The sequence below is a fragment of the Scomber japonicus genome, chromosome 22 (genome assembly GCF_027409825.1).
Source record: "Scomber japonicus isolate fScoJap1 chromosome 22, fScoJap1.pri, whole genome shotgun sequence".
Lineage (NCBI taxonomy): Eukaryota > Metazoa > Chordata > Actinopteri > Scombriformes > Scombridae > Scomber > Scomber japonicus.
Window position 1 is genome coordinate 26543976 of NC_070599.1, and position 71758 is coordinate 26615733.

At 43.3% G+C, this 71758-nt stretch overlaps 1 protein-coding gene across 1 annotated transcript; it reads left to right on the plus strand.

Annotated features, from left to right (window-relative positions):
- The first annotated feature begins 27655 nt into the window (after positions 1-27655).
- npy2rl (neuropeptide Y receptor Y2, like) lies at positions 27656-44067 on the plus strand. Its single transcript, XM_053343680.1, has 5 exons — positions 27656-27838; positions 29187-29319; positions 39421-39586; positions 41771-41924; positions 43486-44067. Exons 1-5 carry the CDS (start codon positions 27656-27658, stop codon positions 44065-44067), a joined length of 1218 nt encoding a protein of 405 aa, XP_053199655.1.
- Positions 44068-71758: the final 27691 nt, after the last annotated feature.

Genomic DNA, 71758 nt, shown 5'->3' on the forward strand with positions numbered 1-71758 from the left:
CAGGTGGAAAGAGACAATGTGCTTTACAGAGCGTGAGCAACAGTGTACAAGAGAAAATATTAAACATGAGCAAACACAATTATAACAAATAAATAATAAAAGAACGAACATGAAGAGCAGCAACCGACCAGTGAACAGTAAAATAAGACTAGTTTTAACCCTTTATTGGGCAAATAATTGTATTTGGTAACTTCCTTCCTTCCTTTCCTTCCTTCCATCTGTCCTTCCTCCCTCCCTCCTTCTCTCCTCCCTTCCTTCTTTCCTTCCTCCATCCCCCTTCCTTCTTTCCTTCCCCCATCCCCCTTTCTTCTTCCTTCCTTCCTTCTTTCTTCCCTTCCTCCCTCCCTCCTTCTCTCTTTCTTTCCTCCCCCCTACCTTCCTTCCTTCCTTCTTTCCTCCGTCTGTCCTTCCTTCCTTTCCTTCCTCCCTCCTTCCTTCCTCCCTCCCTTCCTTCCTTCCTCCTTTCCTTTCCATGAGTGTCCTATAAAGGGTTAATAGATGATAGCCCAACATGACGAAGGGGAAGGATGTTCCAGCGATGTGGAGCATAAAGGCTGAAAGCTGCTTCTCTATAGTTCTCATGGACACCCGGGTATTAACCAGACCGCTTGTTTCAGATGACCTGAGGGCTTTGGCTGGTTCAGAGATCACAAGTGTGTCAGAAGAGAAGTCAGAACATGAAGGACCTTTAAAAAACGAGCTGTAAAAATTTAAAATCGGCTCCAACAATCGCTGGAAAGTCTAGCAGCTGCAGTTTGTTACGGTGGTCGAGCCTAGAATTTTATTAGGAAAGAAGGAAGGAAAGGAGTAGTAAGGAGGGAGGGAGGGAGGAAGGAAGTAAGGAAGGGAGGAAAGTAGGAAGGAAGGAATGAGGAAGAAAGGAGTAAGGAAGGGAGGAAGGAAGGAAGGGAGGCAAGAAGGAAGGAAGGAATGAGGAAGTGAGGAAAGAAGGAAGGGGGGTAGGAAAGGAGGAAGGAAGGAAGGAAGGAAGGAAGGAAGGAAGGAAGGAAGGAAGGAAGGAAAGGAGTAAGGAGGGAGGGAGGAAAAGAGGAAGGAAGTAAGGAGAGAAGGAAGGAAGGGAGGAAGGAATGAGGAAGAAAGGAGTAAGGAAGGAAGGAAGGAAGGAAGGAAGGAAAGAAAGGAAAGGAGTAAGGAGGGAGGGAGAAAAAGAGGAAGGAAGTAAGGAGAGAAGGAAGGAAGGGAGGAAGGAAAGATGGAAGGAAGGAAAGGAGGGAGGAGGGAGCAAAGAAAGAGGGAAGGAGGGGAAGAATGAAGGAAAAATTAAAGAAGGAAGGAAGGAAGGAAGGAAGGAAAGAAGGAAGGAAACAGACGGGGTCAATTTGACCCGGGAGGACGACAGGAAGGTTAAATGACTTAAAAATGAACTTCATGAAAACAAGTTGAGACTTAACACAAAAACCAACCAAAAAGTCGAGTTTTTAAAGCGTAAAATCTAAAAACCTAAATATGTAACATGATGTTGAATGTTTCGGCATGACTCGCTCTTATTATGTAAAAATAAATTAAAAGTATGGACGAGTTTTTCAGCAAGTTCCTCCTGAGATATAAAAAAAGTTCCTTCCCTTTGTGATGTTTGTAAATGTGGCTCTGCAAAGTGAGGTCAGTATCCGAACTCATTAGGATATAATGAAGTCTGAAGTTGTGGCTGGTTTTTAATTTCCCAGATAGCATTATGATATGTATAGTTGGGTGTCATCAGCATAACTATGGCAACACACATTGTGATTGGGCTGCCGTAATTACTGTATTAACAGTGCAACTTTATTTTAAAAGGCAGATTTCTCTCCCAGAGCTCCGCTGCTGTAACGCTCCCGGTGTGAGTTGACGCCGAGCAGAGGACGGAGCTAAACCGTAGCGCTGATGGACCCAGTGGAAATCCCCAGATAGCATTATGATATGTATAGTTGGGTGTCATCAGCATAATTATGGCAACACCCATTGTGTTTTTGGAGCTAAAATACCTTAAACAGTCACTGAAGTCAAGTGTTTTGAGGTATAATAGAAACCAGCAGGTTGTTGTTTGGCTCTGTAGAACAACAGCTTCCACTGTTTTCTACATGAACTCGATGTTAAATCAAAATTTAATTAAGTTTGGGACAGCAGTCATTGAGCTCATCAATAAAATAGCTGCTTTTTTTTGGTTTTTTTATACATTATAATTAATAAGACAGGAGTTGTTCATATCAGTGTTCTCACCAGAAGTCAGTTGCCTGCATATAAACACATCAGAGAGGAGCTATTACGCCTCCAGCTGAAAGCATTTAAAAAGGTCAAAATGTGATGGTGTTAGTGTAAAAGTTAGTTAGAGCACCACCAGAATCAGGCCAGATCTCAGTCGTAAGTAACATCCAGGTTATGGTCTGTAAGGTCGCTAACCGTTGCAGCCTTTCCTGTTAACCCTTAAACAGGCCTTACTAGTTATGTCATTTGCACCTTAAGTAATGAAGGAAAGAAGGAAGGAAGGAAAGGAGGGAAGAAGGAAGGAAAGGAGGAAGGAAGGGAAGCAAGGAGGAAGAAGGAAGGAAAGGAAGGAGGGAGGAAGGAAGGAAGGTAGGATGGAAAGGAGGGAAGAAGGAAGGAAAGGAGGGAGGGAGGAAGAAGGAAGGAAATGAGGGAGGAAGGAAGGGAGGGAGGGAAGAAGGGAGGGAGGGAAGGAGGGAGGGAGGGAGGGAGGGAGGGAGGAAGGAAGGAAGAAAGAAAGGAAGGACAGATGAAGGAAGGAAGAAAGAAAGGAAGGACAGATGAAGGAAGGAAGAAAGGACAGAAGGAGGGAACATTTACCCTAACAGCTAAACTTAGATCTGAGGAAGGAAGGAAGGAAGGAAGGAAGGAAGGAAGGAAGGACAGATGAAGGAAGGAAGGAAGGAAGGACAGAGGAAGGAAGGAAGGAAGGAAGGAAGGAAGGAAGGAAGGAAGGAAGGAAGGAAGGAAGGAAGGAAGGAAGGACAGAGGAAGGACAGAGGAAGGAAGGTAGGAAGGACAGAGGAAGGACCCGGGAGGACAACACAGAGGTTAAAGAGTCTGTATCTCCTGGTGCACGTTGTCTGTTTAAGGGTTAAAGATCTCAAATAAAGAGTTTTATAGTCTCACAGTTGTCTGTTTTAGTCCATTAGCTGCAGACTGAGAGAGAGAGAGAGAGAGACAGAGGCGTTAGTCTGAGTCAGACCCTGATGGTTTCTGACCTTTGTGCAGCTTTCTGTGTAATAAAAAGGGATCGCCTACCTTCAACAGCTCGAATAGGTATGATTGGATGGATACAGTCTGTAAGTCATTGGAGTGAGGGGGCATTACTGCTGCTACCTCCTCACAAACACATCACAGGGGCTGCAACTGGAAAACAATGTTTCTGGTGAGCAGTCTGGTGCCTCTGTGGTTCAAACAGGCACTACCTTCCTTCCTTCTTTCCCCTGTCCTTCCTTCTTCCCTCCCTCCTTTACTTCCTTCCTCCTTCCTTCCATCCTTCTGTACTTCCTTCCGTCTGTCCTTCCTTTCTTCCTCCCTTCCTTCATCCCTCCCTCCATCCTTCCTTCCTCCCTCCCTCCTTTCCTTCATTCCTCCCTTCCCTCTTACCTTCCTTCCCCCGTCCTTCCTTCCTCCCTACCTCCTTTCCTTCATTTCCTCCCTCCCTCCCTCCCTCCTTTACTTTACTCTCTGATTTCTTTTTTTTAAGGGGAAACTTTTTCCCGTTCCAGTTGACAGAGCGTGTGAAGGAAAAGACGGCAAACAGAGAGGAAATGAGCATGGAGGAGGGAGGAAACGAGGAGGGAGGAAACGAGGAGGAGGGAGGAAACAAGGAGGAGGGAGGAAACGAGGAGGAGGGATATAAAAACCAACAAGACAAAAGAAATGATAAGTTCCCAGACTGGTGAGAAGTGGAGCAGCAGCTTACCCTCCTTCCCTCCCTCCTTTCCTTCCTTATCCCTTCCTTCTTCCTCCTCCCTTCCATCCTTCCTCTCTCCATCTTTTCCTTCCTTATTCCCTCCGTCCTTCCATCCTCCCTCCTTTCCTTCCCTTCCTTCCTCCCTCTCTTCCTTCTTCCCTCCCTCCTTTACTTCCTTCCTCCTCCCTTGCAGCCTTCCTCCCTCCTACCTTCCTTCCTTCTTTCCCCCATCCTTCCTTGTTTCCTCCCTCCTTTACTTCCTTCCTCCTTCCTTCCATCCTTCTGTACTTCCTTCCGTCTGTCCTTCCTTTCTTCCTCCCTTCCTTCATCCCTCCCTCCATCCTTCCTTCCTCCCTCCCTCCTTTCCTTCATTCCTCCCTTCCATCCTTCCTCTCTCCATCTTTTCCTTCCTTATTCCCTCCGTCCTTCCATCCTCCCTCCTTTCCTTTCCTTCCCTTCCTTCCTCCCTCTCTTCCTTCTTCCCTCCCTCCTTTACTTCCTTCCTCCTCCCTTGCAGCCTTCCTCCGTCCTACCTTCCTTCCTTCTTTCCCCCATCCTTCCTTGTTTCCTCCCTCCGTCCTACCTTCCTTTCTTCTTTCCCCTGTCCTTCCACCCTCCCTCCCTCCCTCCCTCCTTCCTCCCTCTCTTCCTTCTTCCCTCCCTCCTTTACTTCCTTCCTCCTCCCTTGCAGCCTTCCTCCCTCCTACCTTCCTTCCTTCTTTCCCCCAACCTTCCTTGTTTCCTCCCTCCGTCCTACCTTCCTTTCTTCTTTCCCCTGTCCTTCCTTCCTCCCTCCCTCCTTTACTTCCTTCCTCCTCACTTCCATCCTCCCTCCCTCCCTCCTTCCTCCCTCCCTTCCTCCCTCCCTCCTTTACTTCCTTCCTCCTCACTTCCATCCTCCCTCCCTCCCTCCTTCCTCCCTCCCTTCCTTCTTTCCTCCCGCCCATTAATGGCATTACTGCTGCTACCTCCTCACAAACACATCACAGGGGCTGCAACTGGAAAACAATGTTTCTGGTGAGCAGTCTGGTGCCTCTGTGGTTCAAACAGGCACTTTTTCTTTCTTTCTTTTCTTTCCGGATGGCAGCTTGTCCGTCTATCTGCCTGCAATCATAACTCTGACACTAATCCTCACACTGCAAGGCTCAAAGTGTCGAGCAGAGATCATCAGTCCCACACAACTGAAGCGCCAGAGCTGCTGACTTTTTTTTTTATTCAGGGTCTAATCAGGGTTTGATTTGCACCTGGACGGACGGTTCAGACAGTTGTTTGTATCTTTGCAGCTCAGAGCTTGATACTGTCATATATCTGCAACACATTGCCCGTGATGAGCTGTCAATCAATCTTCCCTTCCTCTTTTCCTTCCTTCCTTCTTTCTTCCCTTCCTCTTTTCCTTTCTCCCTCCCTCGTTCCTTATTTCCTTGGTCCTTCCTTCCTTCCATCTGTCCTTCCTCCCTCCCTCCTTCTCTCCTCCCTTCCTTCTTTCCTTCCTTCCTCCGTCCTTCCTTCCTTTCCTTACTTCCATCTGTTCTTCCTCCCTCCCTCCTTCTCTCCTCCCTTCCTTCTTTCCTTCCTTCCTCCGTCCTTCCTTCCTTCCTTTCCTTACTTCCATCTGTTCTTCCTCCCTCCCTCCTTCTCTCCTCCCTTCTTTCTTTCCTTCCTTCCTCCGTCCTTCCTTCCTTCCTTCCTTTCCTTAGTTCCATCTGTTCTTCCTCCCTCCCTCCTTCTCTCCTCCCTTCCTTCTTTCCTTCCTCCCACCCTCCTTCTCACCTCCCTTCCTTCTTTCCTTCCTCCCTCCCTCCTTCTCTCCTCCCTTCCTTCTTTCCTTCCTCCGTCCTTCCTTCCTTCCTTCCTTTCCTTACTTCCATCTGTTCTTCCTCCCTCCCTCCTTCTCTCCTCCCTTCCTTCTTTCCTTCCTTCCTCCGTCCTTCCTTCCTTCCTTCCTTCCTTTCCTTACTTCCATCTGTTCTTCCTCCCTCCCTCCTTCTCTCCTCCCTTCCTTCTTTCCTTCCTCCGTCCCCCTTTCTTCTTTCTTCCTTCCTTCCTTCTTTCTTCCCATCCTCCTTCCCTCCTTCTCTCTTTCTTTTCCTCCCCCCTACCTTCCTTCAGTCCCACACAACTGAAGCGCCAGAGCTGCTGACTTTTTTTTTTATTCAGGGTCTAATCAGGCAGGGTTTGATTTGCACCTGGACGGACGGTTCAGACAGTTGTTTGTATCTTTGCAGCTCAGAGCTTGATACTGTCATATATCTGCAACACATTGCCAGTGATGAGCTGTCAATCAGAACATTAAAAGGCGAGACATCATGTTTTTTTGGGGGATTTATCTTGTCATTTATATCCTGCTCTGGTGTCGGGATGTTAAATGTGGTCAAATGCTACCAGTAAGGAAAGAGTCCAGGTTTTGGTAATGTTTCTGTTTCTGTTTCTTTCATTTTATGTGCATGTCCATCTTTCCCTAGTCTCTGTTCATGGTGTCCACTCTCATATTCTGGATCTGATTTCAGGCTTCAACATGTCAGAGGGATTTCAGAAGTTTAAATTTCGGGTAGAAAGAAGTTAAATCCTGGTTTATATATACTAGAGTTTGTTTGCTGGAGCCAGAGGAAGCTTTGAGGGGGGTATTACAGAGACAGGAAGAGGAATGAAGGGCTGCTTTAAAGACCAGTAGAAGATAAATGAGGAGTTTTTAACTGGAAATCATGAAATCTCGTTGAGTTGTGGCAGCAGAAGCCTTTTCTGTATTTCACTTTTTACTACTGTATAGATTGTTTCTCATATATGAGCTTGCATCGTAGCCGACAATTCAGTAGGTGTGATCATCATACAGTCTACATACATCGAACTTTGTGTTGTGCCCAAGTTCATTAGATCCATGGCGCTCAGTGTGATTCACAATATACCAGAGGAAGCTTTGAGAGGGGGGGTATTACAGAGACAGGAAGAGAAATGAGGTGCTGCATTAAGGACCAGTAGAAGATAAATAAGGAGTTTTTAACTGGAAATCATAGATAGAGATATTCCAAGAAGAGATCTCTTTGAGTTGTGGCAGCAGAAGTCTCGTTTGTCCTCCAGCTGATATCATGACACCAAGATGGACGAAGCACGAAGCTACAATTTCACTTTTTACTACTATATAGATTGTTTCTCATATATTAGCTTGCATCGTAGCCCACAATTCAGTAGGTGTGATCATCATACAGTCTACATACATCGAACTCTGTGTTGTGCCCAAGTTCATTAGATCCACAGTGCTCAGTGTCTCAGTCTGTAAGTGTCATTAGATAAGTAAGATTGTTAGGGATTAAACCCATCATACTAGTTTGTGGAATGACAGAAAGCACAGAGTCAACTCCTTTACTTGTAGAGTAATAGTTGTACAATGGTAAAGTTTATTGGTGCATATCTACATACATTACATTTTCTGAAACAACCAGCATTAACTAAATGTTTTAATACAGTAAATTAAAGTCAGTCTCTTCTCTAAAAGAATACTAAACTTAAACATGAACCTCTTTTGGTGATAATAACACACTATAAACCCACATTAACCGTATCCACAGGCATAAAAACAGGCTACCCAGTTAGCTAACTTAGCTTAGCGCCTAGTGGGGCTAGTTTTAGAGCATGCTAATCACCATAAAATAATAAATACACTTAGATAATGTCATGAATACAGACAGAGAACTGGGACTTCTGCATTGGGAAAGACAGCAAAGTCAGGAGAAGGGGAAGTAGCAACATGAGACGGTACCTTCAAAATAAGAGTCTCTGAACATGAAGTATTCACAACAAAGATGAAAACCAGTTTAGAGCAGTTCCACCTCGACCAAGGACTGTAAGAAATGAGAATAGAGAGATTACAGCACTCATTAGGAAGTCATTTGTTTGTTGTTGAGCAGCCACATTTTTCTAACAGTCAGAAGTAATTTGCATAAAGGACAGCGAGTGATGGGGGAGTGATGGATCTGGACCAGGAGTCTTAATGAGATGCTGGATCCAGGCCCGTTTAAAACAGTCTGAGACCGAGCCAGATAGAAGAGACTCGTTCACGATGATACGAAGCCAAGACACAGAAAAGAAAAAAAACAAGAAAACAGAGAAAAAAACTGTTTATTAGGATGGAGGGAGGGAGGAGGGAAGGCAGGAAGGAAGGAAGGAAGGAAGGAATGAATAAGGAAGGAAAGGAGGGAGGAAGGAAGGAAGGAAGGAAGGAAAGAAGGAAGGAAGGAAGGAAGGAAGGAATGAATGAATAAGGAAGGAAAGGAAGGAGGGAGGGAGGGAGGAAGGAAGGAAGGAAGGAAAGAGGGAGGGAGGATGGAAGGGAAGGTAAGGAAGGAAGGAAGGAAGAAAAGCAGGGAGGGAGGAAGGAAGGAAAGGAGGGAGGGAGGATGGAAGGGAGGAAGGAAGGAATGAATGAATAAGGAAGGAAAGGAGGGAGGGAGGAAGGAAGGAAGGAGGGAGGGAGGATGGAAGGGAGGAAGGAAGGAAGGAAGGAAGGAAGGAAGGAAGGAAGGAAGGAGGGAGGGAGGATGGAAGGGAGGAAGAAGGAAGGAGGGAGGATGGAAGGGAGGAATAAGGAAGTAAAGGAGGGAGGGAGGGAGGATGGAAGGGAGGAGGAAGGAAGTAGAGCAGGGAGGGAGGGAGGGAGGAAGGAAGGTAAGGAAGGGAGGAAGTGAGGAAGGAAGGAAGGAATGAATAAGGAAGGAAGAAAAGCAGGGAGGGAGGGAGGGAGGAAGGAAGGAAGGAAGGAAGGTAAGGAAGGAAGGAAGGAAGGAAGGAGTGATGGATGCCAGATAGAAGAGACTCGTTCACGATGATTCGAAGCCAAGACACAGAAAGAAAAAAAAACAAGAAAACAGAGAAAAAAAGTGTTTATTAAAATGCAAATGTCAGAGATGATTACTTTAATTTCACCGAGCTGCATCCTGACATTTAAACAAATCAGGCATTTGAAATCACTGACACTGAGAATACGACTCTAAATCTAAAAATCTATTAATCCTTCACCGCTCCTCCGACGAAGACCTTTTATAACTAATCAGAAACATTTCTGGAAACAGTAATTAGTTTTTGAGCCGTGCCGTGTTTAGGAATTAAATCCATCATTTAGGAAGGAAGGAAGGAAGGACGGAAGGAAGGAAGGAAGGAATGAATAAGGAAGGAAAGGAGGGAGGGAGGAAGGATGTAAAGGAGAGAGGGAAGAAAGAAGTAAAGGAGGGAGGAAGGAAGGAAGGAATGAATGAGGGAGGGAGGGAAGGAAGGAATAAGGAAGGAAAGGAGGGAGGAAGGAAGGAGGGAGGGAGGATGGAAGGGAGGAGGAAGGAAGTAAAGGAGGGAGGGAAGAAGGAAGTAAAGGAGGGAGGGAGGAAGGACGTAAAGGAGGAAGAGAGGAGGAAGTAAAGGAGGGAGGGAAGAAGGAAGTAAAGGAGGAAGGGAGGAGGAAGTAAAGGAGGTAGGAAGGAAGGAAGGAAGGAAGGAAGGGAGGATGGAAGGGTTAGGGAAACAGTAATTAGTTTTTGAGCCGTGCCTTTTCGGTGATGATGTGACGACGGGAAAGTCTAAATGTGTGTGTGTGTGTGTGTGTGTGTGTGTGTGTGTGTGTGTGTGTGTGTGTGTGTGTGTGTGTGTGTGTGTGTGTGTGTGTGTGTGTGTGTGTGTGTGGCGATGTCATTCCTGCTGACAAAGTAATGAACAATGTAAAGTCTTATTCACGATCAATTCTTAATCAGAGCTGTAGTGTCACTTTTCAAAGTTTAATGAGCTGCTGGGATTTGGAGGGAAAGCTGCTGCTCCACTTCTCACCAGTCTGGGAACTTATCATTTCTTTTGTCTTGTTGGTTTTTATATCCCTCCTCCTCGTTTCCTCCCTCCTCCTCGTTTCCTCCCTCCTCCATGCCCATTTCCTCTCTGTTTGCCGTCTTTTCCTTCACACGCTCTGTCAACTGGAACGGGAAAAAGTTTCCCCTTAAAAAAAGAAATCAGAGAATAAATGAAGGAAAGAAGGTAGGGAGGAAGGAAGGACGGGGGAAGGAAGGTAGGAAGGTAGGAGGGAGGGTAACGGCTGCAGGATCGTCCATCGCGATACTTTATAACCTCCACTAGATGGCGAGGTGGAGTTACAACGTTACTTGGACGTATTTTAAGACTCGGGGAGACCAGGACATCAGTCAGCAGCACCCGAAGGTCTGACAGGAAGCTTGAGATCATGTGACTCATTTAACCTTCGTGTCGTCCTCCCGGGTCAAATTGACCCCGTCTGTTTTGACTGTTCCTTCCTTCCTTCCCTCCTTCCTTCTTTCTTTCCTCTGTTCCTTTCCTTCCTCCCTTCCTTCTTTTCTTCCTTCCTTCCTTCCTTCGTTCCTTCTGTGATTCTTTCCTTCCTCCCTTCCTTCTGTCCTTCTTTCCTTTCTTCCTTCTGTCCTTCTTTCCTTCCTCCCTTCCTTCCTTCCTTCCTTCTTTCCCTCCTTCCTTATGTCCTTCCTTCCTTCCTTCCTCCCTTCCTTCTATCCTTCTTTCCTCCCTTCCGCCTTTTCTTCCTTCTTCCTCCCTTCCTTCTTCGCGCTTTCATTCATTCCCTCCCTCCTTCCTTCCTTCCTTTTTCCTCCCTTCTTTCCTCCCTTCTTCCTCCTTTTTTTCTCTCCTTACTTCCTTATGTCCTGCTTTCCTTCCCTCCTTCCTTCTTCCTCCCTCCCTTCCTTGATTCGAGGACAACATTCATTAGTTTTTTTTATTCTTAAATGTCAAATATCTAAATTAATTCAATCAATCCATTTTAAGTCATTCCAGTTGCTGGTACGAGGGTCTGAGTAAACCTTCTGTAGCTGCTGCATGTCTCTGTGAGTCCACAGATACGATGACTGATTGTCTACAATGACCCCAATTACCAGGATAAGACCCTTTATGTCCTGAAACTTCTGCTGCAGCAGTTACAGTAATGAAATCAATGCATCAAGTATTTTATTTGGTCTGTTGGTATCAGAGTCATTAACCTCGGGGCGGCGGTTTGTAGCTTCAGTGAGTCAGTCGAGGAAGTGTTTGGATGATGGTGTCGACTTTAGGATCTTTACCTTTCTATCTAATCTTTTTTTTCTTTTGTGCTCAGTTCAGTTGAGCATGAAGCCCTATTGTATCTGTAAAGCTGCTTGCAGCTTTAATTATTATTATTATTATCTTGCTGCTGTTCTGTTCTAGTTCAACACTAGTTTAATTCCTGGAAGTTGTTTCACCGCAAGGCTTTTATTGGGGCGTTTTACTGAGTTAAATCAATGTCAAACTAATTAATTACCAGGAAAAATAACTATTATATTACTTTTTTAAAAAATTGTTCAAACAACAACTGGCCCAAAACACGTTCAAAAGTAAATTCTGCTGAAGAAATGTACTAAAAAGAAGTAAATAATATAATTATACATGTAGCAGATGTGCAGCAATTGAATTTTATTCCTCAAAAGGCATAAAAAGGAGGAACGCTGCATTTTTTTGGCTGTAACGGGGGAAACAGTCATTATTCTCATCACTGTGAATGGGTAACACACATATTGGTCTATTGTCCAGACAGGAAGTGAGCTGTAGAACCAAAACTATGAGCTTTAAAGAAGCTAAAGTTGACCAGCTGGGCCCGTTCACCGCTGCTTGCAGCTTTAATTATTATTGGCTTTTGTTGGGGCGTTTTACTGAATGGGTAATTCACATATTGGTCTATTATCCAGACAGGAAGTGAGTTGCAGAACCAAATCTACGAGCTAAAAGAAGCTAAAGTTGGTGACATACTGTATCTCTGTTCTCTATTGTGCTCAGTTCTCTTTGATAAACAACTCCAACACCAACCAGCTGTGACTTACAGGAGTAAAGAAGAGTTATTAGGGCCCGAGTGCTGACCAGCGCGAAGCCCTATTGTATCTGTAAACCGACATGCATGGGGGGGGGGTGAGGGCCTGTTCATCACTGCTTGTGTAGGAGCAAATCCTACATTTGTGTGCATCAGAAAGGAGAACGAGGAAAACACCAGTAGAGGCGAAAGGTTATGAGATTGCTCAACAGGCCATTATGTTTATTCCACCAAACTCCTAATAAGGAGTTGTTTTTCACCATATCTAATATTCCAGGGAAATCTGGCCACCAACACTTAAGAATAGAATTCCAGGAAACTGAGAATTAGCCTGAACATGCCAGGTCAACTTGACCTGGTGCACGCACACAATGACCATTGACACCATACGCAATCAATGGTATAAAGGGTCTGTAAGGGTGTGCCTCGGGGCTGTTTTACCGTTCGTGGTCTATCTTGTTGTTTGTATCGAGTATCTGCAATAAAGATCCCAGTTGGCTGTTCGACGACTTCTGTTCTCCGTCTCATATTTTAGATTACTGAGTTTAGGTAATCGATCAAAGTTACAACACTTGCAGCTTTAATTATTATTATTATTCTCTTGCTGTTCTGTTCTAGTTCAACACTAGTTTAATTCCTGGAAGTTATTTGTTGGGGGCGTTTTACTGAATAGGTAACACACATATTGGTCTATTATCCAGACAGGAAGTGAGCTGTAGAACCAAATCTACGAGCTAAAAGAAGCTAAAGTTGGTGACATACTGTATCTCTGTTTGTCGTTCGGTTATGACTCCTTGTTGACATTCGCCCCCGGAGGTGTTTGAATCTCCGAAGACCACATTTGTTGTTTTCCGCCTGACATCAAGCAGCACGTGTTACATTATTATTATTATGTCACACAGACCTACAAAACCCCAGAGCTTTGACTGACAGCAGGATGATTAGAAGATGCTGCAGCGTCGACGCATCGGTGAACTTCACGGCTCCTCGTCTTGTCTTGCTCCCGCAGGGTGAAAACTCCACGCTGTATTAAATATTTTATCTCCTCTATTCTCTCTCTCTCTCTCTACTCTCTGATTTGTGTTGAAAGTTGAAAGAGGACGAGCTAATAAGAGGGTTCAGGATGGATTTAAGCAGCACAAACAGCACAGACATCAATCCTGTTTTTGGATGTTTACCCCCCATGTTGAACACTGAATCAATCAAGTCAAGGTTATAGTTCATACATCTCTTCACATCTTGGAGGTTCAATGTCAGTTTTCTCACTCTCACTCTTCAACACAGAGGTCTCCCAATTTGTTATTCCAATAGAAATGTAATTCAGAGACTCTTGGCGCGATGCCTTCAAGGTCCCCCTGCTCTCGTTTCTGATTAATTTTACAGTATCTCAGGCTATCGTCTGCAGCTCACCTCCAAGCTATGGTGCACTTCACTTCTCATGCAGGTCGAGAAAGATCTGTGAAGGTTTAACTTTTAATAAGAAGAAGAAGAAGAGCAACAACAACATCTCATTCAGAGTCAGAGTCTTGGAAGTTGTCATGTGTTGAGAGGTCAAAGGTCAGTGTCTTTCTCAGTGTGAGGGAGTGATAAAGATATTCAGTGTTCATAGCGAGTCAACTCTAACAACGTTGGTGAACCTCTGAACTCTCCACGAGAGCAACAAGCAGGGCAAAGTGAAATATGTCAACATCTACCAAATGTACTGGTAGACTCCTTCCCTCCTTTCCTTCCTTCCTTCTTCCTCCCTTCCTTCCTTCCTCCCTCCTTTCCTTCCTTCTTCCTCCCTTCCTTCCTTCTTTGCTTCCTCCCTTCCTTCCTTCCTTTCCTTCCTCCTTTCCTTCTGTCCTTCTTTCCCTCCTTCCTTCTTTACTTCTGTCCTTCTTTCCTTCTCTCCTTCCTCCCTTCCTTCTGTCCTTCCATCCCTCCTTCCTTTCTTCCCTCCTTCCTTCCTTCCCTCGCTTCCTTCCTCCTTTCTTTCCTTCCTTCCTTCCCTCGCTTCCTTCCTCCTTTCTTTCCTTCCTTTCTTCCTCCCTCCCTCCCTCCCTTCCTTCCTTCTTTCCTTCCTCCTTCCCTTCCTTCCCTCCTTCCTTCTTTTTTCCCTGTCCTTCCTTCCTTCCTTCCTTCCTTCCTTCCTTCCTCCTTTCTTTACTTCCTTCCTTCCTCCCTCCCGCCCTCCCTCCTTTCCTTCCTTCCTTCCTTCCTTCCTCCTTTCTTTACTTCCTTCCTTCCTTTCTTCCTCCCTCCCTCCCTCCCTCCCTCCCTCCTTTCCTTCCTTCATTCTTCCTTCCTCCTTCCTTCCTTCCTCCCTCCTTTCCTTCCTTCCTTCCTTCCTTCCTTCCTTCCTTCCTTCCTTGACAACAGGAGGGTTAAATCTAAAGTATTTCTGCTTCGTCTCGGCCCATTTCATTTCCTCACTCAGCAGTAAAAGTGAATGGTCGTTCCCATCGCGGCGTGACTTCCTGTTTCAGAGCAGCACCGCAGGCCTCGGGGGCGACTGAGCTGCTGCTCCAGTTCCTGTTTCAACACGGCTGCAGACAGATGGGAGCGTTTGATGCGGCGCTGCAGGTCCACACTTCCCACTGCGAGCTCGTTGTGTCTCTAAACAGAAACGCAGGAGGTCTTTACATTTCATCTCTAATATGGTTTTTCTCTTATTAGGATTGTAGATTTAGCTCAAAGCTCAATAAATAGCATCTTCTTCTTCTTCTTTGGTTTTCTCCTGGAAGACGTCATGTATGGATGTGCTGAGAATGCTTCAGAGAGAAATAAGCTCATATTCTCATTTACTGTATGTGTTGTTTTATTTATCAGGGACAGAACACATTATTAAAACATTGTTGTAAATCCACCAGGTAGCCAACAAAGTGTAGTCCCTGGACAGATGTAACAAGGTCACCCTAAAAAAATAATATATTTATTAGTTATTGAAATAATTTATAAACATGCTCATTTCTACTGGAATATCTTTACATGATTACCATTTATTAAAAAAAACTCCTTATTTATCTTCTACTGGTCCTTTATGCAGCCGCTCAGTTCAGCCTCTGTCTATTAACAGGCAGTTTTTAGCTCCTGTCTCTTTTAAGGCCCCCCCCTTAGCAACCACCTTAGCAACCAAAGCTTCTACATAAACTAACTATAGTAGCAGGATTTCACTTTTTTTTCTCCTTTTCTTTACTCCAAAATGTTCAACTTCTCAAATCACATCCGTACATGTTGGAGCTGAATCACATCTGAGATACGAGAGTGGAGACACCTTAGCAACCGCCTTAGCAACCCCTTTAAGAACCACCTTAGGAACCACCTTAGCAATCGCCTTAGGAACCACCTTAAGAACCACCTTAGGAACTACCTTAAGAACCACCTTAGCAACCGCCTTAGGAACCACCTTAGCAACCGCCTTAGGAACCACCTTAGCAACCGCCTTAGGAACCACCTTAGGAACCACCTTAGGAACCGCCTTAGCAATCGCCTTAGGAACCACCTTAAGAACCACCTCAAGAACCACCTTAGCAACCGCCTTAGGAACCGCCTTAGGAACCGCCCTAGCAATGGATTAAACACGGGTGCCAAATAAGCAAAAAAAAAACCCATCTGAAGCAAATGTAACACAACACTAATATTCTGCTCGCTTTATTCACTGAGCAAAAAACACTCGTTTACAACCATGTTCTGACCCCCCCCCCCCCCCCCCCGCCCTCTCACAGTGGGAGAGCCTCTCATCAAAAAACCGCTTGTCCAACTACAACACGAGAGCCTCTCTCTCCGCGGGGGTTTCTACTAACCGTCAGTCCAGCAGAGAAACAGGCAGTCTGACAGCAGCTGCTCATGGCTGGTTAGCTCTGACTATCAGCACCGTGGGAATACAAGATGCTACCCTTGCTTCACAGAGCAGTTATGGACAGTCAGATCCCCTCAGCCCTCTTCCTCCTCTTCCTCCTCCTCCGACTCTTCTCTGCTGCATTATTTAATCTCTCTGGAAGATGGGATCCCTGCAGAATTTTGAAGGTGAACTTCGTCTTTGAAGAGAAGTTTTGTAGTTTTATTAGATCTTGTGCTCATCCCATACGAGCGGTGAAGAGTATATGACATGACATCACATAAACTGCACTAAAGATTGATGATCTGAATGAGTCTACGAGCGTTATGTCATCGTGCACAGATTAACACAGACTGACAGTATGACAGGCTACACAATCTCTAATCGTCATCATATCTGTGACTGTGTTTCATGCTTCCTCTCTCCGATGCTTTCAGCTCCAGTGTCCAACTACTAACCCTAACACTACTACCGTCATAGGGCTGGGCTAGTGGACTTAATCTTGCTCATGTCGATTAATGGTGGTGTTCACTGTTGCCATGACAGCAAAGGTTGCATATCTGGGCCTTTAGTGTGTCACTGTCGGCTACAGTCACAGTAGAAATATTGCTCGTAACACTTGTATGATTGTACTTTACAGAGTTTATATGTCCACTTCCTGTGCTACATCTAGCCTAGGTTAGCTATTAGTCTGGGTTAGCTACTGTTAAGCTAACAGTTCAAACAGCTCTGGACTTATTGTCTTGACCGTCAGTCGCTGCTTTCAATTAGGGACCGCCCATTGATCCAAAGGCCCATTATTACAAAACCTTAATAGTTGTCCCATTTGAGTGAAAGCCCATTAGTCCAGTGGCCCGGTGCCCAGGAGACAAACACCCATAGCTCCATTGGGGTATCGATTAGGCCTCCTCTGTCGTCTCTTAGGTTAGTTAAGGTTAGTATGCATCAAACGCCCTAAAAAACTTTGTGTTTGTACATCAAAGTATACTAACAGCCTATATTAAGGGCAGGAAACTCCAGAGACAGTGTATTTTTGGAGCAATGAATCTTCAGAGCTTATTTTTGCAGGACAACAGGTCATCTGATTAATGGGATTTCGGAATAATGGGCCCAATGGAACCAATGGTATGACACCTTTCAGTTTCTGCATTGGCTAAAAATGGTAGACCCTATTAAACGGTTTCCAAGGTTACCAGCAAAGACTAGTTTGTAAATCTTCAAACTGTTAAACAAACCTTAAAGAAACTATTTCCAACCCCGTGCAGATAACTTAACACCTTACACTATAAAATGGTAAAAATCTGTATTATTTCTCATTTACAATGAACCCACATTAGTTTAAAGCCATTTATGATCATTCATGCTCTTTGTTAATATTAATGAAGATATATGTGAGTCTTTAAGTCGGGTCAGCTGGGTTTTCACTCCATTTAATACCTCTGAGAACATCCTATGTGAATGTTCCTTCTTCTTTAAATACAGCCAGCCTCAGTCAAGCCAATTAACCATTGAATTGTTCAGACAGCTAATTAGTCACTGAGCCAACGAGACATTTCTGTGAAACTGCACGGTCATCCTGAGCAGCAGAGGATTCTCGGCTGCTGTTGTTGCCGCCGTTTGCTTTCATGTTCGGCTTTTTGTTCTGAAAACATTGAAACTGCAGCTCTGCTCGAATCCCAGAGAAGCAGATTTCTGCTGCTGAACGGCCTCAGAAAGAGAAATGCAGCCAAATCAGGAGGGCTTTCTTTTTAACCCTGGCTTCAGTTTTATGCAAACACCTCTGAGGAAGATTGTTAGATTAAATTTAAAGAGGTTTTCCCCACACTCCCCACACTTGGTTAATTCTGGAGTGGAAACGTCGTCCTGTGTGCTCCTCTTGATGTTTTCTAATAACTGTGTCTCTTTGATTTGACCCGGCTAATCACTCAGGCTAATCATCCGGGCCAGCTTTTGGAAAATAAATTATGAACAGCTGTCCTCCGAGAGGTCCGGCAAAAGATTTCAGTCGTTGGCTGAATGTCAATGAAGCCACTTGACAAAAATGAAATGAAATCAAAGTGCTGTGCTGTGCAGGCAAACATCAATGCGAGCAGAGGTTGGCCTGTTTTGCATAGAGAGAGTAGAGAGAGTGAGCAATTGTGTGTAATTTCCTGGAAAGAAGAAGAAGAAGAAGAAGAAGGGTTGTTTTTTTAGGAGATAACAGAATAAATTTAGACGGTTAACAGAAAAGTAGACAAAGTGGAAGTTTGGTTTGACATGATATTCATGACAATGGGAGCATCTGTTCAAGGTGCAAGAGGAAGATTAGGAGAGTTTGTTCTATTTCTGTCAGTGGAGTCACAGACAGCTGATTGGGCTAATTCACAGACATGCAAACAACAAACCACATCAGAAGTATTTATTTTATTAGATTAAAACATGAATAAACATGTAAATCTGCTCATTACATCAGTGATCATCAGTATCTGTGCCTCTCTAAAGTTCACACATCTCATATAAACTGAAGAGGATTCAGTTGTTTCCATCAGGCAACACTGATACTGATACAGCAGAGGAATGTACTACACACTTTAATACCTGATTGAAATCTCTAAAATTGGCTCATAAAACAAAAACAAGTCAACAAGTCTAAAAGGTGACCACCACAATCTTCTAAGTTTATTGGGGTTTAATCATTTCTGTGTCAGAATCTATAGGAGGAGGCAATTTCTCAATGTGTCAAACCAACAATTAACTGATCTTATAACAAAGAAAGTCTGATATAATAAAACTATCAGTCACATCCAGGGGGGGAGTTCCAGTCCTCTGAAAAGAAGCCAATGCGGAAGTAACTTAGAGCTGCATTCTATCAAAAGGCCACCAGGGGGCGACCGTCTCTATACAAGTCAATGGAGAACTCACCAACTTCTCACTTGATTTCTAACCTCAGTAAACGTTTTCAAAATGTGTTTATGGTCTCAATCGCTAGTTTAAAGCCTTCTTCAATGCAGTATGATGTTCATTTGGGACATTTTGGCCTCCCTGATTTTATATGTGACGATAAAGCAGGGTATGCATTAGGGCGTGGCTACGTCCTGATTGACAGGTTGATTGACCAATGTCCTCCAGATCCAGCCCTCGTAACCAATCGCAGCCTCCCCGCTCCGCCGTTGGTCCCGCCCATACGTCCGTCCATGACTCCGCCTCATGCCCATATAAGTAGAATCCGTGTTCATTTTTTCCCAGAATGCACCTGAAATTTTCAAGATGGCGCTGCCTAGATTCGAAACTATTGGCTTCTGAGCAGCAGTCCACAAACCAATGGGTGACGTCACTGATGTTACGTCCATTTCTTATATACGGTCTATGGTCACGTTACGAACTCTGTGAACATGTGACCCAGTGCAGCAGCAGCAGCTCTTGGTTTAACTTCCTATACGTATATCTCATGTACACTACAATACAGGATTATTTGGCCCTTGAAGAACATTAAAGTTGATACTGAGGCGAACACTGATCTGTCAAACGTCATTTCAAATGTCTCTCGATACATTTAGTGCAGAGTCATCGACCAAAAAAAAGGGAATTACACATAAAAAAAGCTTCTAAAATAATATTTGATATCAATTTTATTTAAAATATAACAAAGTTAAGTCAGCTAAGTCAGCTAAGTGTGGATGAGCAAACCCTAAACCATCTGGCTGGTGGAGGTCTGGAAGGAAGAAAATGAGACAGAAGTTTGATAGTGATTTTAATTATGCAGCCCATACGTCAATGGAGAGAGTAGACAGCAGTCCAGGATGTCTTGTATTGAAAAGGTTTCTCTCCTTCGGGGATAGACTTTAAACCACACAGAATAATGCCCAAGGTTGAGCCATGCCCCTATATGGGCAGATCCAACACATCTACAATATACAGACTTTAGTCTACTGGTCTATAGACAAGGCATTGCTTGGACCTCACTCAGGACCTTTGTCCTCCATCCAACACTATATCAAACCTCTGACTCCAGTTACCTCTACCCCATCCAGGGAAAACAGTCAAACACATATCTGACCTCGGTTACTATAGCAACACTATCAGGAAGCCTCCTGTTTTCCCCAAAAGGAGCAGACTCACTGCTTACCACTATCTCAAGAGGGGAGACCGTGTCTAAACCTATCATTTGGTGAGGCCTTGCTATGACCGTAAAGCCTAGTTTGACCCAGCGCATATTAATGATGGATCTGACTGGTGGAGGCCTGGAAGGAAGAGAAGAGAAGAGAAGTTAGCTTTATTAGAACAAGCTAATTAAATAAGTTGAATCCAAAGCAACAAAAAAAAAGACATCACATCTATGACTGATGTTGTCTCTTTGTTGTAAATCGGGTTGCTAATTTGAATCTGTACGTAGATATTAATATAACATCACACTCTCTGGAGTTTGTGTTAAACTTTTTGAGGAGTAATGTAGAACAGTACAAGGAACAACTCTCCAGAGACTGAAAACAGATTCGCTGTTTGGGGAAATTTTCCACTGAAATTGAAGAGAATTTATTACAAGAGATCTGCTAGAACTGCATAATAATTGATTCTCCCTCTCTGTGGTGACTCTCCGCTCAATAAACAACCTTTTTTTTACTGAGAACTACAGCGCTACGGTTCATAAGTACGAGCCGAAATATCATTTTAATGATGTCTGGGAATGATCAGTGGGGCTGCTGCGAGTGGTTTGTCAAGTGTACAACAAGAAAAGAAGTTAAAAGGTTGACACTGAGCTCAAACTGGAGCCTTTAGAAAACTGCTCCCTGGTGCAGATGAAAGATTAATGCCCACAGCAACAAAGAAAAAGACAAGAGAAAGAAGAGAAAGACTCAAGTTGTGATTATTTCTCTACGCTAACTTTAACATGTAGCTCCAGAGGCAGGAAGTCTAAAACAGACACAAATTAGACTTTGTTTTCTTTGATATTCTGGAGGGAAATAAAACACTTAATTTCAGTAGTGTTTGTCGTGAATCCAGTAAAACAGGGCAGATTTTAGGACTGTGAGCTGCACAGAACAGAGGAGGCATTAATTGGACAGCGTTTCTTTATTTTTAGGTCAGCAGTTGGGATGCAGAGCGGGAAGCAGGTGTTAGCTTCTTTCCTTTCTCTCTTTTTTTAAAATTTATTTTACAAATGCTGCCGTCTAATTTTAGGAGTGTAAACTCATCACATCATCACAGCGTTTACTGAGAGAGAGGAGTTGGAGGTTTTTGATGGATGCCAGTCTGAAGCTCACATAGTCATAGTTCCTCATTTTCAGCAGCACCATTTCCTCTCTGTTTGCCGTCTTTTCCTTCACACGCTCTGTCAACTGGAACGGGAAAAAGTTTCCCCTTAAAAAAAGAACTCAGAGAGTAATTAATGTCTCGCTCATTATTGACGACGGCCTGGTCGGTTTGACACTTATTTTCAGTTTCCTTTTTTTTAACCCTCCTGATGTCCTCAAGTCAAGGAAGGAAGGGAGGAAGAAGGAAGGAAAGGACGGAGGGAGGGAGGAAAGGAGAGAGGGAGGAAGGAAGGAATAAGGAAGGAAAGGAGGGAGGGAGGGAGGAAGGAAGGACGAGGGAAGGTAGGACGGAGGGAGGAAAGAAGGAGGGAGGGAGGGAGGGAGGAAGGATGGGGGAAAGAAGGAAGGAAGGTAGAAGGGAGGAAGGAAGGAAGGAAAAGAGGAAGAGAGGAAGAAGGAAGGAAACCAATTGGTTGTTTAGGGGTGAAGTGGCTGAACCTGAAGGCTTAACACTGAGGCAGAAGGCTGGTTTTGGAAGAGTTTTATTGGGAGACCAAGCAGGGCAGAGTCAAAACTGCAGAAACAGAAAAACAGGATTTAGAGGGGACCAGAGATGACGGACCAGAGATGAGACTGACTGTGTTAACAGATGGCGACGAGGTGCAGGATCAACCAGGTATATGTGCAGGACTAATCGGGATTGATGGCAGCTGGTGTGGCTTCACTCCTGAACACCTGTGTCCACTCACAAGGAAAAAAAGGGAGGAGGGAAAGAAAGAAAGAGAGGGAGACTGCAGAAGTGAATATTGGTTTTGAAGTCAATTATACAAATACACAAACTGTAGGAGTATGTTGGGCGCCGAATTGGACCAGTAGGTGTCACCATTGCAAGGACAGAATTTTGATTTCAGAGGTGGGGGGGACACAACTGGCTCGAGTACTGAGGGAGCGGGGGCTATCAGTGTTGCCAATTTGGACCAAAACTGCCTTTTGAAAAAGTACAGGGGACATGTCCCTCCTGCCCCCCCTCCCAAAATTACGTCCATGCACCATTGTCTTCTAGGTTACTTATTTTCAATCAGGTGACAGGTGTTGGTTTTTTGGCTGTGGCTCAGGAAGTAGAGCGGGTCGTCGTCCATCAATCAGAAGCTCAGTGGTTCGATGAGGCCTTGGGAAAGATACTGAACCCCAACGGTCTCCCGATGGCTGCACCGACCATTTATCAATGTGTGGTCAAAAATACTAGAAAAGTGTTTTTATAGGTACGGTCTATTTACTGCCGCGTCATGTGATCATGTGATTTAGAGATTCATACACACACACACTGGTGGTTTTATGTGGTGATGGATTTCTGCCTTTAACACGTTGAAGACCGTTAACAGTGAGCAATAAATATCTAACAGCAAGAAGCAGAAGTTGAACTCTGTTGTTTCATTAGATTCTACTAAGCAGTGTTATTATTAGTCCGTGTGTGCAGCTCCTCAGTGGGTTTAAGTTTATAGAGGAATGCAAATAATAGTACAATGCACATAGACACACAAAGAGGATGTATATAGAACATGCACAGCTAATATTACAAATTACCACAATAGGCCTCATTTACATTAAATTATATCTTATTTTTGAGTCCTCCATTGACCCAAGGACCACAGGAAGGCTAAAATCTTCTCAAAATAAGCTTTAGATCGGTCACAGATCTTAGAAAAAAAGGCTAAATTTACTCTGAAGTGAGAGTCTGATCTTCTCCTGAATGGTGGAGTGTCTCAAGATTTCCAATTTAAAAGAATCGTCCTTAATGCCGAGGTCCAGACGGGGGTTAGTCCTTTGTCCTGCAGTGTATTTCAGAAAGGTGTTCAAACGTCCTGTCTCAGAGTTTTACCACTGAAAAAATATATATGAGTCTGTTATTTTTAGTCTAAATATCATAATAGGTCAAAAATACCATCCACAATTACCCAGATCAGCTTGATTTGATCGACTTATTATTTAATTAAACCGTTTCAGCTCTCATAATGATGCATTTAAACATAATGTAGCTTGCTCAGTAGACTGGATGTGATTGTCTTGTCTTACCCACGCTGACTTTAATAGGAAAAACATGTGAGAACGCCTCATTTCCATGTGAAAAGCTCGACTTTGATGTCAAGCTGAGGAAGTTTCTGGTTGAACACATGTTGCTGTTTATAGAATATAGTTGACACAATCTGAATATTTGTCAAGATGGGAAGAAATAAAAGTACGAGGGGGTAAAAAAAAAACACAACAAAACCCTTATTTCTCACCTCCGTCCTCTCTGTGCCTGTCAGCTCGCTGTGTTCATGAAGACGTATGACAGGATGTGGAAAAAAAGAGTCTGTATGAAGTCAGAAGCTGTTGTTGTTTTTTAGCGAGGTGAGTTTGCAGAACGGCTTCTCGCCTCGTCGCGTTTCAGCAGACGAGCGTTGATCCACCGGGCGAGAAGCAGGAGGGAGCTGAACGCCCCGAGGCAACTCGCTCACTGGAGTGTGTGTTAGTGTGTGTTAGTGTGTGTGTTATTGTTTGTGATTCCCCCTTGTTGGTGTGTGAGTGTGAAGTGTGTTTCTGCGCTAATATCCGAGTGTGTTTGTGTTGAAACATCTCCTGAGGCCGGTGGACTGACGGATCGCAGAGCTGTGAAAGGGAGAGGTCACAGCTGTGTGTGTGTGTGTGTGTGTCTGTGTGTGGGTGTGTGTGTATGCGATGACACAGCTGGTGTAACTTCCTCTCCCACCTGTGAACCACAGAGTTTAAGTGAGAGTCTCTTCATCGTCACGCACAGCACAAGTGTTTCGACTAATGTTCCACGACGCTGTCCGATCATTTTAATAAAGTTAACCTTAAAGTTTCTGCCAGGCGGGGAGTTCTGGTCCTCTGAAATGAGGCCAACGCGGAAGTAACTTAGAACTGCATTCTATCAAAAGGCCACCAGGGGGCGACCGTCTCTATACAAGTCAATGGAGAATTCACCAACTTCTCACTTGATTTCTAACCTCAGTAAACGTTTTCAAAATGTGTTTATGGTCTCAATCGCTAGTTTAAAGCCTTCTTCAATGCAGTATGATGTTCATTTGGGACATTTTGGCCTCCCTGATTTTATATGTGACGATAAAGCAGGGTATGCATTAGGGCGTGGCTACGTCCTGATTGACAGGTTGATTGACCAATGTCCTCCAGATCCAGCCCTCGTAACCATAGCAACCTCCCCGCTCCGCCCATGGCCCCGCCTCATGCCCATATAAGTAGAATCCGTGTTTTTATTTTTCCCAGCATGCACCTGAAATTTTCAAGATGGCGCTGCCTAGATTAGAAACTATTGGCTTCCGAGCAGCAGTCCACAAACCAATGGGTGACGTCACAGATGTTACGTCCATTTCTTCTACACAGTCTATGGTCTGTACTCTGAAATCGACAGATGCTGCAGCAGCTGATAACACAATAACAGCCAGTAATGTAATCATTTATTACCCGTTTCAAATATAATAAAGCCGATAACATAATAAAATAAAGATAAGATAAGATAAGAGGTTCTTTATTAATCCCCAAGAAGGGAAATTGAATGTGACCCAAACACAAAGACAGTCAACATACAGCAAGGAAACTACAGACTCAGGCAGGACAAGATGAGAGCAAAGCACCAACATCGACATCAATCATACAATCCAAAACGCTCAGCAGTCAGTAACAATGTTCATTATAAAACTCTCACTGCAGCAGGAATAAAAGAGCTTCTAAATCTTTCTGTGGAGCAGCGTGGAGTCAATAGTCTGGTACTAAAAACAATGGGTGGTCCTCATTAGAGTTTCTTTTCTCCTCTAGTGAGTCAGGAGGCAAACCAACGATGGATCCGGCCTATTTTATCATCATTGGTCTTATTTCTTGTGGAGTTCTCGGGAGTTCGGTTTAGACCTGCGTGTATGTGTCTATGTGTAAAGAGCCTTGAGATTACTTTGTGGTGAGTTGGCGCTATACAAATAAAGATTGATTGATTGATTCTGTCCTCTGCAGCATAAAAAAGCACACTAGCTAAAATACTTTGCTGACATCAAACAGTCTGGATCGGACCTTTGTAAAATTGGCATGGGTTTTCTCTTTCTGGTTTCTTTTCTTTCTCAAGTTTTTGCCAATAATTTAATAGATTATTACGTTATTGGCCAGGTTTAAAAATGTATGCATGTACTAACTGGAGCTGATGACACACTAATATCACTTTATTGAAGTTTTATTTATTGGATATGAAATGTCACACCTCCATGGCACTTAGTCTTACTATTAAGTCTTTTAAATAGCTGTTCGAGTCAAATAGACTTTAAGGTTTTACTAAGATAAACATAATACAAGCATAACTTCTTTTCAACCTAAAACATGGCCAATAACCTAACTTATTACATTATTGGCTTTATTACACCCAAAGAACAGGCAGAATTGTAACGTTATTGGCAGCTACAGATGCGTCCATTAACTAAATATGAGCATTTCCTGCCACAATGCCATCCTGCCATCTTGCTTGTGTGACGTCATTTGGAGCCAGCGGACGTTTGAGAGTCACAACTGTCAATCATTAAGTTACGCTCACTTTCTTATATCAGCAAATATCTCATTTAAAACAAACTTTATCAGAAAAACGAAAAGTTGGACAAACATCAGCTTGAGAAGTTAACATGTAGGGGGCGGAGCTTATGAGCTATACTGCAGAGAAACATAATACAAGCATAACTTCTTTTCAACCTAAAGCATGGTCATGAAAAGCCAATATCCTAATAGTTTATTACATTATTGGGTTTATTACACCCAAAAAACAGGCAGAATTGTAACGTTATTGGCGGCTACAGATGCGTCCATTTACTAAATATGAGCATTTCCTGCCACAATGTAAAAGTGAAGCCAAAATGTCAACTTTCTGGGAGCGGCCATCTTGCTTGTGTGACGTCTATTTGGAGCCAGCGGAGGTTTGAGAGTCACAGCTGTCAATCATTAAGTCACGCTCACTTTCTTATATCATCAAATATTTAATCTAAATACAAACTTTATCAGAAAAAACGAAAAGTAGGACAAACATCAGTGTGAGAAATTCAACTTAAATGTCCATCTGTTAACATGTAGGGGGCGGAGCTTATGAGCTATACTGCAGCCAGCCACCAGGGGGCGAGGGTTAGGAATAGGGTTAGGGTCAAGACATTCATATTCATATACAGTTAAATTATGAAGGAAAAACTGGGTTTGTTTTTTGCAGACTGCTCCTTCCTTCCCTTCTGTTTCCTTTTACATACTAAATAATCAATCTAAAAATATATAATATATGTAGTCACCACTGACACATACAAATTACAACCAATACAAACATATTCCATGAGGTATAATCATCAAATTGAGGCTCTAACATATTTTACATATCAAGCTGTCATGACTGCTGTGTGTATATTTGAATATTACTGGATATATTTCAAGTTATATTTAATAAATGTGAGCTAAAAATGTTCATTTCACACCAAACAAACAGTCTGATGTCTAATACAGAGCTGGAGTCATTTACAGTAAATTAAATTAAAAGATGAATGCTGGTTTTCAGAGCTTTTCAGAGAAGAGAAGCTGCTGATTCATCGCTCTGTTTCACAACGTGTGCTGCACTTTATCTGATGATCTACTTCTGACTGTAATCTGGTCCCATTCATGCACATAATAATCCAGGTTTCATTCGTGGTTGAAGGATTAAAGCATAAACCTGGTGACACATGTAGTTTTCTGCTGGAGTGACCTGATTACACATAAAAACCGCTGAGTCATTAAAACCCACTGAGAGCAGCTTTTTTTTGCATGAAATGAACCTCGGCTGTTAATTGCTGGTGGTGGAGTTTCGCAGCCTCACATAACACGATTACACGTTCAGACCTGATTATTTGTTGTAATCTGCTGTTTGTGTGCATGAAAGCAAAGTGGCAGACAGGTTTATGGACACATTTAGCAGGTTTCATTCATGTTTTCTCCTTTCTGCTTTCTAGTAAATAGCAGAGTTAGCAACTAGCTGATGAATCTAGTGCAACGTTTAGCAGCTAAAAAGTCAGATATGCGTCTCAAGACTTAAAGTTGATCCGTAAATAAAGACTCTGCTAGAAATGTCTTTGGACATTAGATCGGCTGAAAGCTCTTGAACCCATGGTGGTTAAGTTGGCAGATGGGGCAAAGAGCTGGTTGGCAGAGGAGGGTCGGAGAGTTGGAGAAGGTGTGTAGATGTGGATATAAGTTCAGAGAGATGTGATGATGCCAGGTTGTGAAGGATCTTGAACGTGAGGAGTAGCAAGTAGCTGTAGCAAGTAACCCTAACCCTTCCTGTCATTTTCACGAAATAAAACACCCGTTGCCTTTTATCATTAAGAAAACCATAACGATAGAGTTGGTGCTTTTATTTTGAAACCAGGAAGCGAACAAACCCTCGCTGTAGCTAACTTGAAACCAACGAGGTGGTGATCTGTGACGTTTGTATTTTGGGGTTTTTTTCAGAAGTTGCGTTGCATCTTGGGTAATGTGAGTGTGAGTAGTAGCGTTGCATCTTGGGTAATGTGAGTGTGAGTAGTCAGCTCTTGATGCATACTCTGCATTTCTGGAGAATCTAGTAAACCATCCAGGAACTTCTCACATACTCTAAATCACTACGCTGTTGAAACACTCTACATACTTCACATGACGTCAGAGTTAGTACGAGTAGTAGGAAAGTATGAGGTTTCTAACAGAGCCTCAGTGTGTCAGCTCTTCTGCCCCCTAGTGGCAATAAAACCAACGTATTTATCTTGTATCTGTTTTCCTCTAACAGAGTGTTTGTGTGTAAAATGCCGCTGCCGCCTGAACACGTATGATCGGACATGGAGGCCGTCAGCACAGCCAGCAACGCCACAGAGGACGAGTTCCGCCTCCTGCCGCTGCCCGACAACGACTCGGGTTACCATGACTACAACGCCGGCGGCGCGGCGCCTCCCGCTCTGCCCACGCTGGTGTTCGAGGGGGTGAACTTCCCAGAAGACCCCATCAAACTGCTCAGTGTGCAGGTAAGAGTTTCATCTTCAGCCCCTTAAATTTAAACCTTGCTGTCGTCCTGCCAGGTCAAATTGACCCCCTCTGTTTTGACTGTTCCTTCCTTCCTTCCTTCCTTCCTTCCCTTTCTCCCTCCCTCCTTTCAATCCTTTCCTCCCTTTCTTTCTTCCTTCCTTCCTTTTCTCCCTCCCTAATTTTCTCCCTTTCTTTCCCTAACCTTTTCCAACCCTAACACTTCTTCTTTTCCTTCCTTATTCCTCCCTCCTTCCTTCCTTCCTTCATCCCTTCCTTCCCCCTTTCTTTCCATGCTTCAATCAATAAAAATCAATTAGTAAAAGTAAAAGAAAAAGATATTTAGGAGAAGTTTAATGTAGAAAAACTGTCCTGTTCAAATCAATCAAACCTGTTCATGCATCTTATCTAGATTTAGGGACAACCAACCTCACAGTAGAGGGTCAGACCTCTCTATTCCTACCTGACACTTTAGACTTTCATCACAAATTAAAAGGGAATGTATTCAGTATATGGTTTATGAGGAATTCAAAGGAAAGTAAAAAAGTGTGACTACCAATCCCGTTCTCCCCTACTTTATGTCAAACCAAACTGGGTCAAATTTGACCTGTAAGGACAAAAGCTGCAGACAACAGGAGGATTAAACACATCCCACCAGCTGATCTGCAGCATATTCACCTTCATTCTGTCCTTTTTACACTTTGCAACGATCATGTTGCTCTTCCACTGTTAAAGTCAGGCCCAAAATAAGCTTTAGAGGGCTTTAAATTGACCTTTTCTCTAGACCGAAACACATCAACAGATCTATAACCCAGCGTCTGAATGCTTGGGTGAGTCTGACACAGTATTAACCCTCCTGTTGTCCCCGAGTCAAGGAAGGAAGGGAGGAAGAAGGAAGAAAAGGAGGGAGAGAGAAAGGGAGAAAGGAAAAGAGGAAGGAAGGTAGGAGGGAGGGAGGAAACAAGAAAGGAGGGAGGAAGGAAGGAAGGAAGGAAGGAACGAAAGGAGGCAGGAAGGAAGGAGGGAAGGTAGGAGGGATGGAGGGAGGGAGGGAGGAAACAAGAAAGAGCGAGGGAAGGAGATAGGAAAAGAGGAAGGGAGGAAGGGAGGAAGGAAAGGAAGGAAAGGAGGGAGGGAGAAAGGAAAAAAGGAAGGAAGGAAGGGAAAGAAAGAAAGAAGGAAAGAGGGAAGGTAGGAGGGAGGGAGGGAGGAAACAAGAAAGAGGGAGGGAGGGAGATAGGAAAAGAGGAAGGAAAGGAAGGAAGGGAGGAAGAAAGAAGGAAGGGAGGAAGAAGGAAGGAAAGGAAAGAAAGAAGAAACTGACTGAGCTGCTGCTGTTGCTGTTTGCAGGTGGTGTTGATCTTGGCCTACAGCACCATCATCGTGCTGGGGGTTCTGGGTAATTCTCTGGTCATCTACGTCATCTACCGCTTCAAGACGCTGCGCACCGTCACCAACTTCTTCATCGCCAACCTGGCAGTCGGTACGTTCACACAGAAAAGACACACAAAAAAACACACACAAACTCAAAAAAAAAACCCCACAAGAACTCATAAAAATACACAAACACACACACACACACACACACACACATAAACACACTAAAACTCACAAAACACACACAAAAACACACATGAGCTCCCAGCAGCCGCTCCCAGTTTGCTTTGTTGTAATCGGAGACAGGAAATGCTCATTGACACCTAAAGATAGCGTGTGTGTGTGTGTGTGTGTGTGTGTGTATGTGTGTGAGTGAGTGTGTGTGTGTGAGTGAGTGTGTGAAGGTGTGAATGTGTGTGTGTGTGTAGGTCAGTGACTGTGACTCAGGCGTCTGTCAGGTGTTTGGTGCTATTTTTCGTGACGTTTGGGACTCAGTGCTTCCATCTGTCTATCCTTCCTTCCTTCCTTCCTTCCTTCCCTCCTTCCATTTGTCTATCCTTTCTTCCTTCCTTCCTTCCCTCCTTCCATCTGTCTATCCTTCCTTCCTTCCGTTTGGGACTCAGTGCTTCAGCTGTAGAGTCAGGAAGATGAACATCAACCGTTTACTTTCCTTCCTTCCTTAATACCATCTTTCCTTCCTTCTATCATTCCTTTCCTTCCTTCCTTCCTCCCTTCCTTCCTTCCCTCCTTCCATCTGTCTATCCTTCCTTCCTTCCTTCCTTTCCTTCCTTTCTTCCTCCCTTCCTTCCTTCCCTCCTTCCATTTGTCTATCCTTCCTTCCTTCCTGGTCATTACACCTATTCTCAATAGGTGTGTGTGGTGTGTGAGAGTGTGTGTGAAGGTGTGTGTGTGTGTGTGTGTGTGTGTGTGTGTGTGTGTGTGTGTGTGTGTGTGTGTGTGTGTGTAGGTCAGTGACGGTGACTCAGGCGTCTGTCAGGTGTTTGGTGCTATTTTTCGTGACGTCTGGGACTCAGTACTTCAGCTGTAGAGTCAGGCAGATGAAGATCAACCGTTTACTGTTGGTGGGGAGACAGGGGCCCACTTTCCTTCCTTCCTTCCTTCCTTATTACCATCTTTCCTTCCTTCCTTCCTTCCTTATTACCATCTTTCCTTCCTTCCTTACTACCATCTTTCCTTCCTGTCTTCTAACAGGTTTAATGTTTTAAAACTTCTGACAGAGATTAATGACGCTTTCATAGAAGTATTGTTCTTTCATTCGCTTATCTTTTAACCTCAGAAGTGGAAGTAGAAGCATTAAAGACGATCAGGTCAGTGCTTCCTCTCAAATGGAAGGGGGAGGGGGGGTGTGGGGGGGGGGGGGCGATATTAATTTCAGGGGTCATGAGATGATTAATAGGATTGAAAATAACGTTAAATTAATGAAATGCTGGAAAGATTTAGAGCCTTGACTGGATTCTTCTTCTTCTTCTTCTTCTTTGTGTAACTTTGAGGTTTTAAACTGTTGAGGAGCAGAGATTGTGTTCATGTTTGTGTTTCTTTGTGTTTTTCAGCTCGAGGCCAAATAAATAAAATGATAGTACGAGTCGTCATTAACTTTCATTAACTTACTGAAAAGAGGATTAGTTTTTATTGTAGAGTAGAAAGTGAGCGGCTGTCCTTGGTTTTCTCTGAATGTGTCGCTGTCCGTGGTGCTGAAGCTTTATTATTATCACATGTTTTCTGTTTTTCTTCTTTTTGTTCTTATGTTTTTAGTCTCTAAATGTTTCTATGACATGATGTTTTGTTCTGCAGCTCAGGGTCAACGCGCTCAAAGATTCAATAAGACAAACAGATGCATCACAGAAGCGTTTAGCCAAAGGTTTATTATAACAATAAAGTGACGTATATGAGCAATAATTCACTTACTTTTAACTCTGTAAAGTCTGAACCAGAAGAAAAAGTAATACTTTGAAACTGCAGTGTTGTTTAATGGAGCTTCTGATAAATCATTTCTCAACATATAGATTCAATACATTACATTCCTACATTAATCAGCAACTGTTTTGACAATTTAATCATAATTTTTAGTCATTTTTTAAGCTCAAATATCAAATATTTCGTCTCAAATGTGACAATTTTACACTTTTATGACACTTTTACAGGATTATAAACGGGATATATTTGGATTTTGGACATTTGAAGGCATCTCTCAGAGCTTTAGGAAACCATAACAGTTATTGTAGGCTGTTTTCTGACATTTTATAGTCTGCAGATTAACCCTGTAAAGTGTTTATTTGGGCTTTTGACACTTTGCATATGTGAGTTTTGTTTTGTGTCATATTTAATAAATCAGCTTTTTAAACACATTCAAGCCTCTGAAACTAAACCAGGCAGGAAAAGTTCAGTTCATCATGAAATCAGTGTGAAGTTTCACAGTTCCTTTCCTTTCCTCCCTTCCTTCCTTCCTCCCTTCCTCCCTCCTTTCCTCCCTTCCTTCCTTCCTCTCACCTTTCCTCCCTTCCTTCCTTCCTCTCACCTTTCCTCCCTTCCTTCCTTCCTCCCTCCTTTCCTTCCTTCTTCCCTTTCCTCCTTCCTTCTTTCCTCCCACCCTCCTACCTTCCTTCTTTCCTTTCCTCCCTCCTTTCCTTCCTTCTTCCTCCCTTCCTTCCTTCCTCCCTCCTTTCCTCCCTTCCTCCCTTCTCTCAGACAGGAAAAGTTCAGTTAATCGTGAAATCAGTGTGAAGTTTCACAGTTCAGCGGTGTGTGTGTGTGTGTGTGTGTGTGTGTGTGTGTGTGTCACTTGGCAGGCTTCTCATGAATCTCAGAAATAGAGCTGACGTGACATCGACCTGAGAAAACGATTATTTATGGCACAGCGGCGGCCAGAGAACAGATGGCTAAACGCTGCTGCTCCTGCTGCTGCGTCTGTGTTTCTGCTTCTCAGGATATTAAAATGTTTGGCTGCGTATATACCGGTTATTTTAATGTTTGATGTTTTTTGGGGTCAAAGTTGAGATATTCTTCCAGCTCATTAAAACATGTGGAGGAGCTCTGCTGGTTGTCATGGCGATAGGTCACATGATGAGATCTGTTTCATTCTGAGGCTTATCAACACATGTGTGTGTGATGGAAACATGTGATTCAGTTTAATGTTTGATCGTTTTAAAGAGAAACCAGGAAGTAGGAAGGAAGGAATGAAGGAAGGAATGGAGGGAGGAAGGAAGGAAGGACAGATGGGTAAAGAAGACTGGAAGGAAAGATGGTAGTAAGGAAGGAAGGAAGGATAGAAGGATAGAAGGAAGGAAGGATATAAGGAAAGAAGGATAGAAGGAAGGAAGAATAGAAGGAAGGAAGGAAGGAAGGCTAGACAGATGGAAGGAAGGAATGGAGGAAAGAAGGAAGGAAGGAAGGATAGAAGGAAGGATAGAAGGAAGGCTAGACAGATGGAAGGAAGGAATGGAGGAAAGAAGGAAGGAAGGAAGGATAGAAGGAAGGATAGAAGGAAGGAAGGAATGGAGGAAGGAAGGAAGGAAAAAAGGAAGGAAGGACAGATGGCAGGAAGGAAGGAAGGAAGGAAGGAAGGAAGGAAGGAAGGAAAGAAAGTGAAGTGAGCCCCTGTCTTAAAGCTGAGAAGTATTAAATTACATGTTGAGCTTCATTCTGATCCCACTTAGACCCCATATGGGCAAACACAGGTGGTGTAACCATGGAAACAGCAAACAAACCCACCTGGGACCCAAATGTAACGAGCCCACATGGACGCGATGGATGAGATGATTATCATTCTTTCCCTCTCTTAAAATAATATTTGTCTGAATGTAGTTTCAACACAAACTCCCAGAACACTTGAAGTATTTCTCCTCTGTAACATTTTCTATTTTTAGACTCACGTGATCATATTTAGGAACAATGACGCTCGTTTCTCTTTGCTGGTTGTCATGGCGATGGGTCACATGATGAGATGTGTTTCATTTTGAGGTTTATCAACGTGTGTGTGATAGAAGGAAGGAAAGAAAGAAAGATAGAAAAAGGGAAGGAAGGAAAGAAAGATGGTAGTAAGGAAGGAAGGAAGGAAGGAAAGAAGCAAGGAAGGAAGGAAGAAGGAAGGAAAGGAGGGAGGAAGGAAGGAAGGACGGAAGAATGGAGGAAGGAAGGAAGGAAGGAAGGAAGGAAAGAAGCAAGGAAGGAAAGAAGCAAGGAAGGAAGGAAGGAAGGAAGAAAGAAGGAAGGAAAGGAGGGAGGAAGGAAGGAAAGAAGGACAGAAGGAAGGAAGGAAGACAGGAGGGAAGGAAGGAAGACAGGAGGGAAAGAAGCGAGGAAGGAAGGGGAGACGGAGGAAAGAAAGACAGAAGGACAGAAGGAAGGAAGAAAGGGAGGAAGGAAGGAAGGAAGGAAAGGAGGGAGGAAGGAAGGTAAAAAGGGAGGAAAAAAGGAAAGAAGGAAGACAGGAGGGAAGGAGGGAGGAAAGAAAGGAAGGAAGGAAGGACAGAAGGGAGGAAAAAAGGAACAGTCAAAACAGACGGGGTCAAAGGTTAAATGAGCTGAAGGCTCCGCGGAGGAAACGTTTTAACTTCCTGCTTCCTGCTTCCTGTTTCCTGTGTTCGCCAACAAATATGAAACTCACAAACAAATAAGTTAATAAGTGTGTGTGTGTGTGTGTGTGTGTGTGTGTGTGTGTGTGTGTGTGTGTGTGTGTGTGTGTGTCCTGAGTCTTTAATCCTCCTGTTGTCCTCGAGTTAAGGAAGGAAGTGAGGAAGAAGGAAGGACAGAAGGAAGGAAGGAAGGAAGAAGGAAGGAAAGGAGGAAAGAAGCAAGGAAGGAAAGGAAGGAGGAAGGAAAGAAGGACAGAAGGAAGGAAGGAAGACAGGAGGGAGGGAAGGAAGGAAGGGAGGAAGGAAGGAAGGGGGAACAGAGGAAAGAAAGACAGAAGGACAGAAGGAAGGAAGGAAGGAAGGAAGGAAACATTTTAACTTCCTGTGTTCGCCAACAAATAAGAAACTCACAAACAAAGTTAAATAATGTAAAAGAAATGAATTAGAGAGCGTAAAGTGGCACTTCTTTAACTGTGTGTGTGTGTGTGTGTGTGTGTGTGTGTGTGTTTCGCCTCAAGTGTCTGAAAAGTGTAAAGTAAATTGGATGCAAAGTATAACCTGCTGCCGGCTATCATTAATAAACACACACACACACACACACACACACACACACACACACACACACACACACACACACACACACACACACACACACTGATTACTTCTCTCCTTGGACATAAAACAACATTATTATCTTCTTTTTGCCTTTTTGAGAGTTTTACAAGTTCTGGATATTAAAATCCAGAGAGTTCGACTAAAGTTTCTGTTTCATTATAAATATACCTTCAAAGTGACCCCGTCTGTTTTCACTGTTCCTTCCTTCCTTCCTTCCTTCCTTCCTTCCTTCCTTCCTTCTTCTTTCCTTCCTTCCTTCCTTCTTTCCTTTCCTCCTTCCTTTCCTTCCTTTCCTTCCTCCCGTCTGTCGTCCTTTCCTTCCGTCTGTCAGAACAGACGAGGTCAATTTGACCCACGAGGATGACACAATGGAAGGAAAGGAAGGAAGGAAGGAAGGAGAATAATCAAACAGGGTCAGGAGCTGCACTGAGTCCTGCTTAAGACATTTTGGACACTTCTATGCTTCTACCTTTATGGGAACAGATGGAGGAAGTCCCTTCTCTATTCCAGCATGACTTTGCCCCAGCGCACAAAAAGCAAGATCCATTAAGACTCGGTGTTCCAGCTACTTTCCCTCCGGCAGGCGATACAGGACAGTTCAGTCACACACTACAAGACTGAAAAACAGCTTCTTCCCCCAAGCTGTTAAACTAATGAACACGGCCTGATCCTCACATCCCACACACACACACACACACACACACACACACACACACACACAGTCACTGAATGTGCCCTACTGTTACAATGAGCATTACTACTGTTTGCACCTTTTATAGTGCATAGATAGATTGTTAATGTTGTATTCATGTCTCCAGTTGTGTTTAATTATCTTAAATGTTCTTATGGCTCATAGGGAGTGATATCTAAATTTCGTTATATTGTTGTCTGACCCTCAATATAATGACAATAAAGCTACTAATCTAAACTTGACCCTGATCTCAACCACATCAAACACCTTTCAGATGAACTAGAACTAGAGATTATGAGCCAGGCCTTCTCGTCCAACATCAGTATCTGACCTCACAAAGGACCAAGTCCATATTAATGCATATAGATTGAGAATAGGTGTAATGACCAGGAAGGAAGGAAGGATAGACAAATGGAAGGAGGGAAGGAAGGAAGGAAGGATGGACAGATGGAAGGAGGGAAGGGAGGAAGGAGGGAAGGAAGGAAGGATAGACCGATGGAAGGAGGGAAAGATGGTAGTAAGGAAGGAAGGAAGGAAAGTAAACGGTTGATGTTCATCTTCCTGACTCTACAGCTGAAGCACTGAGTCCCAAACGGAAGGAAGGAAGGAAGGAAGGATAGACAAATGGAAGGAGGGAAGGAAGGAAGGAAGGAAGGAAGGATAGAAAAATAGCACCAAACACCTGACAGACGCCTGAGTCACCGTCGTGTCGTCCTCCCGGGTCAAATTGACCCCGTCTCTTTTGACTGTTCCTTCTTTCCTTCCTTCTTCCCTCTTTCTTAAATTTTTCATTCCTTTATCCCCTCCACCCTTCTTTCTTTGCTCCCTCATCCTTCCATCCTTCCTTCCTCCCTCCCTCCTTACCCCTTTTCTTCCTTCCTTCCTCCTTTCCTTCCTTCCTTCCTCTCTCTCCCTCCTTACTCCTTTCTTTCTTTCCTTCCTTCTCTCCTAAATTCCTCCCTACTCCTTTCCTTCCTTCTGTCCTTCCTTGACCTGAGGAACAACAGGAGGGTTAACACCAAGACAAAATAGGCCACCACCACTTCTTTTTCTTCTTCTTTGACCTGATTGTATCTCTGCAGATCCATGTTTCAGTGCGTATGCAAACTTATTCACCTGAGTATATACGGCGGCAGCAGCATCACCGGTTGCCGTGGTTACAGCATTGTTATCCTTCCTTTTGGGAATTCTTCACATCTGTTAAACGGATAAGACACATGGCAAAGCTGTCAGACTGCCAAAGATATACTGAAAGGTTGTGAAAAGGTTTTCTAGAAATAATAGAAAAAGAGAAGAAAAGAATATATATATATATATATATATATAGAGATAGATATAGATATATAGTATTTATGAGAAGCATGTATAGCCTGTAGGCGTCTTGGCAGATTTCTTTCATATTTGATGCTTTGTCGACATCGTGAAGAAACCTCAGAGCAGCAGAGCAGCGTTCAGAGAAACAACACGGCGGAGAGAGAGAGAGAGAGAGAGAGAGAGAGAGAGAGAGAGAGAGAGAGAGAGAGAGAGAGAGAGAGAGAGAGAGAGAGAGAGAGAGAGAGAGAGAGAGAGAGAGAGAGAGAGAGAGATAGAGAGAGACATAGAGAGAGACATAGAGAGAGACAGAGAGAGAGACAGAGAGAGAGAGCGGTGTGAGTGATGTGATGTGAAATGTGCAGAATGGTAGAACGATGTCGTGTGTCCAATTTTCCCACCGAAACAAAAGAGGAGCGGGTTAGAAAACAGGTCAAGGCTGGTAAATGAAGAACGTAGAGAGTATTATCAGAGACTCTGCAGCTCCCTCTCGTCTTTACGGAGCTTTAACGGAGAGTCTCACCTCCATTGTTTAGCTGTCCCACCGCATCAGGCAGCAGCTTTCACAGAAATGAGCTGTAAAAAGCCGCTATACGCTACCTGCTAACACACACAGGTAGCTGGAGACTAGCCTGATATTTCCCTCAGGAGTTGGTGGAGACTAAACACAGAGCTAAAAGAGAGTTAATACTGGACAGAAACACGACTCTATATGAATGATAATGTTGATCTGTAACTGCTGAAATACTTTATAAGCTGATAATATGACAGAAGATATACTTAAAAGCATATTTAACCAGATTGAAACTATAAAGGACCACACATAGAACCCTGAGGAACCCCACAAGTAATTATTAAGATTATCAATGAATGATAATGCTGCTCCGTAACTGGAAAATAAGCAAGTGTTGCTACTAGTAGACAGAAAATCAGCCAAAAATCTACAAATTGTAAAATAAATACAAAGAAAATTACAATGCTAATGCAACTAAAATACAAAAAGCAGCTTAATTTAGTAGCTATCATGCCGTCAACAAGCTCCGTAAACTAAAGGATTAGTTTCCGAAATTGTTTGTTAATGTTAAAAAAGCTCAATCAGATGAATCTGAGGTGAAAACTGCTTTTTTATGTAACTCTGGCTTCTAAAACTTAGTCTAGATTTAAATTCGTCCAGTTTTTGGAGGGAAAATGTAACTTTATCAGTCTGTGTGTGTTCAGCTCCAGATCTGTCGGATCAGATGGTCTCTCTCTCTCTCTCTCTCTCTCTCTCTCTCTCTCCCTCTATGTCTCTCTCTCTCTCTCTCCCTCTATGTCTCTCTCTCTCTCTCTGTCTCTCTGTTTCTCTCTCTTTCTCTCTATGTCTCTCTCCCTCTCTCTGTCTCTGTCTCCCTCTCTCTCCGTCTCCCTCTCTCTCTGTCTCTCTCTCTCCCTCTCTCTATGTCTCTCTCTCTCCCTCTCTCTATGTCTCTCTCTCTCTATGTCTCTCTCTCTCTCTCTCCCTCACTCTCTCCCTCTCTCTCTCTCTATGTCTCTCTCTCTCTCTCTGTGTCTCTCTCTCTCTGTCTCTCTCCCTCCTCTCTCTCTCTCTCTCTCTCTCTCTCTCTTTCTGTCCTCAGATGACGTGTAAACACAAAGCAGCTCACACTGGATAAAGAAAACAAATGAAATGATGATAAGAATTTATTTAAATAAACGGTTATATAAGAAAAGATCATCCAGCGCTCATATGTTTCACTCTTCTTCAGTTTGCTGCTCGTTAGCAGATAGAAACAGTGTGAATGTGACTTCCCCCTTCACCTCCCGCTGAGACAAACACAGCAGTTCACTTATCAGAGATCGAGAGGAGAAGTTTGTATTTTCCTTCACTTGGATAAGAAGCACAAATGCAGACAAAGATCGACAGTTTTAATTTGGCCGTAAACTCTGGAACAATTAAACCCTTTAAAACTGGAACCAAAGCCCCATGATCCAATGTGTTTAAACCAGTTTACAGCTGCAACAATTAGTCTATTAACCCTTTACATCCTGTTCATATGGGATCATCCCTATGTTCCCCGCTTTGTATGTGACCGGGGAACATAGGGATGATCCTGTCTACAGTTAGCTGAGTTAGCCGCCGAGTTAGCCACTGAGTTAGCAGCCGAGTTAGCCACCGAGCTAGCAGCCGAATTAGCCGCCGAGTTAGCTGCCAAGCTAGCAGCGGAGTTAGCCGCTGAGCTAGCAACCGAGTTAACCGCGATCGGGGAACATAGGACCAGGGGAACATAGGTACACTCCCGTTCATATTTTCTCCTCACAGTTTGTTCTCCTCATAAAAAGTGTTTAATACCAAATGTCTGCTCTCTTCTTAACGCAGCACGCTGTGTGGTCGAGATGAAACTGTAACGACCCTGCTGGGAAATCTGCTGCCTGATGCACAAGTTCAATGTTCACTCATCCAGGATCTGCCATTAGCGCTAGCATTAGCATCGGCTATTCAGGGACGAGTTTACAGCCAAACTAAAGTCCTGATTAATGTTGTATTGCTACTTTTAAAGAGACTGAGTATTTATTTAACCCTTTACATACTGTTCATATTCTCTCCTCGCTGTCTGGAGGTTGTTTTTAGTCATTTTTCATCTCTTTTTTGCAGTTTTTAGGTTTATTTTGTCATTTTTTTGTCTCTCTTAGTCAATTTATGTCTCTTTTAATAATCTTGCATCTCTTTTAGGCAATAGATACGGAGATAATCTGACCCAGAACAGCCTCAATGGACAAACATTAGTAGCATCTATACAAAAGTAGAACATTTTAAAATATCTTCATTTTGGTACATTTTGGGAAACTTTAGGAAAAGTCATTAAATTTCAGAATAAAAGACATTTGGGGCATTTTTACAAGCTACCAAAAGTCAAAACAGTTGATTTTCCTTGTCTGCTATTTGTCTTTCTAAAGCTGAAAACTCCACTCTGAGTGAACTTCCTGTCTTGTGTCTGAACTTCCTGTCTTGTGTCTGCAGCCGACCTCCTGGTGAACACGCTGTGCCTCCCCTTCACCCTCGTCTACACGCTGCAGGGAGAGTGGAAGTTCGGCAGCACGCTCTGCTTCCTGCTGCCGTACGCCCAGGGGCTCGCCGTCCACGTCTCCACGGTGACGCTCAACGTCATCGCCCTGGACCGACACAGGTGGGCGGGGCTTAAAACGGCTCCAACTGACTCCTATTTAAAAAACCTTAACTACTCTACATTCAGGCGCTCTAATGTGTGAATGTGTCATTTTAGAAGTGATTGCTCCTTTAATAAGATATAAAGACTTATAAGTAGCTTTGATGTCTGTCGTGTGATTGACAGGAGGCTCATCTTTATATACAGTCTAATATTTGGAGCCAGTCATGGACATTATAGTGAAGGAATGAGAGAATTTAAAGGAAAACTTTTGTACTGACCGATAACGTTAAAACAACCGATAGCGTAATAATTTAGCCTGTTTTAAATGTAGTAAAGCTGATAATGGAAGAGCTTGCCAATAATATATTAAACTTTCTGAACCAAAAATAATGTAATAATAAGTTATTATGTTATGTTAAGTTAAAAAAAATCGTAATAACTGAAGCCGACAACCTTCCTGTCGTCCGTAACTTTAACTTTCCTCCCTTCCTTCTTTCCTTCCTTCCTCCCTCCCTCCTTCTTTCCTTCCCTCTTTCCTTCCTTCCTCCCTCCCTCCCTTTCTTCTTTCCTTTCCTCCCTCCCTCCCTTCCTTCCTTCCCTCCTTCCTTCTTTCCTCCGTCAGTCAAAACAGACAGGGTCAATTTGACTCGGGAGGACGACAGGAAGGTTAAAACACAGTGTGAGCAAAGCATCAAACTCTAAAGCGTTCTGTTCTAAGGAGGGAGGGAGGAAGGAAGGGAGGAAAGGAAAGGAGGGAGGAACGAAGGGAGTAAACGTTTTCATCTCTTTGTGTGTGTGGAACATTTGGGACGGTTGTTGTTGCTCGTCGGTCTCCAGGGTTTCTCCTCGGGGGGGAGCGTCAAACCTCGTTCTCCTTCTGAGTCATAACTCTGTCAAATCCCAACCAGCAGACATGATGGACACATTTTCAGACTCAGTGTGACTCAGACTTCATGTCGGATGTGCATCACAGACCCGCATCTACAAATCTGCTGCTCTGAAATCACACAGGAAGAAAAAAAACCCAGCACTGAGAGAACTTCTCTGAGAATCATCACATTTTTAAGTTTTCTTCAGTATCAAAGTAATCCAGGAAACATACTTCTGCACATTTCCAGCTTTATCTTCATACTCTGAGTCTTCCAGTTAAAAAAAAAAAAACTCCTCATTTCTCAGTTCAGCCTCTGAGCAGGTTGAAGTCTCACTTTTGACTCTCTACGGCAGGGGTGTCAAACATGTGGCCCGCGGGCCAGAACCGGCCCGTCCAGGGGTGCAATCCGGCCCACTTCTGTCCTTCCTCCCTTTCTTCCTTCTGTCCTTCCTCTCTACCTACCCCTTTTCCTTTCTTCGTCGTTCGTTCCTTCTGTCCTTCCATTGGCCCTTCCTCCCTTTATTCCTTCTGTCCTTCCTCCCTACCTTCCCCTTTTCCTTTCTTCGTTCCTTCCTTCCTTCCATCTGTCCTTCATATACCTTTCTTACTTCTGTTCTTTCTTCCTTCCTTCCTTCCTTCCTTCCTTCTGTCCTTCCATCAGCCCTTCCTCCCTTTATTCCTTCTGTCTTTCCATCAGCCCTTCCTCCCTTTATTCCTTCTGTCCTTCCTCTCTATTTTCCCCTTTTCCTTCCTTCCTTCCTTCCTCCCTTTATTCCTTCTGTCCTTCCTCTCTACCTACCCCTTTTCCTTTCTTCGTTCCTTCCTTCCTTCCATCTGTCCTTCATATACCTTTCTTACTTCTGTTCTTCCTTCCTTCTTTCTGTCCTTCTGTCCTTCTATCTGTCCTTCCTCCCTTTATTCCTTATGTCCTTCCTCTCTACCTACACCTTTGCCTTTCTTCGTTCGTTCCTACCTTCCTTCCTTCTGTCCTTCCATCGGCCCTTCCTCCCTTTATCCTTCTGTCCTTCCTCCCTACCTTCCGCTTTTCCTTTCTTCGTTCCTTCCTTCCTTCCTTCCTTCCTTCCTTCCTTCCACACATGAGATCTAATTGGTCTGTCTGTGGCCCTTGAATGAAAATGAGTTTGACTCCTCTGCTCTACAATCCTTCACCTCACGTTCTGTAACTTTGACTCCATGTTTATCATCCAGCAGCAGAACAGCACATAAAAAAAAGAAAAACCACCAAACACATGCTATCTCCTCTTAAACGCTGATCTGTGTGTGTGTGTGTGTGTGTGTGTGTGTGTGTGTGTGTGTGTGTGTATTTTTAGGTGTATAGTGTATCACCTGGAGACCAGGATGCGTAAGGATGTGTGTTTCGCTGTGATAGCGTTGACCTGGGTGCTGAGCGCTGTGCTCGCTAGTCCTCTGGCCATCTTCAGAGAGTACGGCTCCTTCACACTGGGGCCTGGACACACTATACAGGTAACACACACACACACACACACACACACACACACACACACACACACACACACACACACACACACCTGTAACACCAGGTTTCAGAATCAAACGCTCTTGCAGCTCCGTCCCCTCGCTCCCCTCTTCGTCCAGCTCTTTGATCTTCCAGCTCACCCCCCCCCCCCCCCCCCCCCCCCCGCTGGCCCTCCTCCATCGCTGCCCCTCCATCTCTTTCATCTCTCCCTCCTTCTCTTCACTCTCTTCCTTTCATCCCAACTCAACCTCTCAGATTCCCTCTCCTAACTACCCGTCCACCCTTTTTCTTTTTTCTCCTCCCTCATTGCCTGTTTTTGGATGTTATCACTTGATTGAATGGGCGTTATCAGATAGGAATGAGTTCGAAGGGAAGTGATGAGAGCGTGGCTTCTGCAGCAGGTACGACGCTGCTGTTTGAGCTAAAGTCACTAAATAATGATGTTTTATCATTTGCCAACACTGTGATTCAGGTCTGGTCAGGTTTAGGACAGTTAGTTCTAAGCTTTTTGTGTCTTACATGACAGTAAACTCTTTTTAAGATTGTTGATCAGACTAAACAAGATATTTTCACTATTTAACTGAATGAATAACTATTAGTTGGAGCTCTGAACAAATGTATTTAAACCCTCCTGTTGTCCTCGAGTCAAGGAAAGGAGGGAGGGAGGAAGAAGGAAGGAAAGAAAGGAGGGAGGAAGGAAGGAGGAAGAAAGGAAGGAAGGAAGAAGGAAGGAAAGGAGGGTGGAAGAAAGGGAAGAAAGGAAAAGAAGGAAGTTAGGACAGAGGAAAGAAAGAGAGAAGGAGGGAGGGAGGGAGGGAAGGAAAGAAGGACAGAAGGAAGGAAGAAAGGGGGATGGAGGAAGGACAGACGGAAGGAAGGAAAGAGAGAGAAAAGAAAGAAAGAGAGAAGGAGGGAGGGAGGAAGGACAGACGGAATGAGTTTTGTTTGTTGATTGATTTTTGCCTGATTGCTGAAATGGGAGGAGTTGCACGCAGGTGCCGCAAATTACAAATAAAGGGTCTGCAGCTTGCTCTGGTGAGATGAAGCATGCCAGTCTGATGAACTCAGGACTGTGTGTCTGATTATTCATTGTTCCTCCGTTATGTAGGGCCATCAGTGTTTCAAGTGCTTTTATGATGGCAGAATCAATAAATAACTTTGTATTTTGTCACTTTTGGCTCTAAGACATTACTGCAGACTGTTTTCACTATTTTATAAAATCTAAAAAATAATTATAACCAAATGAATCACAGCTCTAAACAAATGTAATTCAATAGTAGTAGGAATAGAGGGAATCTCTTGGGAGTCTGTCTCTCCACAGTTGGAGGTCGATGCTCTCAGAAAAGGACAAACTGTTAGAAACTGTTCAATGGTTCAAGACAGATAGTGGAGCACATGATTCACCTGAGCAATTTAGTTTGCACCTGAATACATTTGTCAAGTGAATCATGAGCTTCTTTATCTTCTTTGGGTGCAGTCCTTGAACGTATTCATGTCTGAAACTATAACCGTAATGAATCTGATCACACGTCTTGTTTCTGGTCTCAGGTTTGTACGGAGAAGTGGCCCGGCAAAAACACTGACGGCACCGTCTACAGCATCTCCATGTTGATCCTGCAGTACTTCCTGCCGCTGTCCATCATCTCCTTCGCCTACGCTCGCATCTGGTCCAAACTGCGCGGCCACGTCAGCCCGGCGGAGAGCGGCGTCAACAGCAGCGCCGGCTCCGAACGCCACCGCCGACGCCGCAAGACCACCAAGATGCTGGTGACCATGGTGGTGGTGTTCGCCGTCAGCTGGCTGCCCTTCCACGCCTTCCAGCTGGCCACTGACATCGACAGCACGGTGCTGGACATGCGTGACTTCCGCTTGCTGTACACCGTCTTCCACGTCGTCGCCATGTGCTCCACCTTCGCCAACCCGCTGCTCTACGGCTGGATGAACCGCAACTACCGCGCCGCCTTCCTCGCCGTCTTCAAGTGTCGCAGAGGAGGCGAGAGGGGGAGGACCGGCCGGCTGGACAGCATCCACCCAGTCGGGGGAGGAGGAGGAGGCGGGGGGAGGGCGAAGAAGATCGTGCTCGAAACACAGGACGTGGTGTCGACTTGCCTGAACGCCACCGATGTGTGAGCGCCGGAGGGAGGAACTGAAGAAGGTGACGATGACAATGACGGTGACGATGAAGAAGAATCCAGAGCGGAGATAAAGATGAGAGAGAAAATAGAAATGAAAGAGTGAGAGGAAGGAGATGGAGGGGATTAGAGTTTTTGGAAGCCCAAATTAGAGGAGGAGGCGTAGACGAGCAGGGATTAGAAGAAGGAGAATGACAGGAGAAAAGAAGAAGAAGAAAAGCTGGTGGATGACTCAAGGTCTCCTTGGAGAAAAACAATTGATAATCAAGTGATCAGCTTTGTGACACTGAAAAAGTGACGAGGTTTGTTCCAGCTTCAGTTTTTGGTTGATAAAAAGTTTGCAAGATATTTAACGGCAAACTTTGCTTGTTCTTTGTTTGCTTGACATCTCGAAACAACAGAAAATACGTTTAAAGACTAACGCCACACCGACTTTGGACTTCATGCAAATCTTTGTCAAAATAGGGCTTTATTCCATCGTCATTCCACACGTGAAGCATTGAGCTCGTACATTTAACCCAGAGTGGCTTACAGGTTGCGGGCGTTGAACCTTCGACCTTTCGGCGGCAGCAGCAGTCGCTTCTTTACTGTGAGCTTTTAAGACAAAGCAGGATAATGAGAATCGGAGGCTGCTGGGAATGAACACCGCCCAAAAAGACAATCCAAAAAAACAAATAAATCAACATGATATTGGACTGATCTGAGGAGGGCGAGGATGCATGATGCAAGCTTTGTGAAATCTCCCAACATTGTTACATAATGAAGACAGCTGTGTGTGTGAAAGCCGGTTTTCCTGGATTATCCTTGTGAGGACGCCGGATGTGGGACTGCAAAGCAGAAAAGACAGAGGTGGACAAATGAAGGATAAAGCTGTGAGACACGATCACTAAACAGAGTCAACATAGAAACGATTCAGATTAAAACGTTGATGCTTTGTTTCAGTTTTTCATTGTAAAGAGATGAAGGACAGAGAGAGAAAAGGAATGAGAGAATCAGCGGGAGGAGGGGAATGAGCGAAATGTGGGATAATGAGGCAAAAAGACAGCATGTTCCCACCAGAGACGAGAGAGAGCTTTCAAACAAACAGCTGCAATTTAAAAACAGCAAATTCTTCAGATTCTTACTCAAAAGCAGACAGATGAATGTTTGACAAAAGAAAAACAAGCTCAAGTGATTTATTTCTTTTTATTTAAATTTTAAAACCCTCCAACACACCGCTCTCTCTGTTATCAGCTGTCAGTCAGAACAACTCAATTGTGGTTGAAATTTCAGATCTGTGACTTTAACTCCAGTCAGATTGTTAATCTAAAGCCGTATTCACACCAACTACACCATCAGCTGCTGTGGAGGAAACTATTCTTCTGATTGGGCCTCATGCATGAACATAATGCCGTATTATGAATCTTTCATTCAACAAACAAACCCTAGACTATAGTTGCAGGTTGTGTCTGGTTTTACGCCCACTAATCCTAACCCAAAACAAACACATACTTGAATTTCTTTGACAGTAAACCAAAATGTTACCCATAGATCTCTTTACTCTTGACACATTCTGGTTCCCAAACATTATGTCTACAAATATACCAAATGTCAGACTGATTGGTAAAAGCAGGAAGTTTTTACAGTGTGCCAAACTTACCCCAAACCTCTCAAAACTGTTAAATACCAATCAAATGTCTATATTTCAAGAAATAATGTTCCAAACTTTTCCAAATACTAATATGAAGCAGTACATAACATTTGTATCATCTACCTTTTGTCTATTTGGGCAACTTAACAACTATTAACATAAAGATAACGTATAAAAACTATTGCACCACCGTGTCTGATGTATGCCACCCAGTGTCGCCAGAATCAGTCAAATTATCATAAAAGTTGCCTATTTTTAAAATTTTCATATGAAAAACACATGATCAATTAAGTCTGGGTTTAATTACTGTAAATGGTCATGTTATTTGGTTTTCAGACTGATTGGTAAAAGTAGGAAGTTTTTACAGGGCAATGAGTAAGCAGTGTGCCAAACTTACCCCAAACCTCTCAAAACTGTTAAATGCCAATCAAATGTCAATATTTCAAGAAGTAATGTTGTTTTCTTTTAACATATAATCTCTTGGAACTGGTGACAAACGTTAACTAATATATTGACAATCATGGAAACAGAAAATGGACCCAAACTTCTCCAAATACCAATATATACCTTTGCTTGTTTGGGCAACTTTACAATTATTAACATATATATAATGTATAAAAGCCAGAAGGGACTGAGATCAAAGCCGAGAACCTGTCAAATTATCATAAAAGTTGCCCCTTTACCAGACATACCAATTAAGTCTGGGTTTAATTACCGTGAATGGCCGTGTTTGTTTGGTTTACAGGCAAACGTTGGATAAATCTGAACCAAATGTCTACAGGCATACCAAATGTCAGACTGATGTCAAATGTCAATATTTCAAGAAGTAATGTTGTTTTCTTTTAACATGTAATCTCTTGGAACTGGTGACAAACGTTAACCAATATATTGACAATCATGGAAACAGAAAATGGACCCAAACTCCAAATACCTTTTTGTTTGTTTGTTTGGGCAACTTTACAACTATTAACATATATATAACGTATAAAAACTACTAAAGGTTAGGGTAACCAATCAAAGCCTAGAACCTGTCAAATTATCATAAAAGTTGCCCCTTTACCAGACTTATCAATTAAGCCTGGGTTTAATGGCCGTGTTTGTTTGGTTTTCAGGCAAAAGTTGTGTAAATCTGAGCTTCTTGCAGTCAGTAATCGTGACCTGGATGTTTACACGAATCCTATTTAGAAGTAAGAAACTCTGATTACGATAACTCCGATATTGACATGAATGCAGCACGAAGCGACTGCTGTCAATCCCAATATACCTGGATGAGAAGACCCTTACTGTTGGTTCATGGAAAACAACCCAAATTACATAAAAATGATCCCAAATGATCGTAACATACTCAAAACTAATTTAACGCACCTAATTAAGTGAAGGATTGGATTTCCTCTCCGATCATCTCTCCGTTCCTCCACAGACTCAGGTTATCATTTCATTATCTTGTTACTGTATTTAACTTCTATACCTCCAGGTTGACCCAAATATCAAACTCATTTAAATGTAATTCTTGTAGCTCTCACTTGTTTTTCAGTTATTGGTTACAGATATAACTCCAGCTCCAAGTTGTTGTTTGGCTGTCAGTACCAGATACAGTTTAATCTACATCTGGTGAGTCTGTCAGATTACTACTAAAACAGGATTTTCAGTCTCCACAGAATAAATAAAAAGCAGAAAACCCCCTAAAGGAGGTGAAAGTCAGTGAGTTTTCAACATGAACAATAATCAACGCCACTGAAATGTGCATAAAAGAAGACCTGTTCTGCTCCATTTATTCATAAAGGTGAAAAATCATTCGGATGAGTGTTTTTTATGTCGGAGTAGTATTTTGTCCTTGTGAGGAAAGTCAGACAGACTCGTCGAACTCTTCCTTGCCTCTGAGAGTTGATTGAAAATTGATGAGTGCCACACACTTTCCTAAAATCACTCCATGTTCCACTTAAGAGCACATCTGTTCCTGAGTGCTTCCTGCATGAGGCCCATTGTGTTTTTCTCACACGTATACACACAAAGATCCCGCAGTTACGTCTTAATTTCCACTTTCCAAAGTTAATGAATTGTTCAGAATGTTATTATCAACGGTTCTTTCATTATGTGTTTAAACCCTAATTGCCTAATTGTAATTACAACCTTCAGTTTCCCTCTGGCAGCAGCTGTGTCAACACTTTAATTCACTGTAAACACAGTGGGCTGAATAATGACACACACACACAATACACATCAATATTACGACAAGTCTTAATTTAAACTGTTAAGTAAAGAAGCAAATCAGGAGCTTTAAATGTGGTAAAACACACATCGGAAGATAAAATCCATCTTTTTGTTGTTCAGGGGACTTAGCCTCGGTGTCCCTCTTGTCTTTTCCTCTTTAAATCCCTCAATCTGTGGACTCTCTCTCTCTCTCTCTCTCTCTCTCTCTCTCTCTCTCTCTCTCTCTCTCTCTCTCTCTCTCTCTCCGCCTCGCCTCGACCGACCCAGCAATCCCACAATCCCCTCTGTTCCCTCCCAACAAATCTTACCCTGCTGTTTACCTCCAGCTTTTTATCGTCTGCCTTCCTCCCTCCCTCCCTCCCTCCGCTCTCTTTTTCCTATGAATGCATGCCTCAAAAATATAGAAAAGGTGTCTTCCTCTAAGAACGAACCGAAGGTAACTACAAAAAATATAATATATGTATACACACAAAAAACAAACCTGCCGCTGCTAAGCTTTGTTGTCGAAACACACATCTTAAAAAAAGGACCAGTGTGTAGAATTTAGTGGCATCTAGTAAAACAGACATGGCACTAGGCATGGGCCGGTATGAGATTCTGGTGGTATGATAACCATAAGCAAAAAAATCACGGTTTCACGGTATGGCGGTATTGCGCAATAGCTCTAAAATGTTCCTAAAAGGAAGAAAAATAAAGACAGACATGTTAATTTAACCTGAATCTGTAATGATAGTGTGAGGGGTCGTGATACTCTACGCTGCAGCTGCACCACCTGAGGGGTTTCTGACCAGCACTTCCTGTCTTTGACCAGCACTTCCTGTCTTTGACCAGCACTTCCTGTCTTTGACCAGACTAAAAACAGCTCATACCTCAAGAACGGTATGAGGAAGGAAAGGAAGGAGGGAAGGAAAGACAAAAGGAAGGAAGGAAGGAAGGAAGGAAGGAAAGGAGGGAAAAGGGATTAGGAAGGAAAGGAAGGAGGGAAGGAAAGACAAAAGGAAGGAAGGAAGGAAGGAAGGAAGGATTTATATGACCAGACTAAAAACAGCTCATACCTCAGGAACGGTATGACAGAAAATTTGGCGGTTTCGGTTATCGTGGCTTTTTCAAATCGCGGTATACCTTGAACACGGTTATCATCCCATGCCTACATGGCACCAATCAAATATAATATACGTAAGTAAGAATCATTGTGTTTTCGTTACGTTAGAATGAGCCTTTCTACAGACAAATCAAGCATTGGCTCTAGAGAGGAACTTTTTAATGCAAGTTTTGAGCCATTTTAAGATCGTCTACATCAGGGGTGTCAAACATGCGGCCCGTGGGCCAGAAACGGCCCGCTGAGGGGTCCAATCTGGCCCACTTTCCTTCCTTCCTTTCTTCCCTCTTTTCATCCCTCCTTCCTTCCTTCTGTCCTTCCTCCCTTTCTTCCCTCCCTCCTTCCTTCCTTCCATATTTCCTTCCTCCCTTTCTTTCCTTCCGTCCATCATATCTTCCCTCCCTCCTTCCTTGCATCTTTCTTTCCTCTCTTTTTTCGTTCGTTCGTTCCTTTTTTCATCCCTCCTTCCTTCTGTCCTTCGTCCCTTTCTTCCCTCCCTCCTTCCTTCCATCTGTCCTTCCTCCCTTTCTTTCCTTCCTGTCTTCTTTTCGTTCCTTTTATCCTTCCTTCCATCTTTCCTTACTTTCTTTCTCATGTCCTTCTGTCCTTCCTCCCTTTTTTCCATCCATCTTTCTGTCCGTTCATCATATCTTTCTTCCCTCCCTCCTTCCTTCCATCTTTCTTTCCTGTCTCCTTTTCGTTCATTCCTTCCTTCCTTCCCTCCTTCCTTCCATCTTTTTAATGATCCGGCCCACATGAGATCAAGTAGTTCTGTATGTGGCCCTTGAATGAAAATGAGTTTGACACCTCTGGTCTACATGCTTGAAAGCGGAGAGGCATTTTTTCTGTTGGTCGCAATCTGTAATCTCACCACTAGATGGCACTAAATCCTACACACTGCTCCTTTAAAACAGCTTCCAATGAACGGTTTCTTTTCCCCAAACAGGTGAAATGTTGTCATCAGTTGTTATTTCAAACACACCTGACTGTGTCCACCTCAAACATTACTTCTTTTTTTTTGTCTTTTTGTAAAACTATTTGAACCACAGTGTGCTTTAGTTTAATGGCAGCATATTTGAGTTTTCAGTTTCAGTTGTGTGTCTCCTACATTTGTGTTATATTTTAAAATGGCAGCAGGTCAAATGGCAGTTTGGCGTCATCTTGTGATGTTTTGCTCTGAATCCCCCCCATAGCTATACCCACAATGCAGTGCAGGGATATGTCAGCTCTGGTCAGGAGACATCGGAAACATCGGAGCAATTAAGGACTCCTGGTTGAATCATCAGTGCAAGATATGAACAGCTGTGTTAGAAAAACATCTGGTTGGAAGTTTGTGGACATAAAACCAATCAGGAAAGAACTCCCAAGGTGCATTTTGATGAAAATTAGTCAATCAACAAGCTTCAATCTGTTTTTATGCCACAACTAGAGTTCCACAGTTTCACATCAACATCTTTTGTAATTGTCTGCAGAGTTGCTTCAGTATTGAATCAGCTAAACAAAGGGAGCGTGTCTATGTTCCCTCAGGTTAATAATTAAATAAAGCATTTCACCTCTTTCAAACGTTTTCATAGATAAAAAAAGCTTAAAGTAAGAATAAATATGTGTTCTGAGTTTGACATACCACAGAAAAGTATGTTGTTAACCACCTTGCCAAATTTGAATGATTAAAAAAATCCCCAAATATATGAAATTAGGCTTCAAAGTTGTGTAAAAATCAGCCTCTTTCTCTGCTCCCAAACGCTGAAGCCCCGCCCCCTACCAAGTGTCACCTGTCAATCAAAGTCACCACCTACCAGAAATGGTACAGGTGGATGCTAGGTCTGAGAGCTTTCTGCTGCTAGCTCGGCGGCTAACTCAGCTAACTGGCTAACTGTAGACTGTAGTAGTAGTAGTGCTAACTCAGCTAACTGGCTAACTGTAGACTGTAGTAGTAGTAGTGTGTGCTGAATGTATTTATACCTCTACAGCAGCAGGGGCGGGTTTATGCTAATCCTAGCTCCACAATTCAAATCTAATTGGTTGAAATGCTTTTTACACCTTTTTTAGAAATACATTTATGACCTATTTAATGTGTTTAGAAGAAAATGTCTGAATTCATTTTACATGGAGTGGCCATACCTGTGCTAAGGGAACATAGCGATGACCCATAAATGAATTGGCTAGAAAATCAATAAACTATTTTTTTTTTAAAGCTAGCCAGTTAGCTTGTGTGACCATGCTGCCTATCTGTATTAACTTACTATCTGTTTGGGTCATTAAAAGCAATTTTTTAACTTTTTCCCCAACTTTTAAAAGAAATGGCATTTGCACATCTTGTGTATCCGGCCTGATATACATCGGTAACGTTTGCCCATGCTAGCATCCCTGATCGAGCTTAGAGGACAGAAACTGTAAGGAAATTACTTGATTACTTAACTTCAGTAACCTTAAAGTATGAGACTGAGAACAGAAGTCGTCGAACAGCCAACTGGGATCTTTATTGATGACACAGTCGTAACATCATCTGTAACGTTTGCCGATGCTAGCATCCCTGATCGAGCTTAGAGAACAGAGACCCAACAAGATGCCGTCAAACTCTGTCATCTTTATGAACCTTCTATGATGAAACGCTCCCTTTGTGTGTGTGTGTGTGTTGTTGTTTTATTTTTTTAGCTTGTTTTCTATTATTTAAAGAAAATCACTGATGCTATTCTAAACATATATTTGTGACAAGGTTTGACCGGAGGACCCAGATGCTGCTCAACCTTTATCAAACATGAATGTAAACCGCTTTGTAACATTGGCCGTAACGTTGTACTGTACATTGTATAATTCTGTGTAAATATCGACTGTGTGAAAGACTGTAACCAAGCACAAAGTGTTGGCCTTTACCCGCGTCCAACAACTGATGTACTATTCTCAAGCACAAAACACGACTCTGGACTCTTTCTTACTGTGTGTGTGTGTGTGTGTGTGTGTGTGTGTGTGTGTGTGTGTGTGTGTGTAGTAAGACGACAACCACTGCCCAACAAACCACAAAGTAGTTTTCTCTCAGTTTAGAAACAAACAATCATTCCTGCATTAATTCATTAATGTTTCGAGCTCAGTTAAAAGCTTTAGTCAGACCGATTCATGCTTTGAGAAATGAGTAATCCATTTAGCTGGAGTTTTACCAGCAGGACACTTATAGCCTATATTTCTTTCTTAGCCCTTCAGTTAATGAGGAAGATGAAAGCTTTAAGACCCCAAATCCATTTGCCGTCAATTTATTCACATTAACTGAGCCTGTAAACGTCTGAGAACCTAATGAATCAATCCCTGATGTTTATATATTTGCAGATGACTTACTAACTTCTGCTAATGGCTTTAAAAAAGTAGGAAACCCTGCAGGTATTCATTAATGCAGCATTAGCATATTTTCTTAGCTGTAGTCATTAAGTATTGTTGAGACATTTGCTTTTCAGACAGCATTTCTTATTATTTATCCCTGGCAGCCAAAATAAAAGGTTATTAGATAAGAGATATTAAATCATTCAGAAAGGCTGAGCTTGAGAACAAAGTTTTATATCTGTAGTTTTAGTTTTTGTAAGTTTTGCAGCTCATAATTTACAGGTACAGTAATTATAAATGGAGAGGAACAAAGCCCTATATTATTATAAAAGGATTAGGGCTGTCAGCGTTAACGCGTTAATCGTGATCAGATTAATGCAATCCATAACGCGTTAATTTTTTTTAATGGCATTTTAATTTTGCAAGCCTTTTTGTCCCTTCTACTCCCCCGTAGACGGCTCCTCTAGCTGTAGCGCTATGCTTTGAAGTGGCCTCCTGCAGTAAACCTACCGCGCTGATGGAAAGTAAGAGAGCTACTGGACTTTTGAACGGCTTGTTTAACTTTAAAACACTTCCAGACGCTTCAGTTGACAAGTCAAAAGTAAAATGCAACCTGTGTCAAACGGAGTTTAACTACCACCGGAGTACGTGGAGTTTGAGTTAGCACCTCCACGCTAAACACCCAGGTGCAGCCAAGCCAGCCTCAGCTCCACCAAAGGACCATTTTGGAGTGTGGGAGTCGCAGCAGAGCCGTGATTGATTCCCAGTTAAGACACTCTGGTAAGAAATGCTTTACATTATGGGCTTAAAACTGCCTTCAAATGGAAAATAACGGGATTTTAAACATGCAATTCAAAACGTGATTAATCACGATTAACTATAGAAATTCTGCGATTAATCGCAATTTAAAAAATGAATCGTTTGACAGTCCTAAAAAGGATTAATCTAAATTACGTTTTCTTCTAAATATAACACAAAACCAACAAAAAATGTACAAAAAAGTATAACAAACAGGAAACAGTTGCCTCCTCACCAAAGTAAAAGACACTCTGCTAACAAACACAAAATCATTATTTCATATCTGTAATTCTTAATTTGGATTTTCAAAATAAAATGTCTTTGCCCTTTAATGTTAAAAACTACACTGAATATACTGAATATATGAGTGTGGTTGTTGAGAGATTAACCCTCCTGTTGTCCTCGAGTCAAGTAAGGAAGGAGGGAAGGAAGGAAGGAAGGAAAAGAGTAAGGAAGGAAGGAAGGAAGGAAAAGAGGAAGGAAGGAAAAGAGCAAGAAAGGAAGGAAGGAAAAGAGTAAGGAAGGAAAAGAGGAAGGAAGGAAGGAAAAGAGTAAGGAAAGAAAGGAGGGAGGGAGGAAGGAAGGAAGGAAGGAAGGACAAGAGTAAGGAAGGAATGAAGGAAAAAAGAGGGATGGAGGAAAGAAAGAGTGAAGGAGGGAGGAAGGACAGATGGAAGGAAGGAAGGAAGGAAAAGAGGAAGGAAAGAAAGGAGGGAGGAAGGAAGGAAGGAAAAGAGGAAGGAAAGAAGGAAGGAAGGAAAAGAGTAAGGAAGGAATGAAGGAAAGAAAGAGTGAAGGAGGAAGGAAGGACAGATGGAAGGAAGGAAGAAAGGAAGGAAGGGAGGAACAGTCAACGACGACAGGAAGGTTTCAGGGTTTTTTTTTTTACCATTTCAAATCAGTTTATTCCCAACAGATCCTAATTAACTGTGCAGATCTCCATGGCAACCAGAGTTTTGAGAGAACTTTATATTTTGATATGCATCGTGGAAACCGACCCCAAGAGCTACATACGTTCGTTCAGCGTTATCACAAAGCAGCGTGACGTGAATACAGATCAGCAGTTTAGTTTAGTGCATGCAAATAACATTCTTCAATTATAATTACTTTTCATCTAAAGACACGAGATTTCAATCTGGTGAGAGATGAAATGAAACTGAAACAGCACGACTAGGACAGAATTATGAGCTTCAAGGAAGGAAGGAAGGAAGGAAGGATGAAATGAAACTGAAACAGCACGACGAGGAGAGAATTATGAGCTTCCAGGAAGGAAGGAAGGATGAAATGAAACTGAAACAGCACGACTAGGAGAGAATTATGAGCTTCAAGGAAAGAAAGAAGGAAAAGAGGAGGGAAGGAAAAAAGGAAGGAAGGAAGCAAGGAAAGAAGGAAGGAAAAGAGGAAGGAAGGAAGGAAGGAAGGAAAAGAAGAAGGAAGGAAAAGAGTAAGGAAGGAAAGAAGGAAGGAAAAGAGGAAGGAAGGAAAGAAAGAGAAGGAGGGAGGAAGGACAGATGAAAGGAAGGAAGGAAGGAAGGAAGGAAGGAAGGATGAAATGAAACTGAAACAGCACGACGAGGACAGAATTATGAGCTTCACTTTTAATATTTGATTTAATGCTTCATACAGTTTGGTTCAGGCTCCTATCTGTTAACCCTCCTGTTGTCCTCGGGTCAAGGAAGGAAGGAAGGAAGGAAGAAAGGAAGAAAGAAAAAGAAAAGACAACTAAACTGCAACTACGTCCATGGTGCAGAGTCAAGAGGTTGTGATATGTAGCTAGGGCTGAGTATTGTTTAAAAATGATGTTTAGGAGGCATCTTGGCTCCTGAACTGCTAAGCTAAGCTAACTCAGATTCACCACGACTTCACCACCACAGACGGGTCGTAGCTGCTGTGGCAGTGGACCAATCACATGATGCATTAAACCCAAGAACGCTTGCGTTGATTGGCTGTGAGCAAGTCCGTACAGATAGTCATATTTTCTAGTTCAGGGTGCAAAAAGGATTGATTGCAGGTATCGATTCCATACTACTTGGTATTGATTGATTTCGGTCGATACCTTAAAAGTATTGCGTACTGACACTCAGCTCTAGTATCTCATATCCCTGTTACCTCAAACATCCAGTTTGTCTCCCTCAACTCACCAGTACAGGGGTTTCCATAGCGATGAATCAACACATCCCACTCCCCAATTCACTGTTTTGTCACCAGGTATCGATTGACGGGAGACTCTTCGATACCGATACCCAACCTTACAGACTCTGGACTTGATGAGTTTGGTTTGATTCTTGACAAATGGCCACTACAATGGGTCTTTGTCCAATGTCAAGTAGTCATATTTTCTAGTTCAGGGTGCAAAAAGGATCGACTGCAGGTATCGATTGATGGGCGACGATTCGATACTACTTGGTTGATTTCGGTTGATACCTTAAAAGCATTGAGTACTGACACTCAGCTCTAGTATCTCATATCCCTGTTATCTCGAACATCCAGTTTGTCTCCCTCAACTCACCAGTACAGGGGTTTCCATAGCGATGAATCAACGCATCCCACTCCCCAATTCACTATTTTGTCACCAGGTATCGATTGACAGGAGACTCTTCGATACCGAGAACCCAACCTTATGGACTCTGGACTTGATGACTTTGGTTTGTTTTTTGACAAATGGCCACTACAATGGGTCTTTGTCCAATGTCAAGTAGTCATATTTTCTAGTTCAGGGTGCAAAAAGGATCGACTACAGGTATCGATTCCATACTACTTGGTATTGATTCATTTTGGTCGATATCCAGCCGTAATAATGAGCTTGATCCCTGAGGCCTGACGCACATAAACGGCCATGAATGCATACAATACAGAGTTCATCTGAATGTCCAACATGAAACGTGCAGGATCCCATCTGGCAGCTCCAGGTGATCCAGTCCAGTCGTGCTTCAGTCCTCATTAGATCAGGTCTCATGCTTCGTCACAGTTAACGTGCCTCACTGAGCAGAACTGGACACACACACACACACACACACACACACACACACACACACACACACACACACACACACACACACACACACACACACACACACAAACCCACACAGCTTATAAATGAAGGGTCAAGGATTCGTCACACTGGTGTTCACTCCCACGTTGTGTACTCACGGTGCACACACGTTATTTGAGCTAAAAGCCCCCGCTGTGAGCTCTGGGGAAGTTTTACATGCAGCTATTACAGTGATAATTATCATGAGACTATTATAGGAGATAAGTGAGGAAGCGATGGAGGATTGAAGCTCCTCTAACTATTAACTAAACAACTGTGACAGATTGTTATTCAGTGAGGAACGTAACGTAACGTATGGACGCTTTCTAGATTCAATCAACAGAAATTTGACCTCCAATTATTTCAGATTTCTATGTGTGGAAAAATAATAATTGCTGTTGGTATGAAAAGAGCCCGACTGTTTAAATAAGACCATTTTTAGCTTATCACAAATATCTAATTATTCATATATATGTGGGACAATAGCATGAAGTTGTCATAGATACAGTAGATGAATATCTTTCCATTACATAGTGTGTCAATTAGAGACACGGTTATCTATCCTCATTATTTATCTGGTTTGCATTTCTTTAGTGGATATCAGAATATAATTACTAGTTTTCTACTGTCAGATTTTGATATTGGTATTGGACTGACACATCCAGATATACAATTAACGGTTTCATTGTCACGAACTCCCCAGAGCACAGAACTGGTGGACACAAATGCACAACACAGACTAGGCTCGGACGAAAAAAAGGCAGGTTTATTCCAGACAGGGTTCGGTACACAAAGAGGCAGTCAGACAGGCAGAGGTATCAGAAAAGCGAGAGGCAAAAGGCAGGGTCAAGAAAAAAGACGAGGCTATGACTATGACTAAGAGTGCTACGAAAGACGTTGGGACGAGGACCATGAAGTGCAACGAACTGGCGACAAAAATACAAAAGGAAACGAGGGAAGATGGGAGACAGGTGGGGAGAACAATCAGGGAGCAGGTGTGATGAGACGGGGGAAGGGCGAGCAGGAAGGTGAATCTAGAACAGAGACAAAGGGTTAGTGATTTCAAAATAAAACAGTAAACAGAAACTTAGCAGACATGACATTCATTTTACTTAATCTTCCTGTCGTCCTCCCGGGTCAAATTGACCCCGTCTGTTTTGACTGTTCCTTCCTTCCATCCTTCTTTCCTCCATCCCTCCTACCTTCCTTCTTTCCTTTCCTCCCTTCCTTCCTCCTTCTTTCCTTCCTTTCGTTTCCTTTTATTTTATTGTTTCTCAAATTATATGTTTTTCTGTTTTATGTAAAGCACATTGAGTTGTGTATGAAATGCTCTATATAAATAAAACTGCCTTGCCTTTCTTCCTTCCTTCCCTCCTTCCCTTCCTTCTTTTCTTTCCTCCCTTCCTTCCTCCCTCCATCCTTTCCTCCCTTCCTTCCTCCCTTTCTTCCCTCCCTCCTTTCCTTTCTTCCTTCCCTCTTTTCCTTCCTTCTTCCTCCCTCCTTTCCTTCCTCCCTTCCCTCCTTTCCTTCCTTCTTCCTCCATTCTTTCCTTTCCTCCTTCCTTCTTTCCTCCCTCCATCCTACCTTCCTTCTTTCCTTTCCTCCCTTCCTTCCCTCCCTCCGTCCCTCCCTCCTTTCCTTCCTCCCTTCCCTCCTTTCCTTTCCTTCCTTCCTCCCTACTTTCCTTCCTTTCCTTTTTCGTTCCTTCCTTCTTCCTCCCTTCCTTCTTCCTTTCCTTTTGTTTTTTAATTTCAAAGCTCATTTTAAATTTATCTTTTGGATCATTTTTACCTTTTTATTTTACCCAGCGACCCTTTAAATCATTAAACTCATTCAGACAGTGTGAGCCAGACCAGTAAAACCATTTTATAACAACGTATATATATATATATATAATATGTAATATATAACTTTACTATAATAAACCATCTATCTACAGAACAGATGAACTGCCTGAGATTGATGTTTAACATATGAATGATTTAAATATGACCTCATTATATATTCATTGAAAGATTGGACCTGGTTTCCTGCTCATTGTTCATACTTTATAAAGACTCCATGTTTGACACCGCTGCTGCTCCGGAGGATAAGTGTTCAAATAAGGATGGATGGAATCAGTTAAAGGTTACGCCTTCATTCATTCTTGCTGTCTGAATTCTGTCTGAAGCTGCATTTTATTCTGAAATTAAATGAATATCCTCTCTTCTGACTTCTATAAATGAATTTTAACCTTCCTGTCGTCCTCCCGGGTCAAATTGACCCCGTCTGTTTTGACTGTTCCTTCTTTCCTCCCTTCCTTCTTCCTCTTTCTCTCTTTCTTTCCTTCCTCTCTCTTTCCTCCCTTCCTTCTTTCCTTCCTCCCTCCCTCCTTCTCTCTTTCTTTCCTCCCCCTACCTTCCTCCCTTCCTTCTTTCCTTTCCTTCCTCCCCCTACCTTCCTCCCTTCCTTCTTTCCTTTCCTCCTTGCTTCTTCCTTCCTTCCTTCCTTCCTTCCTCTTTCTCCCTCCCTCCCTCCTTCCTTTCCTTCCTCCCTCCCTCCCTCCCTCCCTCCCTCCCGCATTTTATTCTGAAATCAAATGAATATCTTCTCTTCTGACTTCTATAAATGTTTTTTTAAATTGACATTCGTGTAACAACAACTCTTTTGCCCTTCAGCGAGCAGCTTTCCGTTCTCTGGAGCTGCTGAGGGGTTTGATGGAGCAAACACACACATATGCATTTTTAATTATGAGACTGTATAAGGCGGCCGGGTGGCGTGTGTGTATGTGTGTGTGTGTGTGTGTGTGTGTGTGTGTTCGTTAAGATGTTATCCAGATAGGTCATTATAAAACTCTCTGAAGCTAAATGAGATTAAAATTGAAACAGTTGGACTTCAGACGTCACGCCTGCGGATCTCTAATGAAGATGCTTAATTCGTGTAAAAGTCAGAATGAACATGTGACGTGACTCACTTACATGCCTGCACACACACACACACACACACACACACACACACACACACACACACACACACACACACACACACAGAGTGACTCATTCTTCACTTTAACCCTTGTGTCGTCCTCCCGGGTCAAATTGACCCCGTCTTATTCTTCTTTCCTCCCTTCCTTCCTTCCGTCTGTACTTCCTCCATCCCCCTTTCTTCCCTCCTTCCTCCCTCCTTTCCTCCCTCCCTCCTTTCCTTCCTTCCTTCCTCCTTTCCTTCCTTCCTTCCTCATTCCTTCCACCCCTTCCTTCTTTCCTCCCTCCCTCCCTCCTTTTCTTTCTTTCCTCTGTCCTTCTTTCATACCTTCCTTCCTTCTTTCCTTTCCTCCCTTCTTCCTTCCTCCCTCCTTTCCTTCCTTCTTCCTTCTTTCCTTTCCTCTCTTCCTTCCTTCCTCCCTCCTTTCCTTCCTTCCTCTCTTCCTCCCTCCTTTCCTCCCTCCCTCCTTTCCTTCCTTCCTTCCTCATTCCTTCCACCCCTTCCTGCTTTCCTCCCTCCCTCCTTCTCTTTCTTTCCTCTGTCCTTCTTTCATACCTTCCTTCCTTCCCTCCCTTTTTCCTTTCCTCTCTTCCTTCCTTCCTCCCTCCTTTCCTTCCTTCTTCCTTCCTTCCTCTCTTCCTCCCTTCCTCTCTCCTTTCCTTTGTTTTCTTTCCGGAAGGACGACACGAGGGCTAATAAAGGCTGAATGACTCCGTGACTCACTTACATGCCTGCACACACACACACACACACACACACACACACACACACACTGAGTGACTCATTCTTCACTTTAACCCTCGTGTCGTCCTCCCGGGTCAAATTGACCCCGTCTTATTCTTCTTTCCTCCCTTCCTTCCTTCCGTCTGTACTTCCTCCATCCCCCTTTCTTCCCTCCTTCTTTCCTTCTTTCCTTTCCTCCCTCCCTCCTTTCCTTCCTTCCTTCCTCCCTCCCTCCCTCCTTCTCTTTCTTTCCTCTGTCCTTCTTTCATACCTTCCTTCCTTCTTTCCTTTCCTCCCTTCTTCCTTCCTCCCTCCTTTCCTTCCTCCCTCCTTTCCTTCCTTCTTCCTTCTTTCCTTTCCTCCCTTCCTTCCTCCCTCCTTTCCTTCCTTCTTCCTTCCTTCCTCCCTTCCTCCCTCCTTTCCTTCCTTCCTCATTCCTTCCTCCCTTCCTTCTTTCCTCCCTCCCTCCTTCTCTTTCTTTCCTCTGTCCTTCTTTCATACCTTCCTTCCTTCTTTCCTTTCCTCCCTTCTTCCTTCCCTCCTTCCTTCCTCCCTCCTTTCCTTCATTCTTCCTTCTTTCCTTTCTTCTCTTCCTCCCTTCCTCTCTCCTTTCCTTCCTTCTTTCCTTTCTTTTCTTTCCGGAAGGACGACACGAGGGCTAATAAAGGCTGAATGACTCCGTGACTCACTTACATGCCTGCACACACACACACACACACACACACACACACACACACACACACACACACACACACACACACACACACACACACTGAGTGACTCGTTCTTCACTTTAACCCTCGTGTCGTCCTCCCGGGTCAAATTGACCCCGTCTTATTCTTCTTTCCTCCCTTCCTTCCTTCCGTCTGTACTTCCTCCATCCCCCTTTCTTCCCTCCTTCTTTCATTCCCTCCTTTCCTCCCCCCCTCCTTTCCTTCCTTCTTTCCTCATTCCTTCCTCCCTTCCTTCTTTCCTCCCTCCCTTCCTTCTCTTTCTTTCCTCTGTCCTTCTTTCATACCTTCCTTCCTTCTTTCCTTTCCTCCCTTCTTCCTTCCCTCCTTCCTTCCTCCCTCCTTTCCTTCCTTCTTCCTTCTTTCCTTTCCTCTCTTCCTTCCTTCCTCCCTCCTTTCCTTCCTTCCTCTCTTCCTCCTTCCTTTCCTCCCTCCCTCCTTTCCTTCCTTCCTTCCTCATTCCTTCCTCCCTTCCTTCTTTCCTCCCTCCCTCCTTCTCTTTCTTTCCTACCTTCCTTCCTTCTTTCCTTTCCTCCCTTCTTCCTTCCCTTCTTCCTTCCCTCCTTTCCTTCCTTCTTCCTTCCTTCCTTCCTCTCTCCTTTCCTTCCTTCTTTCCTTTCCTTTCTTTCCGGAAGGATGACACGAGGGCTAATAAAGGCTGAATGACTCCGTGACTCACTTACATGCCTGCACACACACACACACACACACACACACACTGAGTGACTCATCCACTTCACACTTTCCCCTCATACCTCGGCGTCTCCCACACAGACTCCCGTTGTAATAGACAATAAACCTGATCAAACCGAAATGCTCCGCTCTCCTCCACAGCGGGGCTGACATCTCCACCGGCACACGGGAGCCACAAATTAAGCGAGGGAGCGTTCAAGCACGACAAAGGAAATGAGATCGCCCCCAACGACTCTTCATGTTATGTTAATACGGTCTCGTAAAGTTTTTTTCTTGTTTTAATAAGAGCGGGATTACCTGTGTGTTTGATTCGAGGGGGAGAAAGCCGCGGCGAGCTGTCAGAGAAAGGACAGAAGAGTCAACACATTAAGCAGCGATTGGCTTAAATTAACGTCAAAGCAAACCTCAGATCTAAGTTCAGCTGTTAGGGTAAATGTTCCCTCCTTCTGTCCTTTCTTCCTTCCTTCATCTGTCCTTCCTTCCTTCCTTCCTCCCTCCTTTCCTTCCTTCTTCCTCCCTTCCTCCCTCCTTTTCTTCCTTCTTCCGTCCTTTCCTTCCTCCCTCCCTCCCTCCTTTCCATCCTTCTTCCTCCCTCCTTCTGTCCTTTCTTCCTTCCTTCATCTGTCCTTCCTTCCTTCCTTCCTCCCTCCTTTCCTTCCTACCTTCCTTCCTTCCTCCCTCCTTCCTTTCCTTCCTTCTTCCTCCCTTCCTCCCTCCTTTCCATCCTTCTTCCTCCCTCCTTCCTTTCCTTCCTTCTTCCTCCCTTCCTTCCCTCCTTTCCTTCCTTCTTCCCTCCCTCCCTCCTTTCCATCCTTCTTCCTCCCTCCTTCCTTTCCTTCCTTCTTCCTTCCTCCCTCCCTCCTTTCCATCCTTCTTCCTACCTCCTTCCTTTCCTTCCTTCTTCCTCCCTTTCCTTCCTTCTTCCTCCCTTTCCTTCCTTCTTCCCTCCTTTCCTTCCTACTTTCCTTCCTTCCTCCCTCCCTCCTTCCTTTCCTTCCTTCTTCCGTCCTTTCCTTCCTTCCTTCTTTCCTTCATTCCTTCCTTATTTGAGGTGCAAATGACATAACTAGTAAGGTCTGTTTAAGGGTTAATAAGAGCGGGATTACCTGTGTGTTTGATTCGAGGGGGAGAAAGCCGCGGCGAGCTGTCAGAGAAAGGACAGAAGAGTCAACACATTAAGCAGCGATTTGCTTAAATTAACGTCAAAGCAGCATCTACTGTCACATGTCACAACCCCCGGGCCCATTTAAAATAAAGCTGTGAAAACTGAAGCTGCTTTAATGTCCACTGACCTTCACCACAGCACAGATACCTGTAAACGGATGAAGAGAAAGATGTCATAAAAAGTAAAAGTGGTAAAAAGTTTATATTAATGGATTCTGTCACTCTTATTATTCTTATTATTCTTTGTGACTTCAGTGTGAGGGATAGTATAATAATCAGGGATGTCAAACATGCGGCCCGTGGGCCAGAACCGGCCCGCCGAGGGGTCCAATTCGGCCCACTTTCCTTCCTGTCTTTTTTCCTTCCTTCCTTCCTTCCTTCCTTCCTTCCTTCCTTCATTCCTTCCTCCCTGTCAGCTTTCCTTCCTGTCTTTTTTCCTTCCTTAATTCCTTCCTCCCTTCCTGTATTCTTTTCCGTCCTTCCTTGCTCCCTTCCTTCCATCTTTCCTTCCTTCATTCCTTCCTCCCTTTTCATCTTTCCTTCCTTCCTTCCTTTTTTCCAACCTTTTCCATTCTTTTCTTTCTTCCCTCCTCACTTTTATTCTTTCCTTCCTTCCACCTGTCTTTCCTTTCTTCTCCTTCTCTTTCCTTCCCACCTTCCTTCCATTTGTCCTTCCTCCCTTCTTTCCATCTTTCCTTCCTTCCTTCCATTTGTCCTTCCTCCCTTCTTTCCATCTTTCCTTCCTTCATTCCTTCCTCCCTGTCATCTTTCCTTCCTGTCTTTTTTCCTTCCTTCATTCCTTCCTCCCTTTCATCTTTCCTTCCTGTCCTTTTTTCCAACCTTTCCATTCTTTTCTTTGTTCCCTCCTCACTTTTATTCCCTCTTCCCTCCTCACTTTTATCCTTCCTTCCTTCCTTCCTACATGAGATCAAATTGGGCTGTTTGTGGACACCTCTGCTGTAAACGGATAAAGAGAAAGATGTCATAAAAAGTAAAAGTGGTAAAAAGTTTAAATTAATGGATTCTGTCACTCATTCTTCTTATTCTTATTATTCTTTGTGACTTCAGTGTGAGGGATAATCCTGCTTGATCGTTTACTTTGAGCTCATTTATTTAAACCGGTGTTTCTTTACATCACTCTAACCCGATCCTAAGTAGTCGCTCGTTATCAAGCAGGTGAAGCTCGTCAGAGGGTTTGATAGCAAGTTAGTAATTAGAGTCAGGTGTGATGGAGTGGAGAGAAACCTAAAACATGCTGCAGTTCTCCAGGAGCAGAGCTGGTGGTCACTGCTTCACCATCTCCATTAAAAGTCCTGTTTGACACTTACCGGAAAATGACGATTACCATTTGCGTTATCAAACCATTACAGACTGTTAAATGAACCCAATTACAACAAACTGCGGCTCATGACTCTCCCTCAGCATCACCTCCTCCTTTAACTCCCTTACACTGTTTTTAATGGCCTTTAAAAGGTAAAGTTCACTTTCTAGTCTCACAGGTAATCTGGGCCTGGAGACGTCCGGATGACAGATTCCAGTCCCGGACCTTCAATGTGCTTCTCTCTCCTCTCCTTCCTCTCCTCCCTCTCCTTCCTCTCTCCTCTCTCTCCTCTCCTTCCTCTTTCTCCTCCTCTTCCTCTCCTTCCTCTCTCTCCTCCTCTTCTTCTCCTTCCTCTCCTTCCTCTCTCTCTCCTCTCCTTCCTCTCTCCTCTCTCTCCTCTCCTTCCTCTCTCTCCTCCTCTTCCTCTCCTTCCTCTCTCTCCTCCTCTTCTTCTCCTTCCTCTCCTTCCTCTCTCTCCTTCCTCTCTCTCTCCTCTCCTTCCTCTCTCCTCTCCTTCCTCTTCCTCTCTCTCCTCTCCTTCCTCTCTCTCCTCCTCTTCCTCTCCTTCCTCTCTCTCCTCTCCTTCCTCTCCTTCCTCTCTCTCCTCTCTCTCTCCTTCCTCTCTGTCCTCTCCTTCCTCTCTCTCCTCTCTCCTCTCCTTCCTCTCTCTCCTCTCTACTCCAACCGGTCGAGGCAGATGTTCTCCCACTCTGAGTCTGGTTCTGAGGGTTCTTCCTGTTAAAAGGGAGTTTTTTCTCTCCACTGTCACCAAGTGCTGCTCATGTGGGAATGTTGGGTCTCTTTAAAGTTAAACCTGAGGAGTTTGGTCTAGAACCTGCTCTATGTGGAAAGAGCCTTGAGATGACTTTGTTGTGATTTGGCGCTATATAAATAAAGATTGATTAATTCATTGACATTGTTTCAAGCAGGCTTGTGTGCGGTAGTCAGAGTATAACCCGCAGTAGATTTTGGGCACATTCCCAGTTTTGGAGAAGCAGACAGGAAGTGCTGTCAGCAGAAACACGTATTTTATCCACCAAAAAAAAGATCGATATCAATTTTAACTATATGCTATAATTAGATTATTTTCACCTTTACTTTACGTCTGTCTGCATGTATCTGTCCCAGCATCTGACAGAACAGATAAGCTGCTATTTTAATCAATGAACCGTCCACACAGGCCATGTAACAGCCATGTCACCGGTGCCACATGTGTGTATTTTTACCCTTCAAGTCTGTTTTCCTTCATTTCCTTCCTCCTCCATCCCATCTGCCATCCCATCACTTCCCTGGCCTCCTCGTCTCCCGGTCTGTCACCCACATGACCTCAGTATCTATCTATAAATGACAGGAACGTCTGGTCTGTCTGTCTGTTATTCACATATCTCTTGAACTGTTCATCCGATTGATTTCAGACGTGACAGGTGTCTTGCTACGGGCACGAGTAAGTGAAGTGCCAAGTTTGACGTTGTTTGGATAAGAAATGTAAAAGATATAAAAGAAGCACACATTTGCTGTTGGTGCTCTAGCTGCTGGCCCCTCCCCCTCTCACACACTGAGCACAGCACAGGACCAGAGTCACCAGGATTTCCACTGGGTCCATCGGTGGTTGTGCTCCGTCCTCTGTCCGGTGTCAACTCAACTCTGGACCTGGTGGAAATTGGGCTTCAGAGAGGGTAAAAGGCAGCGGAGGTTTGGCAGCTAAAATGTGAAATACACTTCAGACCCTCAAAAAAAATGGATGAAACTGAAAACAGTTGGAATAGCCCAAAGCTACTTTGTAGTAGAAACACTTCACTTGTATAGTCCAGCAGAAGAACATTGTCTCTGCTTTAATATAAAGTTGGAGAACTTTTTTATCCCACAGAGCCTGAAGAGGAGGAGGAGGAGGGTTAGACTTCTTGTCCTCAGTTTTACATGCATACCTTAAATGTCTGTCACAGCTCTGCTCACAGCCAAAACACAGATGACCTGCACTAAGTACTTGGAATAGCCCAGAGTAAGAATAGTAAAAACACACGCAAAAACAGATTTTGCATGGGCGCTTCACTTGTATAGTCCAGCAGAAGAACATTGTCTCTGCTTTAATATAGTTGAAGAAGTTTTTTATCCCACAGAGCCTGAAGAGGAGGAGGTTTTTTATTGGGGGGGGGCCTTTTTGTATAGGTGTTTGGTAGAGAGACAGGAAACTGGAGGCAGAGAGGGGGTAATGACACGCAGGATAGGACCACTTGGTGTGGGATTCGAACCGGGGTTGCCTGCAGTGAGGATTGTAGCCTTGACACATGTGGCGGGTGCTCTACCTGCTGAGCTAAACACCACCTTGTCCTCAGTTTTATATGCATACATTAAATGTCTGCTCTGAGCACTGCCAAAACACAAGTGACCTGCACTAAGTACTGTACCTGAACGCCTCCTGAATGTTTAAACATGGATACAAACCGCAGAATTACAACACCATGCTATGTGATGCTACTTAACCCAGAAAGACCTTTTCTTATAATGTGACAGAGAGACGTCCATTCAGTCTGGTCTCATTTGAAAAGTCTAAAAGAACCACAAGATTAAATAGTTTCTTTTCTTTATACAAGTCAGCGAGAGGGCTAAACCTGGAAGTTAGTTTTCTATCAGAGCTTCGTCCTTCCTTTCCGTTGATGTCACATTTGTTAAAGAAAGAGGAGAAACCTTGATAGATATTGAAAGTGCTCGTATCTCTATAAGAGCGAGAACCAGTGTTTCATATTTACTGAAGGTGATAAAACACAGTAAGCTGAATGTCCACTGGAGATTTCAAAAAGGCACAAGACTCATAATTATAAAATCATTCAGATAATGACATAAAAAGAGAAATGATGGAGGGGTTTGTGACTGAAAGGTTGTTTTTACTTTGATAAGCTCCACTTTCAGCCTGCCTGTTGTTTTTATGCTGATGACTTTTTCCTTTATCGCCACTCTGAAGACATCAAATGTAGGAATTAACACAGGTGGAATTATGTGGTGATAATTTAGATTCTTCAGAGGAGTCTTTGATAAAAACAGGTGAATAACAAGTTAGTGTAGTCTTGAAAGAAAGAGAGAAGGAGAGAGGAAGGACGACAGGAAGGTTAATACAACAAAATATGGAAAACATTCATTAGAGCTCCACTCTGACTAATACCAGAGCTGCTACTGGTACAATTACAAGCACTACAGCTATATCAACTTGTACTAACCCAAATACTGCTGCTATCTAACCCCCCCTCCTCAACCCTAACCCCCCCCCCCCCGCCCCCCCTCTTCCCCCCGCTGCTGTTTGTATGTGTGTGTTTCCTCCGGCGAGTGTTTTTCCGCTGCTGTGTGTCTGTCAGATATGAGGCCTAACAACTGTCCCCTCAGGCTCAGCTCAGCGTGAAGCTTGTCAGTCAGTCCCACACTGGGCCAGCCGAGGATACATCAATAATGTGTCACCACACACACACACACACACACACACACAGACACACACAGACACACACACACACACAGACACACACAGACACACACAGACACACACACACACACACACACACACACACACATATAGAAACATACTGAAACACTCCACACAGCAGAGCTAGAAGCACACACACACACTCACACAAAAACACAGACACACACACACACACACACACACACACACAAACCTATATAGAAACGTACTGAAACACTCCACACAGCAGAGCTAGGAACACACATTCCTGCACTCACACACACGCTTTTAAAAGCATGGATCGATACTCTCAGGACTGTGTGTGACTGATCATACCCGAGCAGAGCGGGTCAGGGTCGGGATCCTGAACTCTACTTCCTGCATGCTCGGTCAGGATCCTGAACTCTACTTCCTGTCTGCTCTGTCAGATAAAATCATTAAAAGCTTTTTAAAAAGGTTCATCTGATCAGACTCAGTGATGGAAGAAGAATTCAGATCATTCACGGCAGTAAAAGTATCAATAAAACAAAAGTACTCCATTACAAGTAAAAGTACTGCAGTATTATAGTGATGTAGTACGCAGTATTACAGTAAAAGTACTGCAGTATTATAGTGATGTAGTATGCAGTATTACAGTAAAAGTACTGCAGTATTATAGTGATGTAGTATGCAGGATTACAGTAAAAGTACTGCAGTATTATAGTGATGTAGTATGCAGGATTACAGTAAAAGTACTGCAGTATTATAGTGATGTAGTATGCAGTATTACAGTAAAAGTACTGCAGTATTATAGTGATGTAGTATGCAGGATTACAGTAAAAGTACTGCAGTATTATAGTGGTGTAGTATGCAGTATTACAGTAAAAGTACTGCAGTATTATAGTGATGTAGTATGTAGTATTACAGTAAAAGTATTGCAGTATTATGAGTGATGTAGTATGCAGTATTACAGTAAAAGTACTGCAGTATTATAGTGATGTAGTATGCAGTATTACAGTAAAAGTACTGCAGTATTATAATGATGTAGTATGCAGTATTACAGTAAAAGTACTGCAGTATTATAGTGATGTAGTATGCAGTATTACAGTAAAAGTACTGCAGTATTATAGTGATGTAGTATGCAGTATTACAGTAAAAGTACTGCAGTATTATGAGTGATGTAGTATGCAGTATTACAGTAAAAGTACTGCAGTATTATAGTGATGTAGTATGCAGTATTACAGTAAAAGTACTGCAGTATTATAGTGATGTAGTATGTAGTATTACAGTAAAAGTACTGCAGTATTATAGTGATGTAGTATGCAGTATTACAGTAAAGTACTGCAGTATTATGAGTGATGTAGTATGCAGTATTACAGTAAAAGTACTGCAGTATTATGAGCGATGTAGTATGTAGTATTACAGTAAAAGTAGTGATATAGTATTATATATGACGTCATTAGCAGACATGAAAAACATCCGATGGGGGGGGGTGTCAAGTGGTCTCCGTCACTTGGTGTTTTTTTATGTGAGTAGATATATGTCATTAATACCATAGATAGACGATTCATACACGCACCTATTGTCACCCACGTTGTCGTCGGTCACATGTCCTCATTGGCTTTGGAAACATGTGCTGCCTCATCCTAAGCACTGATTGGCTGGTGTGTGTGGTGTCGTATGAAACAGTCACGTGTCCCACAGAAGCACGCAGGAGTCAGGAAATGACGTAACCGGACCGTATATGGTTTGCTCCTTGTGTGTTACCTTACGTGTTGGACTAAATCCATGTTGACATATTGAGGAAAGTATTCCGGTTTTATGGAAACGGATTGCATATTTCACAAGAATGGATACTTGGCGAGCTGTACCGGAAGTCCTGAGTCATAAGATGATCGTTGTGGATAAAGGGAAGGCTTTGAAGGTATGTAGCATTATAGCTGTTAGCTTACTTTAGCTAAGTGGCTAGCCGAGCTAACCGCTAATACTATTACGGCTGTGAGCAACCATATAATTCGTGAGTGGTCTTGAATGAATCAGGAGAATCTAAGCTTTCTAACAATGTACAGCATGAATATATATGTTTAAGGGGGGGTGTTTAAAATATTCAGAAGAACTTGTGGCTACCTCCTAACTTCCGGTCCGTCCCGTTAGCGGAACAGCGTGTTTTCCGTGTCTGCAGTTCCGGTCCTTCATGTTGGCTGAAACAGACAAGTCTCCCTCAAACATGCTGAAAACCATATTGAAGTTTGGCTGCAGTTAGTCTTCTCTAATGTTTATGTGGCTTTGAGGATGTTCCTCACGGTGCTGGTGACAAACTGTGAGGGGGGGGGGGGGGGCTCAATTTCTCATTTGGGGAGAATCAAAAATGAACCGGAAGTCCTTTTATCATTACTGGAAATAGAGTCTGAACCTGTCAGAGACCTGGACTTTAGAGATGCTGTGGAGGAGTTTGCTAGGAGAAAGGTCATTGCATAAGGGAACTACTCTAATGTGTGTGTGTGTGTGTGTGTGTGTGTTGTTAATGTGCATTGTGTTTTTTTATGACTCAGAAAACATTTGTTGTTGGGATGTTTGATATTGTGGAGATTCTAAAAACAGGTTGTTTGCTATTCTTTGAAGTGTTTTTGCATATCTGAGTGTAGACTGTTTTGATAATACACACACACACACACACACACACACACACACACACATTCACTGCATGTGCTGAGAGTCTGGTGTTGAATTTATCAGTCAGTGTGAATCCTGTGCAAGTTCAGGAGTTTCCAACAACTACTACATCCACACTTGTGCACTAGTAAACTAGTTGTCTGTTGTATTGGTGTGTGTGTGTGTGTGTGTGTGTGTGTGTGTGTGTGTGTGTGTGTGTGTGTGTGTGTGTGTGTGTTTGTTTAACCATGTCCATATAAATGGGATAAAGATGTGGTTTTCAAGCAGAAATGTACATTGACCATGTTTCTTTTAATCTTTGCACTTTCATCAAACTGTACTGTCCTCCGTCCGTCCGTCGGGGTCGGGTCGTAGTTCTGCTTGAATTTCCTCTCAAAATGCAGATTGATGCTTTCAAGCCCTAACCTCCCTAGAGGGGTCGTATCCTTCTCACCTTTTTCACCCATGACCCGTTTTCATGTCTGCATTAGATGATTAATAGTGAAGCATCAGTGTTAGAGCAGCATGGAGGCGGAGCTAGTTTACACTACTTTATATACAGTTAGCTAGTTTAGTCCAGTGGTTCCCAACCTAGGGGTGGGGCCCCTCCAAAGGGTCAGCAGATAAATGTGAGGGCTGCTCAGATGATTAATGTGCAGTTCTATAACTAAGGTTTTAGTACAGACTGATCATGAAGACTAGAAGCACCAATTAAATGAGCTCCAGTCTTACTGTACTCTACTCCACTCTGCTGGAATCGCTCCAATTTAATCACCACAGGAGCAGCAACGAGGAGGAAATCACCTGATTGACTCTCAGACTCAGTGGCAGTTTAATCAGTCTCATTTTTACAGCAAGAACAAACCAACCTTCAGAGTTATGAAAGGTGCCGTTTATATCGGTTGTTTTTCATTATGAACGTGAACTCAAGAGTCTAACTGACACAAAGTACTAATTGATTTCCTTTGTCTCCAGGCTTATGTAAGGTACTTTCTTTGCTCTAGGAGAAAAATATATGATTGAAATGTTCAATCCAGCACAGATCTACATATCTGAATAGATGGATCTTGTCAGGGTTACAAGGATTACAAAAAACATCATTATGAACCTTTTTTTAAAGTGCTTTACTGACTCTGATCCTTCCAGTTTTCCTTCTTCCTCCTTCAGTTGCTGAAGGAGGAAAGTTTCTCTGAGCTCACCTTCAATCTCAGTTCATTAGTCTACTTATGACATCACAGCTAGTCTGGAGCAGGCGGGGAGCTCCGGTCCTCTGAAATGAGGCCAACCAGGAAGTAACTTAGAGCTGCATTCTATCAAAAGGCCACCAGGGGGCGACCGTCTCTATACAAGTCAATGGAGAATTCACCAACTTCTCACTTGATTTCTAACCTCAGTAAACGTTTTCAAAATGTGTTTATGGTCTCAATCGCTAGTTTAAAGCCTTCTTCAATGCAGTATGATGTTCATTTGGGACATTTTGGCCTCCCTGATTTTATATGTGACGATAAAGCAGGGTATGCATTAGGGCGGGGCTACGTCCTGATTGACAGGTTGATTGACCAATGTCCTCGAGATCCAGCCCTCACAACCAATCGCAGCCTCCCCGCTCCACCCATGGCTCCGCCTCATGCCCATATAAGTAGAATCAGTGTTTTTATTTTTCCCAGCATGCACCTGAGATTTTCAAGATGGCGCCGCCTAGATTAGAAACTATTGGCTTCCGAGCAGCAGTCCACAAACTAATGGGTGACGTCACGGATGTTACGTCCATTTGTTCTATACAGTCTGTGGTCTGGAGTCAATCATGGATTCTGATTTTATAAATGAGGGATGAAATGTAATGTCACATCGTTGTGTTCTGGATAATAATGTTGGATGGTCCTCTCAGATGTGACACTCGCTGGTTCCTCTTTATTTAAAAAGACCTTTCAGT

Coding starts and splice junctions, on each gene's coding strand:
- npy2rl (XM_053343680.1), top strand. CDS start 27,656: ATGGAGGCCGTCAGCACAGCCAGCAACGCCACAGAGGACGAGTTCCGC. Junction 27,839..29,186: donor TCAAACTGCTCAGTGTGCAG/GTAAGAGTTTCA, acceptor TGCTGTTTGCAG/GTGGTGTTGATCTTGGCCTA. Junction 39,587..41,770: donor ATCGCCCTGGACCGACACAG/GTGGGCGGGGCT, acceptor GTGTATTTTTAG/GTGTATAGTGTATCACCTGG.